The following is a 70,276-nucleotide window of genomic DNA, read 5'->3' on the forward strand; positions in this document are numbered from 1 at the left end:
TCCCCCCCCCCAACCTCTTATCCCGGCCTTCTCTCTCTCTCTCTCTCCTCCCTGCTAGAACCAGAGTCCTTGCCTTGAGCCATGCCAGATTACCTTTGTATTTTAGATCTGCTGACTGAAACCCTCTGAAACAAGTCTTTTGGCCTAGATCACAAACCCAGTCAAGATGCTTTCGAACCCCTGGGTGACTGAATAAAAACAAAATGCTGGAAAGGGAGGGAGCAGCCAAGCCTAGACCAAAAGCCCCCCCCCCGCCCCCAGGGATACTGATGGAAACTCAAAGGGCACTCTGGGTCCATGACTACCTTGGTCAAGGGCAGGGTCATGGGGGGGGGGTCTGGTCCCCTGCCCCGTGCCTTCTTTCTCCATCTCCTAGAACAGATCCTGTAAATCCTTGCCTGTCTCCATCCCCACCGCCCGCACAAAGCTCTGAAAGCTAATGGGGTGTGAGAGAATTTGGTTTAGGAAAAACATTCTTGGTTAAGATCCGGATATGGAGCCAGGATCCCCCGTGGGAAATCCTTCCACACGGGCCTCCAAGCCCGTCCACTACCAAAGTTCCTCTTATCTGAGGGCTTCGCTCTGCAGGTGATGCCTGCCGGCTCCAAATGCAGTCAGAGTAAAGCCTGCCTGCCCCGAGGAAAAAGATCCGGGGGTTTGTTCTACTTGGAGAGGTGAGAAGAGGTGATTGCTAAGTCAGCAAATCACCCCTGAGCCAGGGTGAGTGGAGTGTGTGCCTTGGATGTCCCAGCCACCATCGGGAGGTGTTGGAGAATTTCGTGTGTGTTTTCTATAATACAGAAATTAACTTCGAATTCTACTGGAAATAGTGACACACTGAAAATATATCTCCATCCTAGGTCCTTCCCTGGGTTCTCGGGCAGCCATTCTTAGGCAGTGCCAGCGTGCTCCCTTTCCGGTATGATTTCCAGATCTCCTGTCTTCATCCATCCCTCCGCTCCCCCATGCAGGCTTGGTGACTTGACTGGCAACGTCACTCACAAACACAGGAAGGAGATGGGTCCTCCCAGATCCTCCCTCCAGCCAGCAGTCAGCAGAGGTTGCTCTAGTCTTGTAGTTGTGGCCATGGGAAGAGATGTTAAAGTTCTCCAATCCTGACTTCTTCCAGAAAGAGAAATCCAGGGTGAGATCATGTGGGATGGCCTTGAAGCTGCTATTACTACTTTGTGTGTGTGCGTGAGAGAGAGAGAGATGGGGGGAGAGAGTCATTCCCAATAGACTTGAGAAGGTTTTGGTTAAAGTATCCAGTTGGGCACCGGTGGCCCACACCTATTAACTACTCAGGAAGATCTGAGGATGGTGGTTCAAAGCCAGCCTAGGGAGACAACTTCAAGAGACTCTTTATGTCCACCTAACCAGCAAAAGAACCAGAAGTAGAGCTATGGCCCAAGGGGTAGAACACCAGCCTTGAGTGAAAAATAAAATCTAAAGGAGAGTAGGAGAGCCTGATTTCAAGCTCCACGGCTAGAAACAAAGGAAAAAACCCATCATCTGCAAATTTAAGTCTATGTACAAAGTATGCATGGGCTTTTTGATAGATAGGTAAATATGTCAATATCTAAGTATGCACATTTAGAAAAAAACATGAATATGTGCACGTGCACACTTCTGACTGTGAGCGTGTGGTATGTATGGTGTGTGTGTGCTGGATTAGGGCTTCCACTCAGGGCCACTCCCTTATTTTTTACTCATGGCTGGTGCTCTACCACTTGAGCCATACCTCCACTTTTATTTTCTTGTTGCTGGTTAATTAGAGAAAAGAGTCTCAGAGCTCACGCCTATGAGATAGTGGCAGTTGTATTCTCTGGTGTTCAGATTAGAGAACAGAGGTCAATTGACTAGCTCCAAGCTTCCACTCAGGGCCTCTCAAGTCTTGCTTGGCTTTTTCCCTCAGGCCTGGTACTCTTCCGCTTGAGCCATGCCTCTGGTGTTGGCATTTTGCTGGTTAACTGGAAATGGAATCTCCATGACTTTTCTCCCCAGGCTGGCATCAAACCGTGATTCTCCTAATTCCGTCTCCTGAGTAGGTAGGAGGACAGGCGTGAACTTCCAGTGCCCCATTATCAAAGATTTTCAGTCTTTGTCGGTGCTGTCTGCGTGGTCTGGGGCGGGCCTTACCTGAGGGTTTTGTTGTCCTTTTTTCTTTTCTTTTTTTAGCCAGTCCTGGGGCTTAAACTCAGGGCCTGGGCACTGTCCTTGAGCTTCTTTGGCTCAAGCTAGCACTCTTGAGCTACAGAACGACTTCCATCTTTTTCTGTGTATGTGTACTGAGGAATGGAACCCAGGGCTTCATGCATGCTAGACAAGTACTCTACCACTGAGCCACCTTCCCAGCCCCATGCTTGGCTTTTGTCCCTGTAAAATGGGATCAGATGGAGGTGGAGATCGACCTGTAGTATTCTGGCAGAAAGGAGTCATCTCTTCCATACAGCAGTAAGACAATCGCGGTGGGGGTTATGATACAGGGTGGCGACGTCAACTAGGTGTTCACCAAGAATAAGAATTCCTGGGTTGGTAAAAGGGCCCTGTGGGACTGGAAGGGAACAGTTCTTTCTTTGCAGTGGTCTATCTAGATCAGAAGTGTGACGAGAGGCCACCAGGAGCTCCCTGAAATTTCAAGATGAAATTGCTCCACACAACTTAGAAGTGGGAAGCAGCGGAGAGTGGAAGCTTCAGAACCCCACTTTTATTTATGCCACCAAAGGTTGACTTAGGGCCCTCGGTGGGACCCCTGGGTTTTGTGGATGTCTCCTTCTCCAGGACTCAAGGAAAAAATAATACGTTTTTTTTTTTTTGGTCCATTGTGGGGCTTGAACTTGGGTCCTGGGTGCTCTCCCTGAGCTCTTTTTGCTCAAGACCAGTGCTCTACCACTTGGAGTCACAGCCCCACTTCCTGTTTTCATTGGAGATAACAGTCTCATGGACTTTCCTGCCCCGGCATCATCCTAAGATCTCAGCCTCCTGAGTAGTTAGATGTGCCACCACCAGGCATGAGCCACCAGCACCCAGCTGATACTTCTTTTTTTTTTTTTGCCTTGAAAATCAGTCTGTTATAAAGAAATATAGATGGAATGGTATATGTGTGAATTCCTTTCAAATTGTTGAAGGGAAGAGACCAGTGGCTGGAAGTACGGCTTAGTACTCTAGAGCAAATGTCTAGTACCAGACAGGCCTTGCGTTCTATCCCCAGTATGAGAAAGTAGAGAAAGAAAGAAAGAGAGATGTGAAAATTAGATTTAAAAGTATTCTTTTCTGCATGTGAAATTTCACTGCATATGCAAAAACGTTTCTTTTATGTCATGGACATACCCAAAATATTTGAGGCCATTAAAAAAAAAATCTTATTACCCTTTGAAATGAGTTTACTTAGGAGACCAGATCCTTTCCATGTTAATGGGATTCTATTCTGTGCTCTGCTGTGCCAACTTCAGACTCATGAAAATAGAAAGGCTTTGTTTTTCTGCATAAAGGAATTTAGGTAGTAGAAAGTGGAAGGGGGGGGAGCTGGGGGGAGAGGAAAACAAAACAGATTGCAACATGAAGAGCCGATGATGAAAACACTGGATTTGCAAACATTTGGTGGGGATTCAAGTATTTGTTTTCCAAATCATTTGTCTGACCAAATACAGTGCCTTTCCTTTTGTCTATTGGCCACCATTGCCAAGATATAACTACACCCCGACTCCCCCCACCCCCCACCGCAGCCAACTAGCTGTGTTTAAATTTTCTTTAATCGGTTATCAGTTAAATTCAGCTTCTTTTTATGTCAAAAATAGCTCTCGGGTACCTTGAGTCAAGCCAACTGGCTTGTCTTCAAACTGTTTTGTCTGAGACTGGGCCTCTACAGGAAATACTCGCTCTTGCTCCTCTCTAGGACCCCATTGAAGTCAGCTGGACTTGGGCCATTTTCATTGGCTAATAAAGCCCCAGAATCGGTGGTGAAGACCTGATGAAAGATGCTGGCTGCTGTTGGTGGCCAAAAGAAAACAAAAATCAATGCAACCCATCCTTGGAGGGAAAGAGAAGAAATCACACAGAGCCTTAACCAGGAATGGAAGCAGCAGCCAAGTCCTCACGGTGCCATGGCTGTTCTGAACCTGTGTGCTGATATGGGAATCGCAGAGCTGGAAAGAGGGAAAGAGAGGGGAGGGCAGATGGAGAGGGGGGGCTGGAGGCAAGGTGGATGGAGTGGGTTATCTACATTTGGTACAAATCAGCTTGAACCACACTGATTCTCCACAGGCAAGTGGAGTCCATAGCCCAGGGCCTGTGTGCTTTGGCCCTGTAAGGACCCTAGTTGTATCAAGGGAGGGGAAAAAATGCACCTCTGGCTGACATCTTTAATCTCAGCTGCTCAGGAGGCTGAGATCTGAGGATCTTAATTTGAATGACACCAGCCAGGGACAGGAGTGTGTGTGTGTGTGTATGTGTATGTGTGTGTGGTGGAGATCTGAGAGCCTTTTATCTTTAATTAACCAGCAAAAATAAAAATAAAAAAAAGCCAGAAATAGAAGTGGCAGAGCACCAGGCTTTGAGTGGAAAAAGCCAAACAAGAGTTCAAGGACTAGAGAGTTCAAAGCCCAGGACTACCAACTGCCCCCGCCCCCCCATCATCCCCCCACATAAAAAAGATCCTTCCTCTCCACATTACATCACATAAAAACAGAACAAGCATTTCCCCACATCTGTCCCCTCCAGCATCTTAACCCTCTCCGCCATTCCAGAGAGTGCTGCTAGAATAATGTCCATTGGACAGGAGAGCCACAGCCACGCGCGCGCACGTCAGGACTTAATCCCTGGACAGAGAATGCAGCCTGAAGCCACCCTTGAAATCTACATTGACACTGGGGTGCCCTTCAGCCCCTGTTCCACGCAGCTCCCTGACCCTTAAGCCTTGAACTTGGTCCATCTCAAGGAAACATCTTCTCTATCAGTGCTCTATGGCAACCAGGAGGTGTTGGGGGAAATTGGGGTGCCTCCTTTCAAACCTCTCCCAGTCAACAAGGCCAGGATATGGCAATGACAGCCGGCTCCTTGCTACTTTAGAGTACCAGCCTGACATTTTACTAGTGGGTCTGGAAGGATGCACAGCACAACATGTGCTCACCAGCTACTCGGAGGAACACAGGAGGAAAAAAAATTCTTACATCCACACATGCTCGCTTTTAGTTAAGAAGTATCGGGGCCTAGCATGTACAAGACCCTGGGTTTGATTCTTTGCCGAAAGACAAACCCAACCACGAAACAAAATCTAAAGCTCCAGAGAGAGAGAGAAAGAGAGCAAGCTAGGTCTTCTTTTTGGTATTTCTGGCCAAATTCCCATGGCAAACTCTGATTGGACAGAATGTGGACACACACCTGCCGTCGAACCAATCACTGCGGCAGGGAGCTGAAATATGCTAATCAGATGCCCATTGTCCAGTGCAGAGGAAGGAAGGGAAACACCATCCCTGAATCCAGGGGGAAATGGATGCTACTGGCACCCAGTTAAAGAAGCAGAGGCTTTTTCTGGTCATTCGGCCTCATGGGCTTGGTCCTCAGCTAGACTGCTTCGGTACAGGCCTGGCCCTGCTGGGCTTCTTGTCAGCTTCTATTTTCTTGGTTTGCAGCCAGGCATGCCAACCTATTTCCGATGTTTGAAATGATTAGCCTTTGATATTTCTGATGTTTCAGATATTAACCCTTGAGATTTTGCAATTGGAACCATAAAAGTCTTTTTTTTGGGGGGGCAAAACTTGGGGTGTGGAGCTAGTGGCAGCTAGATGAGTCTTCAGGCCTTGTAACAGTCATGGATTTCTGCGGTAATGCTGCATGACAGGCAGCCCTGGAGTCTTGTGACAATACACATTTGTTTTGCTGAAGTGTCTGTGGGTTAGAGTCTCCTTCCTTTCTTCCTCCATTCATTCTTTCCTTCCTCTCACCCTCCTTCCTTCCCTCCCTCTTTTTCTCCCTTTCCTTCCCTCCCTCCTGTAGGTGCTGAAGATTGAACCCAGCACCTTGTGCATGGCTAGATGCGTGCTCTACCACTGAGCTCTTCCCCCACCCCGAGTCACCGTGAACTTTCCTTGAAGGTCTGAAAGCTTCTGTCCCTGGGGACGAAGGCCCTGGAGTCAGTGGTCATCGTATGTTGTTAAGTGCAGAGCAGAGATAGGGAAGGAAGGCAGGTCCTGGCCCTGGATAATAAAGTGGATGATATGAGGTTGCAGAAGACCAGCCCACCCCTCCCACCTAGAACTGGGGCCGGGCTGTCTGGGGCCTCGGATGGACCTTGGGCCTTTTCTGAGCTTCTCCTCCAGTTCTTGCCTGCCTCGATTTCCCCAGGAGTCAGAGGCGCTGACTCCTGGCTCCTCCTTGCAGGTACTAGTGAGTTGGGTCTACGTTCCTCCAGGGGACTAGAGACACAGTGACTCCTTTATTCTCCACGTTTCTCAGTATGACTTCCGTCCAGCCCTTCCCGCACGTGGGCTCTGCACACAGGATGCCATCTGTGTTGGGCTCACCGGAGACCAACATTCTGGTGACACATTCCGAACACGATGAAGAAAAGACAGGGTCAGGATTTGAACCCATAGCTGAACAGCTTAAACCATGGTACCCAGCTTCCTCTCTGAGCCTTCCTCAACTGTATTACTGTTACCTGTGTTTCTCTCTCTCTCTCTCTCTCTCTCTCTCTCTCCTCTCTCTCTCTCTGCACAGGGGTGGTGCAGAGCTAGCTGCTCATACTATCAGGAAAGAAAATCCTCCCATAGGAGCCCAAAAGAAGGAAGCAAAGAGACTGTAGTTTGGGGGTGGGGGGATCAGTTTAAGACATACCCAGCAAATACTTTTTTCTTCTCTCTGTTTTAGAACCTCATTGGCCCAACCTCCCCCCCCCACACTTCATCCCCCCCCCCTCCTCCCTCCCTCCATCCAGGGAGAATCCAGGAGGTCGGGGCATGGCGCGAAGCCAGCCAAAGCAGCTAGAAATGGTGCTTTCTTTCCTGCCAGTGGGGGCAACACTCTCGGTGCATAAATCCTTTATTTTTATTATTATTATAGCTCAGGGTCCAGTATGGGCTGTAAACGGATTTAAGAGACTGCTCGAGTATAGGATTTAATACAGTTGGCATCTTTATATCGCGGTCCACCACACTGGCTTGGGAAAGTGGGGAGCCCCCCCCCCCGTCACTTCCCCGGGACTCCACCTACCCTCCCCGGCTCAGGGTCCCGGGGGTGGGAGGTGGGGAGACAGGAGGGCAGTGAAGCAGAGACAAGGAGGCCTGGGTGGATGGCTGGGGTCACCTTTCCCAGGGGAGGGGCCCCGGGAAAATGGCCAGTTGGGGCACAGGAAGATGGAACAGTTCTTTCTAGATAAGTCGGGGGGGGAGGGTGGTTATCAGCCTATAAAAATACCATCCTCACTTATCTATGGCTCCTTTCTCTGGGCTTCTGCCGAGAGACAGAAGGGTGGGCAAAAATAAGAGCTGAGGACAAGGACGGGCTCAGGGGACGGTGGGAGGGAGGGAGGAAGCTGCTGGGCCCGGTGGAGGCTCAGCCAGGAGCGGGTTTATACCCCCCATCTTATCGCCAGTCTTATTTTTATTGCTGGGCATGGGGGTGGGGGACGCAGATGCCCTGTGTCTTTTATCAACACCTTGAACACGGGCTGGAAATGTCCCCACATCCTTCCTTGGGTCTGGAGACATCTGCTAAAATACTGGTGTCTATGTATTAGAGGCCCACATCTCTCCCGCGGATTACATGACAAGTACAGTAAACATAAACAACCACGTAAGAAAGACCACCGCTAATGGAGGGCTCAGGAGGCACCAGGCGCCCAGGGTTGTAGCTCTAGCCACTCAATTCTCAGAAAAAAATGTGCGTGGGGAGATGTGCGTAGCTTTATTATTTTTTTTAAAGATGGGGAGACAAATAACATGAGCAAGATGACCTCTGCCACTGGCTGCTTTGGGGAAGACCAGAAAGTAGCCTGAGAGGGCAGGGGAAGGGGACAATAAGTGGTTTAGGTTGGCCTGGCTGCGGAGAGCAGAGAGCAGAGGAGAAGCAGGTGCAAAGGCCCTGAGGTAGGAACTAGGCTGGTGTGGAGTAGGAGGCGAGTGGATTGCAGGGGCAGGACAGGGGCAGGAGGTGGGTGCACACGTGTGTGAGTGCACGTGTATGTTCACGTGTGTGACAGGGCTATGTGCGATGTGTATGTGTGCTCACAGCATCATTACATCAGAGCTTCCGCAGTGTTGGTGCAGAGACCGCAGTATGGCTGGCCCTGGCGAGGTCTGCCACCAGTGCCTCCCACTCTTCAGAGCCCCCGGGAACAAACCCAGACCAGAGTTCCCCCAGGCCTAGGCACCTGTGGATGAGGCCCAGGGCTGAGCCCTGGGGGGGACAGCCAGGCTGGAGACTCAGATCTCTGAGGATGAACGGGCACAGGGATCAGAGTCCCCGCCCCTCCCTTGTCCCCCCCACCCACTCTCGTCCTGAGAGGGGGTAGGTCTCCTGTGCTATGTAGGCATAGTGTGTGTGTGTGTGTGTGTGTGTGTGTGTGTGTGTGTGTGTGTGCGTGTGTGTCGTCTGCTCACCAGCTCACCCAGGCATTTTAATCTACCATGTACTTGCAATCTGCCACCCCTGGGGGCCTCCCCCGCCCCCTCCCCTGGTGCCGTGGACAGGGACCCGCAGGCCTTTACAGGACTCCCTGTGGCACCGTTAGCCCAGATGCCAGGAAGTGGCTGCAGAATTCATTTCCAAATATAGATGCAGGTGGGCCTGGCCACCTACAGAGAGTCCCTCCGGCCTCCAGGGCCGCAGGGCAGCCCCAAAATACCTCTCTCAGAAAGCCCTGATTGGAGCTGTGGGTTAAAAATAAAAATAATCGTCCTAGAAGTGGCCAATAAAGCTGGGTGCGGTAGCGTACGCCTGTAATCCCAGCAACTTGGGAGGCAAAGTTAGGTAGATGGCGGACGGAGAGCAGCCTGGGCAAAAAGCAGAAGACCCTACTTGAAAATAATTAAAGCCGGGGGGAGGGAGGCGCAAAGACTGCCGTGGTGTGGCTCAAGTGTTAGACTTGCAAGCATGAGGCTTCCAGTTCAAACCCCAGTTCAAACTGGAAAAGGAAAATGTAAAAGTGGTCAGTAAAACTGGAAAGACGCTCAGGCCCAGGTTCTGAGGCAGGATACCTCTGGGCCTGGTGATAACTGGGTGTGAAGTGTCCTTCTAGATAATTCCATCTACACAGTACTGTCCACAACCCAGACCTGCACACTCCAGAGAGTGCGTGTAAAACACAGCCCTTAAAGAGACACCAAAAAAGAAAATGCCTCCATGTATCTATTTAGATATACTGGTGTACATCGTGCGTATTTAAATGTGTTTATTTGCCCTTCCAGCTCACCATGATACACACAATACTAACACAACACATGATACACACAATACTAACACAACAGTTTAAAGACACACTTCTTAAATATAAACACAGCCTTGCCTAAAGACTCAAGGACAAGCCAGGTGCGGCGGTTACTGCCTGTAATCCCAGCACTCTAGAGGCTGAGCTAAGGAGAGTTGCAAACCAGCCTGGGTGACATCCTGCCTCAAAACCAAACAGCTCCCTGGGGTGTGAGTGGCTCTTGCCCATCATCCTAGCTACTCAGGAGGCTGAGATCTGAGGATCAGGGTTCAAAGCCAGCCCAGGCAGGAAAGTCCGTGAGACTCTGATCTCCAATCAACCACCAGAAACCTGAAAGTGGGCGCTGTGGCTCACGTGGTAGAGCGTTAGCCTGGAACTGAAGAGCTGAGGGACAGCGCCCAGGCCCAGAGTTCAAGCCCCACAACTGGCCAAAGGAAAAACAAACAGTCTGAGGCCTGTGTTGTGGTGACAAGGTGGCACTGGGAAGGGGACAGAACTGGATCCGTGCTGTGCTGACTGTGTGTCTAGCAGGCCGTTTCCTGGCTGCTCATCAAAACTTGAAGGCAAAGCCTAGAGCCAGTGGCCCGTCCACCCCACCGCCGCCCAGCAGGCTGCCATCTGAGGATCCTGGTTTGAAGCCAGCCCCGATAGGAAAGTCTCTGGGACTCTCATACTCCGATTAACCAGCAAAAGGCCAGAAGTGGACTTGTGGCTCAAGTGGTAGAGCCCTAGCCTTGAGTGAAAAAGCTAAGGGATAGCACTCAGGACCCGAGTTCTAGCCCCAGTACTGGCCCAAACAACAACAACAAAACCCCCCAAACCCAAAAACTAAAACCTTGAAATCTGGCAGTATAACTAGGCAGTATAACGCTGGGAGTCACCCCCAAACACACAGAGCCTGGTGTCTTCTGGGAAGCCCCATGTCCTGGAGGATCTGGGGGTGGGCAGGATTTCCCAGGGGAGTCAATGCAGAGGGCCGGGCACCTCCGGGTGGGAGGCCAGGGAGGAGGCGAAAGGCTAAAGGAACGCCTCCCTTTCCAGGACACCCGCAGCTCCTGGGACCCCATTTCTGAAGAAGGCCTCCCCTACCCTGCTAGGGCTCGCTCAGGGGCACTCAGCCGGGGTCTGGGGTCCCTCAGCGACCCTCCCCCAGGCCTTGCGGGTGACAGGACTCTACCAGCCTCCAGCAGATAGCGCAGAGACAAGGGAAGGGCTTTAAGGGAACTAAGCCTGCTGGGGCTTAGAGGCAGACCCTGGGGAAAGGTGAGGAGCTGGGCCTGTGATGCCAGGGACCACAATGAACCCAGACAAGTCCTGTTCACCCCCTACCCCCAGTCCCCTGTCTCTGAGCTTAGCTGTTTGTCTGGAGAGAAGGAAATCGGGCAATCCTTTCTCCTTGTTGCCCACACGAATCTCCCCCTCTCTCGGGCTGTGGTGACCAGAGTTTGGGGACAGAATACAGAACTGGTGGCCTTTGCACTCACTCAGCATCCGCCTCCCATCCACCCCCCCTCCCCGCCCCACCTCCTTCCCCGGCTTTACTAGGAAGCTTCAATCTGGTAGAAGCTCTGAGGGCTCTTGAGTCAGGCAGCCCTGGGTTTGAATCCTGGCAGACCATGACTATAACCACAGCCTCAGAAACCCCCTTCTACACAGTCAGGGGGTGACCGTTGCCTTCGGAACTGGCCTGTGGCAATCCCGTGGAAACTGGGAAGCTAACCTTTCCCTCAGGCGCCTGCCCCATTGGCTTTTCTCCTGGGGTGCAGAGCGGGACCCCTCTGAAAACACTCACCAGGCCAGGGGGGTGAGAGCAGATGCGGCCAGGGTCAGGGAGGGATGGAAATTCGGGAAGAACTGGATGGTTGTTGTCTTTCTGGCCACGTTGGAGAGGGTTAGCATGGCGTGGAGCAGAACGAGGCTGGGAAAGCCAGATCTCCCCCATCACAAAAACATTGTGGGTGTGGGGGGGGGCTTGCCCCTTTCCCCCTTCCCCGCCCAAGCCCTCCTTGCTGTCCCTGCTGCTTCTCCCGTGACCACTAAGCCCCCTACTTTTCCAGTGCTTGCAGGGAAATCAGGGCCACGAGGTCCACTCTCCCCTGCCCACGGCCCAGGGGAGGTAAAAGACCGAGCAACAAAATAACCACAAGTAACAAAAGAATATGGTTTCAGCGCCGTTGCCGTGATACTCATGATCCAACTTGAGTTTTTTTTTAAATTTTGTTTTGGTTTTCTCTCAAAGGGTGAGGGGGGTCTGATTTAACTCCGTGTTGGCTTGAACACCTCCTCGTTTCTGATTTTTCTGCTTCCATTTTGGAGTGCAGGATCACGTGGGGTTCCTCCGCTAGGGAGGGTCTCTCTGTCGTCAGCCCAAGGGGGCTTTTGTTCCAGAATCCAACAGAGAAGGCTTGCGCGGAGAAGCACCCACCGTTGGCATTGGCGTTGGTGGAAAGCACCCACCGGCTCCAGGATGGGTGGCAAAGATACTGACTGTCCCCAGCACCCCATTGTGTGTATGGGGGTGGGGGAGATTTGTCCTGGTGCTGTTGATGCCGGTTGCTATGGTTACTCTCCAGGAACTTTTTCCTCCAGTCTGGTCTACTTGGTTCACCAGTCTTTCGGTTGTGATTTGCAGAGAGAGACAGACAGACAAAGGGAGAGAAAGAGAGACGTGGCTCAGATCTCCCACTATCTCTCAAGACTGTCCCCACGAAAAGGCCACTGGGAGATCCCAGGGGGCTCGGCTGGTACTCTGGAGATCTGAGCTGATGAGGAAGAAAAAACATATGAGGTTCCCCTCACAGGATGGTTGTCTTGGTGACCAGCCCTTCCACTTGGTGGAAGGGGGTTCGGTGGCCCCCCTCACCGCACCCCCCCAGCTACCTCCCTTCACCTCCTCGAGGTCATTACCGGACTTCTCACTCACGGGCAGCTGCATATGGGCAGGGGTGTCCCTGTACCCCTCCCCACACCCCAGCTCTCTTTGGCCAGCCGGGCAGTACCCTCCGGTTCTACCAACTTCTTGCTGGGAAAGAAAAAAAAAGAGGGGGAGGGAAGTGAGGGCTGCCAGTGTCCCCAGAGTCCCACAACATCGGCTTCCATAAAATAGTTGGGGTCCTCTAGACCCCAGGGGGAACCCAGCTCCCCAAAGCCTGGTGAGCATTTAGGATTATGGGCCTGGTCCATTTTAGCCAACAGTGCTGGATTCAATGGCTCGAGGGCAAAGACAGAGCCCAACAGCCTTCCAAGAGGGGGTGCCAAGCCCCCAGTTTCTTTTGTGGGCTTGGCCGGATCCCACGCTAAATGCAGTTGTTTTATAAAATTGCAATGGAATTCTCTCTTGGGTGGGGGGGGGGGGGGAGGGAGCCCTGCTCTGGGGCCGGGCTGGCTGGAAAGAGGTTTGTGAGTTGTGAGCCAGTGAGTTGTGTTAGAATCCGGCCCTTTGAGCAAGTTGAACACGTGTGGATTTAATTTCCTTTTCTTTCTTGCTTTCTTTTCTCTCTCTCTCTCTCTCTCCAATCACTCCTCCCTTCCCCCCCCCCCCGCCTCCCACCCTGCAAAGAAACAAGAAAAATAGTCTGGGTGTCGACAGTGGGACACTGTTGAGTTTGCCAAAGAAAATTTGTCTTTCCAGAGACCCAGAGACCGGTGGCTCCTAAGTTTCCATGATCCGAGAGCTGGGGGAGAGGGATCCACAAGACCCAGACCTGGAGCAGGGGGGTTGCTAGCCTGCGATCTCAGCGGCCAGGCCAGAGCCTCGACCCCAACCCTCGCTCTTTTCTCCCACATTTCAGGGGCTGTGGATGGTGTAGATGTTGAGCAGATTGTGGGGTGCAGATACGGCTCAGGCTCTGTGCTCTGATCCTTGTGCCCTGCCCGGGCGGGTGCACATGACCACTAGAGAGTCTGCCTTCCTTCCCTTTTCTGCAAATCCCCACCTCTGGTGGGCCCTCACCTAGCCCGATATCTAAAACATTCCATTTCTCATCTCTCAGCCTGAAAAAGAAGAGCAAAACAAACCAACACAAAACCACATTTATCTATTCCATGGAGGGAGGTCGTATGTGACTAGAGAGACAGTCTTTTCCTTCTTTGAGGAAATACTGGAGAAATTATTGCATATTGAATTAAAAAAATAATGATAACCGTCCTGGGTCTAAGGGGAAGGGGGAGACCCAGAGCATCCCCATCGGATTCTGAAAAATAAAATCATGGAGTCAGATTCAACTAGGCAAGAGGGAAGAGACCTCCAGAGAGAAGCGAACTTCCCGCCCTCCCAACCCCAGAAGTTGGTCAAAGTTGAGTTTTGTCTTTTTTTTCCCCTATTGTTTTTTAATGATTCTTATTAACTTATTCCCAGCCACATCTGCCCTCCTCTCTACTTTCTGACCCCAAAGAGAGAGAAAGAGACCGAGATAGAGACAGAGAGAGACGGAGAGGCGCCATCTCGGGAGGGAAAAGGAAGAGTGTGTCTGTCTGTCTGTCTTTGGAGTCTTCCCTTTTCAAAAGAAAAGAATAAGCCTGGTTTTTGAGGTGACTCTTTTAAAAAAAAAAAAACCCTTGAATGTGTAAGCGTCACAGCGATGAATCCCTTTGTTTTTTTAATATGAAAAACAAGGCAGGGAAATTTTGCAAAAGGAGAGCACTGTGCCCTTGTGGGATGAAACCCAGCGGCTGGCGACGCTGCCCTGGCCGATGGGTCCTTCGGTCGGTCGGTCGCTCGCTCTCGCTCGGCTGGGATCAGGTCGCGTCGCTGGTGGTTCGGCATTTTGGCAGCGACAATTCTTGGAAAGCAAGGGAGGGAGGCGCGTGTGGCCGCCCGTGCTTAGAGGATTGGGGCGGAAAAGGGGGAATTCTGAAATCCAGTTAGAATCTTCAGGTTTTCGCTCTTCCCCAAGCTCTGGGAAAGTGCATCATGTGGGAGCCTCGGCGCTTTGAACCCTTCCTTTTGAGCAGGTCCAGATAAATTTGAGTCCAGAAAAAAAATAATAAATCGAGAAAGGAGCCAAACAGAAAGGAACTCGCTCGGTCTGGAATTCTCTCGCTGGACCCAGGGCCTTGGCTTCCAGCTCCTGCAGGCGGGCCCCAGAGATTCCCGGGGAAAGAAAGTCAGCACACTTGGAGTTTAGGCTCAAGGGTTCAGGTTGTAGTCCCGGCACCTGGGAGGAACGCTGCGGCTGTCCAGCCTGGGATCTTGGGAATCGAAAGTAAAGCTTTGGAAAGACCCTGCAGCCAGGATGAGAGAAAGAGAGAGAGAGAGAGAGAGAGACAGAGAGAGAGAGAGACAGAAAGAGAGAGAGAGAGAGGCCAGTTGCTCGTGTCTGGGGGGGGAGCTTCACGTCCCACTGGCCAGTGGCCACTGACCGCTGTCCCCCAGGGCCTGACCTTCGTCCTGCTGAAGAGTAACCCACCCCATCCAGGACTAGATCGGGCTAGAAGCCAAGGGCCATGCATGTTTCGGAAAACCCTAGAGGTTGGAGACAACACAAAAACTTAGGATGGAACCCCAAAGCTGGGGAGAGAAGCCCAGGCATAACTCCCTGCCTCCCCGCCACACTTGGGGCTGAGAACTTACCCTTCCAGAAGGCCTGGCGCTGGCTTCTTGTCGCTCACTGGCTCTGGGCTGGGCTGGCCTAGCTCTCTGCCTGGCTGGTGGTGCGGGGCTTCTATGCTGTTTCCGAGGGTTCTCAAAATGTGTGCAAAAAAAAAAAAAACACAATCAAAACAAAACAAAAACCCTGCACGCATCCACACGATAACCAGTTGATCAAACCAGAAATAATTGTCATTTTTACACAACAAAATACAGGACAGGCTGGTCTCCTCGGTGGGACCCCGCATTAGCATGTTTGTTTTCCTGCAGAAAAATCAGGCTTTTCCAGCTGTATCCTACCTACCCCCCCCCCACCCCTCCCAACCAGGCTACACTGGGACAAATTGCATCCTAGATGCCTGGACTACAAGATCTTTAGCAAAGGGTCCTTTCCCTCCACAAGCAACGTTGTGAGATCTCTCTCTCTCTCTCTCTCTCTCTCTCTCTCTCTCTCTCTCTCTCTCTCTCTCTCTCAGAAATCTGGTGTCTCTTTTCTTCACCAAGATAATCCAGAATTACTTCTTTGCAGATCTGCAATTGGACACTGCATTATTGCACTCCGCTAAAGAGGCGCTTCCGTATTCATTTTGGCCAAGAACTCCTCCTCAGGAAAAAAAAAATTAATTCGTCAATAATTAGAATCTCTTGCCTCCTGCAGGAGAAACTTCATTCCTTCAGGCCCACTCACTCTCCTTGTCTATGAAGTTAGGTCTCCACCTCACCGCACCAAGACCCTCTGTCTAAGACAAATCCATCTTAGTGTATTTGGATAGTAGGTTCACCACTCCTATTTCCCTCCCACCCCCTCCAGCCAGAGTACTCGATTTTTGTTTATTTCTTTATTTATTTCTGGGGCTGAAGTGTCTTAGAACGGACTGGCTGCTGGTTATGCAGACCGTGGGATTGACACACAGAAAGAAGTTACCCTCCGGCCGCTGCCCCACAGAGAAAGGCTGACTGACGAAGCAGGGGCCAGTTGTGGGACTTGTGACGTCTCTAAGTCCTATAGGTGCAGGGGCTGGTGAGATAACCCGTATTGCCTGGTCACCTCTTTATTTTATTGGGGTATGCCTGGTAATAAACAGTAATATTTAATTTGTCAGAGACCACAAACCAAGGACGAGCTGGGAGGTGCTTATGTCTCTTGATAGATCCAGGAAGAAAAGCTTAGCCTTGAAAAGGGGCAGGTGATTGTGTGTGTGTGTGTGTGTGTGTGTGTGTGTGTGTGTGTGTGTGTGTGTGTGTGTGTGTGTGTGTGTGTGTGTGTGTGTAAGAAATCTCCTTGAAACTCTTCCTCTGCGCTCCCCAAGTCGGCTTCAGGGCATCTGTTGTTGCTCCAGGCTTCTGAGCTGGAAAGAAGAGGTTGAATTTTTGGAGGTAAGTATGTGTGGATTAAAAACTTAGCATCGGTGTGTGTGGGGTGGGGGAAGGGAGTGCTCTTAATTCCCACCCTAGCTAGGCCTGGCCAAATCCGCCCTCCCTTCTAGTTTGCTGTTGTTGTCGAATAATTTCAGAATTTAAGAATTTAATCTCACCTCTTGTACCACCTGCAAGAACAGATTCCCCACCTCTCCCTCCCCCCCCCCCTGCATCCCTGCCCCAAACCCCAAGGAAATTTGAAAATCTTGATTTTTTTGCTTGGTGGGCCTGTACCATCACAACGCAAACTCCGGGATGGATGGAGAAATCCTGTCTGGGCTGTTAGTTCGGGAAATCCAGATTTTCTCTCTCGGGAAGGGCCTGCAAGGTTATTTATGGGGATTAATTTTATCCGCAAATCTCTGAGACTGTAGAGGGATTGGAGAGGTCTTTCTGGATAGCCCGCTTCGAGCAGCGAAGAGAGGATACAGGCTCCTCTTGCTGCTATGTTCTGGAACCTTCAAGTTGTTTTTTTCCTCCCCTCCTCTCTTTCCTTTTCCACCTGAACTTTTCTCCTTAGCAAGCCCAGAGGCCTGGGAGCTGACATTTTAGAAGACTGAAGACATTTCTTTTTTTTAAAAAGTAAAATAACGAGCCTCAACCAAGGTCTACCTGGACGGTAGAGCATTGGGGTTGTCCACGCCAGTTCCCGCCGTGGGGTCCCATCTCCAACTCTGGACAATCCCCCCCCTTGGGAATTTTGTAAGGATGGCCTGGTCTGGCAATTTGGGGGTGCAGCAGCCAAGGGGGGGGCTACCCTGTTGGCTGGGTTGTGAGTGGTAGGGGTATTTCTCCTCCTCCATCCCTCATTCTCTGGATTTTGGCTTGCGGCGGGTTTATCTCAAATCAGGGCCCCAGAAAAGATGGAGACCAAAGGGCCCAAGAGTGGGGAACAGAATAGTTCTGTGCCAGAAGAGCCTTTATTCCAAGTGTCCTAGTCTGAACTCAGCCACTGTGGACGGACCTGCTAGCTTTGTATACACATTAGTGCAGACCGCTTTGACTCGCCCCACCAACTCGGGCAGGAAGAGGAACGCTAGGAGGTGAAACCCCAGCCGGACCCCAGTGACTGTTTGATTATTTTAACAAAATTGGACATAGCCTATGCAACATCTATGTCAGCCAGGATGCTCTGGTGGCCTTAGCAGTGTGTGTGTGTGTGTGTGTGTGTGTGTGTGTGTGTGTGTGCGCGTACACGCGTGTGCATAGGGGTGGCAGGGACTCTGTGATTTCTTGGCATCCTTGATCCTGGTTCCCATCCCAATGCACCTTCACTCAGACTTCACCCCATTCTTCCTTGAGAGTGGGGGGGTGAACAAAGTGTGTTGGGGGGGGCTAGCTGTCACAGAGGCCAATCCTACCTCAGAGCAGGCCGGGTGGGGTCACGCAAGTCTGCATCTGAGGTCAGCCCTGGAGAGGAGAGCGAGCAAGTGCAGGGGCTAGCCAGATTGCTCTCTGTGTGTGTGTGTGTGTGTGTGTGTGTGTGTGTGTGTGTGTGTGTGTGTGTGTGTCTGTCTGTCTGTCTGTCTGTCTGTCTGTGCATGCATCCAGGCTCCCTCTTCTCTGCACGGTTGAGACACCCCCAATCGCGTGTCTCCTGAGCAGCAGGCGGCCGGGGCTTGCAATGCTGAGGGCAGGATTTTGTTCGCAGCCCTGGCTGGCTGCGGATGGTGGGAAGGGGCCTGGGGCAGGACCGCCAGGTCCGGGAGGGTTTGAGGAGTCTGGTGCAGATGAGAGTGTTTTGAGAAATCGGGTGGAAAAAATGGAGACGAGAAGGTGAAGGAGGTGGGTGGGTGAGGGGGGGGGGAGCCCGGGAGGAAGAAGGGAGGGAGGAGGAGGGAGGGGGGAGGAGGGAGAGGGAGAGGAGAGAAGGAGAGAGAGGGAGAGAGAGGGAGAGAGAGGGAGAGAGAGGGAGAGAGAGGGAGAGAGGGAGAAGAGAGGGAGAGCTAGTTGGGTAGGCAATTTCAGTACTTTGCAGCCATCAAGACAACCAAACATCACTGCTCAACGAGTTGGCTTGCATTTCAGAGAGAGAGGGGGGGGAGAGAGGGAGAGAGAGAGAGAGAGAGAGAGAGGAGGAGAGAGAGAGAGAGAGAAGAGAGAGAGAGAGAGAGAAGAGAGAGAGAGAGAGAGAGAGAGAGGAGAGACTCTTACCTCAAATTCTGGAACTCTAACCCCGAAAACAGCACTCAGGGAGGACTCAGATAATTCCCTCTCTCCCTCTCCCTCCCTCCTTCTCTCTCCTCTCCCTCCCTCTCTCTCTCTCCCCCTCTCTCTCTGATCGCCTAACTTTCCTTCCCCGGGGGAGGCGCGGATCCGGGCGGCGCGGGGCGCGGAGGTTAGATGGTTTCTGGGCGCCGCGGGCGCCGCGGTTCCGCGCGGTTCCCCCCGCGGTTCCCCCCGCGGTCTCCCCGCGGCGCGCGGGCCGGGCGCAGGGCGAGCCGGGCGGGCGGCGGCGGCGGCCCGGAGGCGCGTTCGTGCACCAGCGGAGCCCCCGAGTGACCATGCCCGCACCCCCGCCCGGGCTCCGGCGGCTGGGCTAGGACGCGGCCGCGGCTCCGCCAGGCGAGGTAACGACCGGGGCGGGCGCGGGGCGCGGGGCGCGGGGCGCCGGGCCGGAGCGCGGAGCCCCCCGCGGCCCCGGGGCGGGCGCACGCCGGGCGGACGCGCGGCCTCGCTCGGCGGAGCCTCCGCCCCGCGCCCCGACCTTCCCCGGGCGAGAGGCGGCGGCGGCGGCGGCGGGACGCGCGCGGCCTGGTTCTGTCAAACCGCATTTCCTTCGTCTCCTCGCCCGCCCGGAGCTCCGGGGACCGGGCCGGGGGCGCAGGGTGGGCTCCGCCCGCGGCCCCCCGAGCGCGCCGCGAACCCCGGCTCCCTCCCTTTGTGATCGCTGCGCCCCCCAAAAACAAATCCCGGCCGGGTAGGGTGACCTACGGTGGTGGGGCGGGAGGGAGCCATTTCTTGCACCTCGTTTTTAAAGTCTGCCCGGTGCTGGGTTTGGTTTTATTTTGGAGGGGTGTGTGTGAATTCCTCCTTGGGAAAGTTGGGGTGTCTTAAAACGATGTTTAAAACACCCCGTCAGGCCTGTTACTGATCTGGAAAAGGAACGAGGTGCCGGGTCTCCGGTGGGGTGCCCGCTCCCATGTTCGGTTTTGCAAGAGGCGGGTTATCTAGGCCTCCGGCCTACTACAGAAAAAAAAAAAAACCCTCTCTTTTGGGGAGTCTAGTTCAAGACAATAACAAAGAGCTCCGGTGGGGGGGAAATTCCCAAAAGGACACCGGGTTTTTGTTTTGTTTTTGGGTACTGTGTCCAGTGCCTTCCAAAAATACCCACCACCTTATCTTCAGTGACTCTTCCAGGAGTTCAGACAAATTTGACGGGCAGCCTGGCTGGCTTATCGCCCAGAGCCTGCGCTTGCTGGCCGGGGAGAGGTGGGGAGAGGTGGGGAGAGGTGGGGAGCGGTGGGGAGAGGTGGGGAGCTGTGGGGAGCGGTGGGCCTGCTCTCCTCCCAGGCTTCTGCAGAAGACTGTGGCCGGAGAGCAAAGGTAATAAATAATAAGTAGTAATAGAATTGAATAATAATAATAATAATAAGTCATAATAGAAGCCTCCTTCAGCTTTGAAGGTGCTGGTGGTAACTGGAGGGGGGTTCAAACGTCTCCCCTTTTCTGGAATGCACTCTCCAACTCTCTCTCTCTCTCTCTCTCTCTCTCTCTCTCTCTCTCTCTCTCTCTCTCTCTCTCTCTCTCTCTCTCTCTCTCTCTTTCTCTCTCTCAGAGCAGAACCTCACACGGGCACTGGGCCCGGAGGATACCATGGCTGACTCAGAAGAGGGCTTTGGCCTGCCACACACACCCCTAGGGCCCGACGCGAAGGATCTGTCCTGTGATTCCAAACCCGAGAGCGCGCTGGGAGCCCCCAGCAAGTCCCCCTCCTCCCCGCAGGCCGCCTTCACCCAGCAGGTAAGGAAGCCCGTCCCCTCTCCCGAGGTCCTCTTCCCGTGGAGGGTGGGCCGCGGCGGCACCCACCCCACCCGTACCCCTCTTCCATCTTTCTCTCCCACCGTATTTCAATCCACTTTATGTGGCCGTGGCTGATTCTGTTTCTAGAAGGGGATCCTCTTTGAAATCCTAGTGGAATTTTGGGAGAAATCTCAGTTATCCGACTATTTCCGAGGCAGCTAACAATGGCCCAGATAATTTCCTTCCGGGCTGCACCGTTCCTACAACTGGCGCTGAGAAGCGTATTAAGGGTTAGGTCAGCGGCCGCTTCAGGCTGGCGTGAGCGATGAGTTGACCCCTCTTTAGATCTCCCTTACCCCTCACCCTCTGCCCGCCTCCTCTGCTGCCTCAGACCCGTGCACAACGATTTGTCTTGTAGTTCTGGCTGGCTGTTGCACTCTGGCCGAGGGCAGCACGCTGGCCTGGGCCTAAAGCAGCCCAGGAGCCCCGGGCTCTCCGGGCTGGAAGGTGGGCTGGAGGAGAAAGGGGAGGGAGAGGTGGGAGAGGACATTGCCCGCACCCAGAGGTGTGCACAGCAGATGCTTTAAGTGGCTCCCCCCAAAGCCCTGACAATTTTAACATGAAAGTCCCAGGATATTAAAGCAGGCAAGTTATCCAAAAGAGATATAGAAATCCGTACCCAACGCTAAATCCCTTCTTGGAGATTCTCCTGGAATTTTTTTTCCCTCCCAGGTTTCATGAACTTGGTACTGTATCTCTGTAGAAGCAGGAAGACGCTGGTAGTTTGTTGCACACAGATTTTTTTCCCCCTTCTAAAAAAATAACAAGCGAATCCACGTTCTAGGAGGTTACCAGTCTCAAAATGAGACTTTGTATCTGAAATGTTCAAATTCGGCATGGGTGGTTGAAAACAAAAATGCCCAGAGGCTTCAAACCGGGTCCTTTTAATTGTGAGACTATGCGGGACACGTCAGGGACATTTCACAGAGACCTTGAGAATTAATTTTGGTGTTGGACTGGGGGAACAAATCAAACATTTTTTAAAGTTAAAATTGCACGTATGTTTCACATTCGCACCCGTTGTGGTTGAATTATATGTATGTTTGATATTTGCACCTACGGTGGTTGAAAATAAACATACACAGTCTTCTCTTCGTAGAACTAGGTGTATACTTTGCGAGTGGATATCCCGATGGATGCCCACCTGAAAATACCCTGGGTGGGGGCTTTCTAGATCCAGGAGGTTTCATTTACTCAGAAGTCCGTTGAAATTGGCCTTCTGGGCACGGCAGGGTGGCTGGCCACGGGTACAAGCTCTCCATGAGTTTTTCCATGCATAGGCAGCGAGGGCCTGTAGGCTCAAAGGAAAATCATCACTGGATATTTGGAAAGCCGAGTTTGCACCAGGGTTCCGGGTGGGCACCAGCTTTCTCCAGAGCCCAGATGGCTTCAGCCGGGCTTCAACCCCTGAACTCACAGCCTCAGAGAAGGAAGAGAAATGGGGGGGGGCCACGAACACTTTTGTGGGGAGATTAGCTTGACGCAGAGTTTTCTCTTTCTCTCATTTCTGCAGGGCATGGAAGGCATAAAGGTGTTCCTCCACGAGAGGGAACTCTGGCTGAAGTTCCACGAAGTGGGTACGGAGATGATTATTACCAAAGCCGGAAGGTGAGGTGGTCTGGAGGGACTCTCAGGGAAGAGACAGGAAGAAAGGAGAGGGGACAGGGAGCAAGAACGGACAGAGAGAAAAATGGTTAGGCCCTTTCCAGAGAGTTGAAGGGGGAATTCTTTCATGGATTTGCTCAGCAGGATAGAGGAAATTGTTCAACTCCAAAAATATATCAGGCAGGCCCAACGCTCTGGATGGATTAACAGTATGAGAGAAAGAAGAAGAAAGAGGGGGAGACGTAGAGAAGGGCTTTAGTTTCATAGATAGGGGCTGATCTTCGCCCTCCTCCATCCTCACCCTCCTTCCACCTAGGAGTAATTCCAGGGTCTCACCCAATTGCCAAACCCAGTCAGAAGGCAAATCTATCTATTCGCTAGTTACCTCTCTCGTTGTTTATGGAAAGCGGGCAAAGCCTTTGAAACTGAACTAGAGCCCAGCTCGAAGCACAGACTCGGGTAAACACACAGCAGCATGGCCAAGCTGCTCGCCAGCCCGCCCCCGTGGTGTTCCCCTCCAGGTTCTCAGGAGCTTTAGTTAGCAGGGCTGGGTGGAGGCAGTGGGTGGCAGAGTCCTGAAGATCGGGATCTCAGTGAGTGTGCATGCGTGTGCAAAGCCTGTGCATGTGTGTGTCCAGGCTTGGGGACTTGGGCACATGCCTCCCTGTGCATGTCCTGGTCCCCCACATCCAGAGGGACTGCAGACCCCCCCCAAAAGCCAACAGGCAAAGCCTGTGAGGCCCACGTTGCTGGGTGGTTGGTCGGGCGGTTGGTCCGGCGGGCGCGTGTGAACCGAGAGGGCGGAGCCGTCTCCAAACTCCGTTCTCCAGCCCAGGCTTTCTGCAATAAACCGACAACAGTGACATTTATTATTATTTCAAATTAAACAATGTCAGCTCCCTCCCCCGACTCAGCCCCAAAGTCTGAGTGGAACTAGAAGGTGGTGTTCTGTTTATACCCGGGGATGTAAGTCCTCATCTCATTCCCACCGGCCCCTAGGAAGAAACAACTCGCGGGCCGTGGGCCCCCCCCCCAGCCTTAGCCGAGGAGATTTAACTATAAAAGGCCTGGGGAGTCTCTGAGCCTCTGCTAGGAGGAATGATGCCTCCAGTCACCCCTTCCTGTGGCTGCTGATCTTTTTGCCAGTCAGTCTGGCATTCTTACTTTTTTGGGGGGTGCATCCTTCACAAGGCAGAATATGCCCTGGAGATGAGATGGCCTGGAGGGTTGCTGCATCCTGAGCTTTCTATCGGCTGGCGGCCAGCTGGATCCCTGGGCAAGCCCAAGCTCTTTCCAAAACCTAATCTGGATGGATTTGTGATTTCTTCATGGAAGGCCAAAATGTTCAGGTTCTCCAAGGAAGCCGTGGATGGGGAGGGAGGGGGTCTCGGAGGAGAAAGTGTCGGGACATCTAGGAGTAAATCCCTTCCCCCAGACCCCCAAACCAAGTCGACAACCCAGTCTGTAAACCCTGCCATTTAGGAGATCCCCAAAGTCAGGCCGGCAGGCTACGCTCCCCTCCCCCACCCCCACCCGCCCGTGCACGAGGCCCGGCCACCTCGAGTCTACCCACCCCGCTGCAGTCCCTGGACACGGGCAGCAGCACTTGATTGGAGTGAGCAAGGTGCCAACTTTGCACCCAAGGAGCCTCTGCTATGCTCCCTGGAAACTGTAGGCCCTGGCTCTGAGAAGAACCGAGTAGGTGCTCAAAGTGGGGGGCGGGTGGGGATTTTCAGGACATCTTGAAAACCAAGCCAATGTGAGCTGCAATCCCCGGGCTTCTATTTTCCTCCGGGATACCACCGACAACGTTGGCCTCTTCTTCCTCCTTCCTCCCTTTGCTTTCCTCCTCCCGTAACTTCAGGGAAAACCCGGGGTGGATATCCAGAGAATGGACTGGGGACCATCTTTCTTTGTACATGTCTCAGAGAATTGGTTTGTGTGTGTGTGTGTGTGTGTTCCTTTTCCCGGTGCAAATGTATGAAGATGCTTTTCAGAGCCGGCATTCATTTCTGCCTCTCCTCATCTTCTCCCCTAGGAGAATGTTCCCCAGTTATAAAGTGAAGGTGACCGGCCTTAACCCCAAAACCAAATACATCCTTCTCATGGACATAGTGCCTGCGGATGACCACAGATACAAGTTTGCAGACAATAAATGGTAGGTGCGGAGTTGAGTCGTGCACGGGGATACGAGGCTCCCTCCTGCTTCATCCTCCGGTGATTGAACCCAAACCCAAAGTATTTGAAGGCCCATTATGTGCCAGAGATTTGTGCCTGCCAATCCTGCTGCGTCCCTCTGACCCCTCCGGGATGGGGACCAGATCGCAACCATCCCCATTTTATAGACCAGAAAACAGAGACTTGAGACAGTCCAACCTTATTGCTATATCCATGAGTTGTGTGCATTTATATTTTTAAAAAAGGGTATTGTTACCAAGTGCTGGACATATTTCTAGAGGCATAAACCCATTTACAGTTATTTTTACGAGTTACCTGCTTTGAGCATGCCCTTTTTTTTCTTTTTTAAATGAAATCTCAAAATTGGCCTCATGGCATTTGAGTTAAGAAGGCAGGACAGGGGAGGCTCATTTCTAGGGTCTATTGTTTCTACAACTGCCAAACCAATCCTGTGGATGGAAAGGAGGTCGGAAGAGAAGTCTCCCTTTGAAAACATTTAAGGAGTTTAGGATTTTTAGTTCTTTTGCACATTCAGACTCGGGTGGCGTGTGGACAGTAAGGGGCTGCTGGAGAGGAGGGGAGGCAGGGTACTAGGGGACAAACAGACTAGAAGCAGCTAGCTTGCCTGGGCACTGGCTCAGCCAGGATGGTAAACAAAGGAGGCGGCTCAGGCTGCCTCCAGATCCTCGCCAGTCTCCTCTTAGCCCTGCTCACACCTGTCCTTGGCATAGGTCTGTGACTGGCAAGGCTGAGCCCGCCATGCCCGGCCGTCTCTACGTCCATCCGGACTCTCCGGCCACCGGTGCCCACTGGATGCGGCAATTGGTCTCCTTCCAGAAACTCAAGCTCACTAACAACCACCTGGACCCATTTGGACATGTGAGTACCAGTGGCACCAGTGGTACGGCAGGCATCCGGACTGCCCTTCCCCACTGCAGGCCTTTTCTGATTTCTTTCCTCCATTTTTTTCTCCCCTGGGTTTCTTCCTTCCTTCCCCCACCCCTTCCCTTTTTTCTTCTTCTCCTTATACTAATCTCCTTTCGTCCCCTCTCATTTGCTTTACTCCTCCCCTAGCTTCCTTCTCTTCCCACTTCTCCCTCCATCACCCTCCTCCTTACAAACTACAGCCTTTGTAGTCTTCCTTGTGGTGGTCTAACTTGGAGTCTGTCTGTCCGGGCGGCTGGAGAACGGGGACCCTGGATTTTCATGGCGTAGGGATATATCGAGCCACGCATTCCCGCCGCCGTTCTGCCTTTCCTGGGGATTGTGGGAGCTGCACAGCCAGTCTTCAGCATGCCGAGTGGAGGGAGTTTCGTCTACTTTACCTTCCCGCTTCCCATCCAGGTCCGGCTGTGGCAGGCAGGGCTAAGAGGGCGGTGGGCACAGACCCCTGCCAGAACCCACAGAGGGGACCCTGGCACCCGCGGCCCTTTTTAGTTTGATCCTTCGTGTGCTGATCTGCAACCAATCACCCCCACCCCACCCCCAGCTTTCTCTCTCCCGCCATTCCCACAGCACACACCGACTGGGTGCAAAACCTGGGATCCAGAGTAGCTCTAAGAGAAGGGTCTGGTGATTCCCCCTAAATCGGTCTTCAGGATATGGGTGTGCGGCACCCCAACCCCAGGCACGGTGTGGCAATTAGTGGGTTCTCAGTTGGGTATCTCCCCTCTGCCTCAAAGGAAAACAAAGAACAGAGGTCCTCCTCCTCCTCCTCCTCTTCTTCTCCTCTGTGTTCTCCTTCTCCTCCTCCCTCTCCCTTCTCTCTGGGGGGGGGGGGGAGGACCCTCTCCAAATCTCTTGGTTGCAATTAGAATTTATTAGAATTGATCAGCCCCTGACTTTCGCATTCAGACTCTTCAGGTCCGTTTCTGGCGTTTCTAACGGGCAGGTCCAAGCCCGGAATGCAGGGCCTCCTTTGTTAAAGGAAGTGGTGCAGGGGAGTTGGGACTTGAGGCTGTCTCCCTGATTCTTTGTGTCCCACCCGCTGGACTCTCCAGAGAGACGCAGGCACCAGGTCTCCAGTTTGGGTGGGACTGGAGTCGGAGTGAGAAAAGCCCTGGGGGCGGGGGTGGGAGGGGCAGCAGGGGCTCAGTTCTGAACTCACTGCTGGGATCTGGAATGGAGGACTACAGCGGGACCCTCCATCCAGGGAGAGAGCTCCCCGCTGCTCTAGGTCTGGGGGGAACCTGATCGCTGCCCCCCCCTCCCCTAAGGACCTAAGGGAGGCGCTGAAAGATTTCTAGTGACCACAAACCTTGTCCTTCTTGCTCAGTTTCTAACTTTTGCAAAAATGATTTCGGGTGTCTTTTGTGTGTTTGTTTTTGTTCTTAGGCATTGGCTTACCAGGCTTGGGTGTATACCTGTCTCTGCCCCAAAAGTTAGATTTAAGTCCCTGAGAGGAAAGAGGGTAAAGTGGGTGAAATTCCTGTGGTAGCCCAGGAGTTGACCCCGAGTGGTAGCAGGGTGGACTCTCCATCTGGGGATCCACAGCAGCTCCTACCTTACCTCTTTGGAGGGGGGTGCAGAGCTCTGCCACCGATTTTGGGGTGCGCTGATGCATTTTAGGTCTTCCTGAGCAGCCCAGGAGACCCAGAGTGAGATGCCGTACCTCCAACGCGAATCCATGACCTCCCTAATGAAATTAGGAGTCACTAGATCGCCCTCCGCTCGCGTCCCCATGCTGTCCCCAGCCGTCAAAGCAATTTGGCTAAGCCGGGAGGATGGCCGGGGCGTCCGAGGCTGGGGAGGCCGGCGGGGGCCGGGCAGCGTCTCACTGTCGCCAGCCCTCCCGGCGTGGCTATCGGCCGGGAAGGCAGCCGGGGTCTGGGCCTGAGATTAGAGTCCGAGGCAGGCCGGGGTGTGTGTGGGGGGGGGCAGAGACACGGGTTTGCACCCCTCCCTCTCTGAGATTGCTTTGGGGGGGGGTGGCCATGCCCTGGTCATCAACGCAAATAATCAGAGACATCGAGATGATCTCTGCTGCTTGGGTTTTCGTTGCTGGGTTATAAGCCAGCCAGATTTGGGGCAGGGGGTGGGGAACCTTTAAATGCAGCGACGCGGGATGGGAAGGTACCTATCAGCAAGCGGCGGTAACAAGACTCAGGTGCCGTGGAAACCACAAACCTGGATTAAGGTCTTGAGACCGAGGTGCTCACCTGTAAAAAAAAGTTCTGGCTCCAGGAAACATAGGCAGCCCAGAATGGCTCCTCCTCATTGTTGTCATGGTAGCAGAGCTGAGACCCTGCTTGCCTCCCCCCCTACCCCCAGGAAACACCCCAAGAAGCAGATAGACCTTTCCATTTCTTCTATGGCAGATTCGGCCATGGCACACCAGTAGATAATTGTCGATGGTGGATTCTGCCATCAACATGGCCGAAGTGGGGCTTAGAAACTGCCCCGTGGACAGACAGCCCAGCCCCTGCTCTGACGGGGTGGGGAGAGGGGGGAGGCTTCCTATCCAGGGTTGGTAAGAGGCCAGAAGGCAACCCCTACCCCCACACCCCAATATCCACCCCTCTCCAGTGGCTCCAGTTAACAACGGGCCAAGACTTATGTCTGTCCACCCTCACCCCGCCAAGCCTTAGCACAAGGTGTTGTTCAGGGAGCCAGCGATTTTAATTCCGTTTGCAAATGTCCTTTCCTTGTAGTATTCTTTTCCTTGTAGGGTTTTTTTTTTTTTTGGTGGGGCGCGGTGGAATTGGTCTGTATGTATGTGAACTTGTTCCTTCTCTCTCTCTCTCTCTCTCTCTCTCATTCCAAAACTGCTGTCTGGAGCTCTCCAGATACTTCTTCCTGTTCTGCTCCCGTGCTGGGCGGGGAATGCCCTGTGCCGAGTTAATTTATTAAACAAACTTTATTAAGAATTTTGATTTACTGCCCTGTGTGTGGCTTGGGTAGATTTCTGGAATCGTACCTTGGTTTTTGTGTTTTTCTTTAAGTTGGAAATCGTCATTTTTGAAATGTTTCTTTTCGAGGAAATTGCTGGCCCCTTTTCACAACAGGAGGGGGGGGTGGAAAAGTGTTTTTTAGAGGCTTTTTAACGAGGCTCAGGGCAGGGGTGGGGGGAGGGGTGGGGGTTGGGGCAGGGATGTATCTGGAAACAACAAAGGGAGTTTTGAGTTTTTTTCCTCCTTCTGACCTCCTTTTCTCTATGATTATTATTTTTAGATTATTCTAAATTCCATGCACAAATACCAGCCCCGATTACATATCGTGAAAGCAGACGAAAACAATGGATTTGGTTCGAAAAACACGGCCTTCTGCACCCACGTCTTCCCGGAGACAGCGTTCATCGCCGTGACATCTTACCAGAACCACAAGGTAAACTGAGGCACCAGGGGGCCAGCACGTGGGGCCACCTGCTGGTTCCTATGAATTTTCTGGTTTTTCCAAAGTTGTTTCTGGCTTAAGGTGGGGGGGGGGGAGACAGCGGTGATTTGAACCCATCCCCCGCCCTACCGGCTACCCCAGCATGCTGGCCAGGGATACAGCTTTCATCTAAGGATCACACATTTGAACTATATTCACAGACAGCAGCTCGCGCACACACACACTCAGTGTCACTGAACTTGTCTCCCGCTGGCTCAGCTGGCTAGCCAAGCCCTCTCCTCCTGCGCTCACCTTTTCTGCTTGGGCTAATGTCCCCTCCTCCTCTCCATTCATGTCCAGGGACCATTAGGCAGGTGGCTAAAATGAGAGGGTAAAGCGTGTGTACGGCGTGTGTCCTTGTGCAATCAGCAGCGTGGGAAGGACCTGGGGACAGCTTGGGGGTGGGGGTGGGGAGAAGGGGGACTCTCTCCTCCTCTCTTCTTCACCTGGGTCCTGCTGGTCCCCAGCCAGGCAGGGAGAGCCCAGAGGAGGGGTAGCTCCCTAAAATCTCCAGTTACCCCACGAAGGTCTTTCCCAGATAGCACCCCCCACCTCCACCAAGGGCCCCTCGTGGGTAATCTCCAAATGCAGGTTGTCAGTGGCCAGGCCGATCCTTTGATGGATGGCTCTTTCCAAGATCTCCGGAGAAGCTTCCTTTCCTCCCCAGGAACACCCCACCCCGTTCCTCCCCCAGCGCCATTGCTCATTTAAAGGGGAAGGGAGCCTTTTCTGGATTTCCACTTTCTTCTCCTCTCCTCAACGCCCACCCTGGGCTCCCCCAGTGGGGTTCAGTGTCCTGAGAGTTGCAGAGGGATTTCATGTCCGTGGGAGTGTCAGTCCTGGAAGTCTGTCCCTCCCAGGACTGCTGCAAAAAACAAAAACCAAAACCCATGTTTATCTCTGTGGAGGTGGTATCACCCCAGAAAATACCCACCAGGCCGCAGCCGCATGTCGGTGCTTAAAGCGCCCAGACCTGCCACTGGGGCCCAGAATAAACCAGGCCTTTTTCTCTTCTAAAAATTCTTCCAAGGAAAAGTTCAGGTTCATGGAGAAAGGACAGGAAGGACGAATGAATGAAAATAACAGCCCCCGCCCCCCCAAAACTGAGTGTTTCGATCCTGGCAAGGAAGGGGCTGGTCTAAGTTTTATGTGTTCAAGACCTGCACTTCTTGGTAGTCTGTGGCATGCTCTGTCTTTATAGCTTTGTTGAAATTTAATTTTCATATGTAACATACAATTTCTGTTGTGCACAATACATCATTTACTTATGGTGGGGGAAGCTGGGGATTGTATTTGGGTTCTTAAACATGCTAAGCATACACCACTGAACTATACCTTGTATTTGCTCTCTCTTTCAAATGCTGGTGGTAGGGCTTGGACTCAGGACCAGACACTGTTCCTGAGCCTTTATTGCTCAAGGCTAGTGCCCTACCACTTGAGCCACAGCTCCACTTCTGGCTTTTTGCTGCTTGCTTTGATATAAGAGTCTCACAGACTTTCCTGTCTGGGCTGGCTTCAAACTGTGATCCTCAGACCTCAGCCTCCTGAATAGCTAGGATGACGAGAAGTGAGCAGCCAGCACTGGACTCATCCTGGATTCTTGAAGGGTACAAGTTCATGGACATATCAGTAAAACTATCTCTGAAACTCAGGCATATCCACCCTCCCACCCCCAAATCCTGTTTTTTGTTTGGTTTTGGTTGGTTCTGGGACTTGAACTCAGGGCTGGGGTGCTGTCCTCTGAGCTCTTAGTATCCAAGGCTAATGCTCCTACCACTTTGAGCCACAGTGTCACTTCCGATTTTTGAGTGGTTCATTGGAGATCAGAGTCTCATAGTGACTTTCCTGCCCAGGCTGGCTTCGAACTGCAATCCTCAGAGCTCAGCCTCCCGAGTAGCTAGGATGACAGGCATGAGTCATCAGTGCCCAGCCCAAATTCTAATTTTAAAAACTTATTTTGCAATGTATTTACTGAGAGAACTTCAGCCGTGAAGGCTGCCTGCTCCTTGGAGAAGCCAAACACATTCCATCAAAATGTGACCAGAAATACACGATCAAGAAATGTATGCGTCCATCTCTCTGAGCGTGGATGTTTATCGGGGGACCACAAAATGTTCACCGGAGGGAATTGTGGTAGTTTTTGCTTCATTAGTTGGCCAGGAAGCCCAGCTGAGCCGCAGATAAAAGAAATCAGTCCAGCCAGCTACACACAAAACAACCACCACCACAATTTAAAAAAAAAAAAAACCTTACTTTTTTACTCTTTTCAAAATTATCTTTCAAGTAGTTGTCCAAAAGGGTTTCCCATTTTAAATGATGGATGATGCGTACTGATGCATCTTGATTCATGGCTGGACCAATCCTGGATATGGAAAATAGCCACTTCCATGGGGCAACATTCTGCCCTAGATGGAGTAGAGTAAGCCATGTGAGTACCCAGGCAGTTACACTTTTCCAGTCAAGTTCAAGGGCCCTGGACAGACATCACCGGCCTGGATATATGATGTGTGATTTAAATAAGCGAGCTGAGGTCGCGTGTGATTTGTGGAGCCGGTCTCCTTGCTTTATTGGCCCACCTGGCCGGGGTGTTGAAACCCGTGACTTCATGAGTGAAAACTAGCCGAGTTCTTTCTTAGTCTCTATCACCTGGGTACCAGGGTTGTGAGTCTAACTGCTCAGATTCAGAGCCTCTCTTTCTCAGATCCAGACTAATGGTAAAAAAAAAAAAAAAAAAAGACTTAATTTAGCTTCCCTGTCTGTGAAAATGGGGTATTTATGACCCAGCCACTCATCTTTGAAAAATATATAGTAATATATAATACACGGCCTGGTCTAGAATGAACACTGCATTTCTGGCGGGGATGATGGCGGCCACTGGTCGCTTACTCAATGTCCGTTCACTCCCAGAATCCCCGTGTCCAAAAAATTGTAAGATTCTAGAAGACTCTTGCCCGCTCCGTGTCACTCCTGGGCTATTTTAGAATGGGGAGCAGTTGAGGTTTCAAATAAATTCTTATTACTGTGGTTGGAAAAAAAAAAAAAAGAAAAGAAAGAAAAACTACCCATGTTAGTCTTTGTGGTTTTGTTGGATCTTTCCCCCATTGAGATGTTCCTTCCAGGACTATTTGTCTAGCATTTTGCTTGGGATAAATGAGCAGTGTGAGGGAATTAAATATGCCTGGGATTCAACATCCAGGAGAATTTACTAGAATCTAGGCCACCAATGCTTTATTTTTGGAGGGGGGAGGCGGGAAGGGTCAAAGCCCTCAGTATCTACCATGGGAATGTCTTTGCTATGTGTGCCTGGGTAGAAAAAGGTAGAGAGAGGTAGGTACGTGGTTCCACACTTTTCTTTCCCTCTGATATAAAATCGTTCCCACTGGCTAGACGTCTTTTCTCAGTCCAGCTTGAAATTCCAAGCTGGATTGGAGCGTTATTTCCCCAGATGGCTGACAGCTTGGGGAAAAAAAAAAAAAAAAAAAGATATTTAAAAACTCGACTCTTCCCCTGGCGACAACATTCACTCCGTGAAACACGTTTTTGTAAAGTTTTCAATACAGTTGTCAACAGCTCCCAGAGCTATCCCGGAGAAATATTTAGGTGCTAAAAGCGATCACGTGAGAATTCGCTTTCCTGCTCTGACAACAATGTCTGTGTATGCCAGCGAGTGAGCAAGCCAGCGACGCACGCACGCACGCGCCCTTCTATTAGCCAAGTTTCCATCCAAAGGCATTTACCTCCTGCCTAAATTATTGTGAATGGATCTCATATTTATGAGGTATGAGCTTTCTGGTGAGGGCCAGGAAATGAACCTCTAATAGAGAGACATAATTAAGATTTTTTTTGGGGGGGGTGAGGGGCTCTCATGAGGCTTTTCTTTTTTTCAAAAGCAAGAATTCACAACAATTATTCTCATTAATTTTTACAACCTCTGTCTCCCCAGTTGGAGCTGGTATTTATATTTGTTAGCCCTTACTGCCCCCCCCCCCCCCCCCGGCCTCCTGCCTCCCTGGCTCTCCCGGATATCCGGTTTTACGCTGGTTTGGGAGAGAGCGCATTTGAACAGGTGGACCGGTTTGGACTTCGATGAGCCGAGGTGCAGTCTGGGTAGAAGGCAATTCACAGACAGGGTTGTAGTATTCACAGATGGACGGAGAGCACCTGGGGCATGTTTTCATCTACGCATAAGCTTATGGGTAAACATTGCTCAAGGCTAGTTCCTTTTCTGTTTGATTTTGGTTTTGTGCTCATTCCAGGACTTGAACTCAAGGACTTCTACCTCTCCAAGCTGGTGCTCTACTACTTGAGCCACAGCTCCACTTCTGAACTTTTTGGCTGATTAATCAGAAGAGTCTCCTGGACTTTCCTGCCCAGGCTGACTTTGAACTTGGATCCCCAGACCTCAGCCTCTTGATTAGATTGGATTATAGGCATGAGCCCCACGCACCCGGCTGTTTCTTCCTTCCGTACTTTTTATTTTGTCAGTCATGGGGTTTGAACTTGGGGTCTGGGTGCTGTCCCTGTGCTTTTTCACTCAAGGCTAGCTCTCTACCTCTTTGAGCCACAGCGCCACTTCTGGTTTTCCGGCGGTTCATTGGCAATAAGAGTCTCAACAGACTTTGCTGCCTGGGCTGGCTCCAAGCCATGATCCTCAGATCTCAGCTTACAGGAGGATGATAGGCGTGAGCCACCCGTGCTGAGCTCAGACTTCTTTTTTGGCAGTCCTGGGACTTGACACCAGAGCCTCGCACGTTCCTTGAAGCCCAGAGGTGCGCACACAGTGGGATCACAGGGGGAAGGCTGTGTGTTCTGCACGGATGGGCCCCAGCTTCCAACAGAGAGGCCGTCATGGAATGGGTTTTTGTGAAATTCTTCAATAGCCACGCATCTCTTTCTGAAACCAGGAGAGGCAGCTTTCGAATTCAGAGCTTTCTGTCACAGAGTACACTTGACACCACTGTTTTCTTTTTGTGGAAGAAAACACAGAAAGGCAAATCATAGGTCAATAAAAAGGAACTCGAGCCAGGCGCCAGTGGCTCATGTCTATCATTCTACCTACTCAGGAGGCTGACATCTAAAGAATCATGGTTCAAAGTCAGCCTGGGCAGGACACCGGAAACTACCAGAAAACTGGAAGTGAAGCTGTGGCTCAAAGTGGTAGAGTACTAGCCTTGAACAAGAGTTCAGGGACAGCGCCTGGGCCTTGACTTCTAGCTCCCTGACTGCTGGTGGCTAATGCCTGTAATCCTACTTAGGAGGCTGAGATCTAAGGATCCTAGTTCAAAGCCAGCCTGTGCAGGAAAGTCCATGAGCCTCTTGTCTCCAACTAAGCACCGAAAGTCCAAAGTGAATGTATAGCTTAAGTGGTAGAGCACCAGCCTTAAGCAAAAAGGCTAAGGGACAGTGCCCAGGTCCTAAGTTCAAGCCCCAGGACTGGCACACGCATACATATACACAAGAGATTTTGATTTCAATTTATACACACACACACACTAGTACAGGAATCAGAGGAACTCTGAATGACTGAAAGGGGACCCAGATCACCCCACACTGGTGCTGCAATCCCACGTCTGAAAACCGAATGTGCACCTGCTACTGTACATTCACGCGGCTCTAATACGTGTGGATGGCTTAAAGTTCTGGGCCTGGAACCAACATGTTAAGGAAAAAAAGGCTCCATGCTATTGTGAAGCGCTGTACCTTGCATGTGGGTCTGTCTGGCAGAACCCTCCCATCCTGGCGTGCACTCCAGTACCTCTTTTCCTTTTATTCCACACTTTTCCACCTGGGCCCACAAGCTACCTCTACCCAAGTCTGACGTGCACATGAACTGGTGCACGAAAATCAAGATGTGCATACTGTTCCACCCATATGATAATCACGCCAACACACACAGCTTTCCGGGGGGCAGGGACACGTGTGGAAGCGTGGATTGTGTGTGAGACATGAAGCACTCATACACCCCTGACCGTGGCTGGAGACAGGACTCCAACTCATGGGCAAAACCAGATCTAGCTCCTCTACCCCTTTTTTTTTTGTTGGTCCTGGGCCTTAAACCCAGAGCCTGGGAATTGTCTCTGAGCACTTTTTTTTTAAACTCAAGGATGGCGTGCTATCATTTGAGCCACAACTCCCCTTCTGGGTTTGTTTTTTTGGGAGGGGGCATTTAATTGGAGATGAGAGTCTCATGGCCTCTTCTACTCAGGCTGGCTTTGAACCACAATCCTCAGATCTCAGCCTCCTGAGTAGCTAGGATCACAGGTGCCAGCCACCCACACTGGGCCAGTTGCCTTCTCTTGATTGCTGGGGCCTGGTCTTCAGGACATTCGTCATCAGCCCCCCCGCCCCCCACCCCCAGGCCTCCTGCCAAAAGCAAATGGGAACCACAGCGCTGTCTTCTCCCTTCTTGCAGATCACACAGCTGAAGATCGAGAACAATCCTTTCGCCAAGGGGTTCCGGGGCAGTGATGACATGGAGCTCCACCGAATGTCCAGAATGCAAAGGTAGGGAAAGGGGGTGGGGCAGGCTTTCCCTACACCTCAGCAAGGCCCCCAAACTGCCTTCCCCCAGCTTCGCCCTCCCACAGCAGGGGACAGAGTGCCATCTGCCCTCCCCACCTCCTCACAGGTGACTAATGCCACCAGGCCACCCAGGGGACATTTGTCCCAAGGTTACAGGTGCCTTGAAGGGTCCTGTACCTGCTCTCCTTCCCCTCCCCCCCAGGATCAGAAACTACCGCCTCTCCTTTTCCTTGGTGCTCTCTCCATCTCAGGAAGTTCTTTCTCTTTTCCTTCCCTAAGTCACAGTTGAATATTTTTTCTTCTTGGCACATGGTAAGAGAAGGTCTGTGTAGAAAATTTAGGGGAAAATGGTACCCATGTGGCGTCCAGGGCAGGGGATTAGAAGCAGGTGGTAAAGTCTGCATGGTCTTTTCACATATGCTGTGGTCAGACAGACACAGTGAATGTAGGTTGTGGGAATCTGGTGTGATTTGGTTCATTCTGTGAAACATTCTTCTCACCTCTCCGTAGACCTCCGGAATAACGTTAGCGTATTCAGAGAATTAGAAATAACATCGCCATCTCTACCCCTTCCCCAGACCCCTGCCCTACTCTCCTCGTAGGTTTAGTGTTACAACACAAAAATGAAATAGTTTCCCTTCCTTATTGGAAGACACAGGAAAGTCTGGCAGTGTAGCAAAAGGGGAGGAGAGAGAGGGAGAGAGAGAGATTCCACGCGGCCCGGGGTTTCCATGTGGAAGTAGTTGTCCGCAGGGTTTTCCATTGGACATGTCAGTTTATGAACACAGAGCATCTTGGTGAAACTGATGTTCGAGTCAGTCTGAGATTGAGAAGATAACCCGCAAAAAGCTAGCTTGAGGGTGTGGTTCAAGTGGTAAAGCACCTGCTGAGCCATCATAAGCCTTGAGTTCAAATCCCTGTTCTTGCCAAACGAATACCACATTTTAGCAGAGAGGGATCTGGGTTGTGTTTTTTTTTTGGGGGGGGGACCTTCACATTTACTCCTCTGGTGTTCAGATTCCACCCCGTTCTGAAGGGTGTCTGTAAGGTAGGACCAGGCCATGGCATGTTCCCACCGTGCGGGTGGGGGCTGCCTAGCGAGAACTACCCCGCACACGCTGGCACCGAAGGACCCTGGCCTCGCTCACGGCCTCCTTCCCCCAAGCCCACGAGCAAGAAGCACAGGCTTAAGGGTTCAGCAGCCCTGCCTCCACCCCCCTTGCCTACTTAGTCACTGTGTCCTGGTCCATCCGACCAGGTATAGCCTAAGCACAAGCTCAACCACCGAGTGACACCCCCAGCCCTCATTGAACCTTCTCTTTCTTACCTGCCACCCTGCTAATTCCAACCAGCCCAGCCCTCATCAGCCACCACAGCCTCCTGACTGACTCAGACCCCACCCTGCAGCTGTCTTCCCTTCTGGAACCTTCTTCCCCAGGCAGCTGCTGCAGAGATCTTGTAAAACATAAGATAAAGCCACTCGGGTCTCTTGGTTTTACCTTTAGTGCAGGGTCCGGATACCTCTGCTCTGGGAGGCCACGCCCCATCCAGGCCATGCCCCTCCAAGTGACGGAGGAGGGGTGGGTGGGGCCTAGTTCTGGACCACTCTTGTCCTGCCTGCCCTGAGGTTAGCCAGGTCTCCTTCCGGTAGGAGCATGGCAGGTCCTTGGTGGTTGATGCTGGATTCCATCTTTGTGGCCCTGTGGGGTTGTACTGGGGACCTGAGGAGTGAACTACCCACTGACCGGGCTGGGCGGGGTAGACAGGGCCACAGGCTCCCTGATGCTCTTGGGGGACCATGAGGACGGAATAGGGAGCGGCGGTGAGAGGAGGCCAGCCCTTGGCTCTGCTTTTTCCTGTCCGAGGGCCTCCGTGCCCCGCTCTGTGAAATGGGTACAGAGAAGCCTAGCTTCCGCTTCCTAGGGGACCGTGTGAACATGACGCGAGAAAGTGCTCGGGACGGGTTGAATCAGATGCCCCCTGGCTTGGGAGAGCACTTCCTGCCCCTCTCGGCTCTGTCCTGGCGGGCGATGGATTTATTTTGGGCCGTGGTCCCAACCCCCAGGTAGTGACAAGGGCTGGCTGGGGCTCTCCGGGTGAGTCTCGATAACAGCCAGGCAGGCACAGGAGTAGGGCCCCGCTGTTAATCTTGTCATCCTGTTTCCTGTCCTCCACACGCCGGTGACAGCTGGCTGGCGGGAGGGACCAGGCTCCCCCTGCTTCCAACAGTGAGGGGAGGGGGTGGGGCCCTGCACCCCAGGGCTCACTTTGGGCTTACCTTGGACAAGGCCTGGACGCGCACCCTGCTGGCTCTCCTCTCCTGACCCTGTTTGGGAAAATGCAGACGATGCCTAAGTTATTTTCCATCCTCCACGGAAGGTCTCAAGGAACGGGGTAGTGGCTGCTGCCCGTTATAAAGACATTATAAAGACGGGAGCGTAATGGAAAGGAATGAAGAAAGCGTTTGAGCCGCCAGTCTCCAGCGATGGAGGGAAACGCGCTCTGTCACATATCTCCAGGGGAACCAGCGCCGCCCGAGCCAGGGGCCGGCTGGAGATGGCAGAGGCTTGTGGTGTGGCGCTGTGACTTCATAGGGGTTGGGGGGGGCTGGGGGGGATGAGATTAAGTTGGAAGTAGAGGGGGAGGGGGAGGGGAAGGGAGGGAGGAAGGAAGGAGGAAAGGAAGGAAGGAAAAGAGAAACTAGAAAAGAGGAGAGGGAGGGAGGCAAGGAAGGAAAGGAAGGAAAGGAAGGAAGGAAGGAAAGAAGGGAAAGAAAGGAGGGAGGGAAGGAAAGGAAGGGAAGGAGGAAGAGAAGGAACAAAGGAAGGAAAGAGGGAACAAAGCAAAGGCAGGCAGGCAGGAAGATGGAGAGGGAAGAAAGAAGGAGAGAGAGATGGAAGAAAGAAAAGGGAAAGAGAGAAAAAGAGAAAAGAGAAGGAAGGGAGGAAGCGAGGGAGGGAGGGAGGAAGCGAGGGAGGGAGGAAGGGAGGAAGTGGTGTTCAGCAAGGGGACGGTACTAGCCGGGCAGCAGTAGTGGATGCTGAGCTGGGTGACTTCGGGCAGGACATGGGCATGGGCAGGTGACCAGAACAGGAGCTGGGAACAGCGCCAGGCTCAGCTGGGGGAGGGCCTGAGCTGCACGTTCACTGTTCACTCAGTGGGCCTTGGGGTGGGCTTTGGGCCACGTGCGGGCCTCCTGGGAGACACAGGCCCGCCCCACTGGGCCTGGGCTGGGCTGAAGGACTCTGGGGACGGGTGGCTGCGATTTACACGTGCTGGGAGGAAGAATTTTCTGGACTGTGACCGAGGAGCAGAGCAGGGAGTTCAGATTCCGGAGGTCCCTGGAAACTAGCGTTAGAGGACCCGTGGGGGTGAGGACAACCGGCTCCAGAGATCCGGGGTGCGAGAGGCTGAAGGGAGAGAAGACAGCGTTCAAGCCACCCTCTCCCTGTTGTACAGGGGAAGCGGAGACCCAGAGACGCATCTGTTTGTTTCTGGTTTGCTTCGAGGGCCACTGCCAGGGTGAAATGAAGAGTTAGAGGCTTGTGGTCTGAGCTGGGAAGGGGCCAGGTCCGCACTATCTCCTTGGAGGGCTCTTCCTTCACCCTCTAACTTCCGCTAGCCCCCGAGTCCTCACTCGAACCCGACCCCCAGTCCTTTTCATTCGTCTTTCAGAAACGTATCTCCTCAGATCAGCCTCAGACCACAGTTCTCCTCCTATCACCTAAAAGTAGCTGAGGCTACAGGTGTGCACCGCCGCATTTGACTTGGTTATTGAGATACAGTCTCACTACACTTCTACCTGGGCCAGGTATGAGCTTCCGATCTCCACCTCCCGAGTAGCCGGGGTTACAGGTGTGAGGCTCTGTAGGGTAATAGTGTCATGAGCTTAGGACCAAGCTCTCAATCCACGGGCCTCTTCTCCAAACCACAGCCTGCAACACTCACTGCTGCGTAACAAACGACACCCACACCCTCGCGTGGCCCGCGGAGCGGTCTCAGCCCCCCCCGTCTGCTCCGTTCACTCTGTGTGTGATGACACCCCCTAGGCCAGCCACTGTGGGATCTTGGGGTGCCGTGGCTTTCCCGGGGACCCCGAGGTACACATGACCGCGGCCGTTCTGTGGAAGGCTCTGAGGCCCTCCCAGTCTCCCCAGGTCCCAGAGTCACAATCTGCCAGATGGTGCTAACACCGTGCTAGAAGAGACCAGCATTGCTGGGATGCATAGGGACAGCAAAAAGAGTGCCAGGAGGCATCTTGGTTCTGCTGGCCCTTGGTAGGTCAGAGATTTAGGGAGGGAGCGGGGAGCTTGGATTCCCACAGATGTCCCGACTCACACGCGACCTTCACACAGTGTCAGGTTTAGCAATGCCCTGCCGTGGGGGGTGGGGGGTGGGCATTGGCCCGGTACATCCTGGCAAGGCCAGACTCTAGGCGGACCTACCAGGACCGCCCAGCTCGTTGAGATGTGGGGGAGGGGCTGCTTTGATGCTCAGCAGTGACATGCCAACCCCAGAATTCACACACGCAGGAGCCCCGCACCCTTAGCTCCAGGTCTCTCTTCTCTTGCCCACAACGGCCACCTATTCTCAGAGATGGGGCCAGGAACATTTCAGATACTGGACTTCAGAGTACTGGTACACAGCCAGGAGCCGGTGGCTCACGCCTGTCATCCCAGCTACTCAGGAGGCTGAGATCTGAGGATCGAGGTTCAAAGCCAGCCCGGGGAAGGGAAGTCTGTGAGCCTCTTATCTTCACTAAACTACTCAGGAAAAGCCAGAAGTGGCGCTGTGGCTCAAGTGGTAGAGCATTAGCCCTGAGCACAACAGCTCAGGGACAGTACCCAGGCCCAGAACTCAAGCCCTAGGACCAGCAAAGGAAAAACAATATTTGAACTTATATAATGAGTTGTCATGGAGAAGACTGAGCCTAAACATGGAATTCATTTAGATTTCCTCACACCTTACAACACAAAAGCAGAAGGCAATGCTGTGCTGTGCTTTTCCTGTACCTGGGTGGCTTTCTGCTTTGTTTGCTTCTGTTTTCTTTGTGATGCTGGGGATGTACCCCGGCCCCCCACCACTAGGCCTGTGCTCTATCACTGAGCCACACCCCCAAATCCTGCACCTACAGCTGAATACCTGTGACATGAAACAGGTGTGAACTTTCCAATTTGGAGTACCATGTTTTGGATCTGGGAGCATTTGGGGATTTAGGGATGCTCAGCTGGTGTTTATGGAGCATTCATGATCAGGTGCTGTCAGATTGTGGCTGGGTGGTGCTCTACCACTTAAACCATGCCCCCAGTCCTGCTTTTTGCTGATTTTGGGACATAGAGTCTCAGACTTTTTGACCAGGCTGGCCTTGAACCCTCAATCCTTCAGATCTTAGCTCTAGGGTAGATAGGATGATAGCCATGAGCCATCAGTGCCAGGCTCTCGGGCTACTAATGCATAGGCTGGGACAAAAGTGTCTCCCCAAAGCTGAGGTTCCTGGATTTTGAGTCATCCAACTACAGCTCAGATGCCAGGACCACAGCTAGACCACAGCCCGACCTCTACTCTGTCACAGCCGTGGGACATCAAAGGGACTCTGTCCAGTCACCCTGGACACTGATCTTTCTCCCCACTCCCCCAATGCCCTGTGTCACCCCCAACCTTCCCTCCAGGGGGCCCCTGACTCTGGATCTGAGAGCCCCTTTTTTTCCATTTAAGCCCAACTATTTTTTTTTTTTCTGTCGGTCGTGGGGCTTGAACTCTGGGCCTGGGCGCTGTCCCTCAGCTCTTCAGCTCAAGGCAAGTGCTCTACCACTTGAGCTACAGCGCCACTTCCGGTTTTCTGGTGGTTTATTGGAGATAGGAGTCTCACAGTCTCTCCTGCCCGGGCTGGCTTTGAACCGTGATCCTCAGATCTCAACCTCCTGAGTAGCTAGGATTACAGGCGTGAGCCACCAGCGCCCGGCTAGAAGCCCAACTATTTCAAGGGACTCCATGGTGGTGGGAATCCTTCCCCAAGGTTCAACTCCCTCTTCTCCCTTTCCCTGACCACAAAGTGATGGCTCTTCACAGGGCAGGCCCGGCCCTCTTGTGTCCTGGGGCCTTGTGGTGTGCGGTGGGTGATCTAAACGCCCCCCAGTTCATGGGGAGTGATTTTCCCCGCTACTGAGGGCTCTGCTTTCGGCCCTCAGGCCCCTCCCCTGTACCGCGGCCTGCCCCACGGACTCCTGGGAAGGCTTTGTGAGGGCTGGGCCTGGGTGCCTGGAGATGGAAGTTTGAGAGGTGTGTGTGTGTGTGTGTGTCTGTCTGTCTGTCTTACCTTGGACTGTGGTTGGCCTGGCTGCTCAGACAGCCTCCGGCCGGGCTTGATTTCCAGAACCCACTAGTGCCTCCGGACTTTGTCATCCTTGACCCAAAGTGTCCCACCGCCTCAGCCAGTCCCATTCACGCCTCTTTTCCATGCTGTTTTCTCTCCCCTCCATTCCCTCTCTCCTTCCCCTTCTCTCCCCTCTCCTTTGTCCTCTTCTCCTCTCTCTTCCCGTTCCTTCATCTTCCCATCCTCTCCCTTCACCCAGGGCCTGGAGTATGCACACATACAGTCCACCCCTTTAGTGACTGCCAAGTGGACAACACAATAGTGTAAGCTATAACCGCGTGCAGTGCCGCACACCCCACAACGTAAACTTCCTCCCCGCCCCCTTTCACCATCTCCATCCTTCTCTGATGAGAGGTGGGTGGTCCCCAAACCACTCTCCCCTCCCACCCCCCCAAAAGTATTACCAAAAACAAAAAAGAGGAAGTGAAGTCTCCTGTTTTTATGAGACTCATCTTGAGCTACTCGGTTCAGTGGCCTGGTAAGATGGGGGGATTCACCGCAGGTTTGGTGCCCCCGCCCCCCCCCCCCAGCCCTTCCCAGGGTTAGCTTCTTACCCAGTGTTCTCTGGGAGATGTAAGGAGCCTGGTTCTCTCCATTCTGACGATGGTAAAACCGAGACAGAGGTTGCAGGCAGGACTGGGCCATACAGCGGGTCCAGGAATTTCCCACAATTCCAGAGGGCTCCTCCACAGCGTGTGCTAAAACCATTTTTGGAAGTCGAGATCCTTCTTTTCCTTTCCCTTCCATTCCTTCTTTTCTTTCCCTTTTTGAAAGCATTCTCGGGGATTGATCGAACTCTGGGCCTTGGGCCTTGCTAAGTGGGTGCTCTACCACTTGAGCCACACCCCCTAATCCTTTTTGCTTATTTCTCAGATCCGCTCTTGTGATTTTATTCCCTAGCTGGCCTTCTCTTTATACCTTCTAAGTAATTGGTATTACAGGCGTGCGCTCCACGCCTGGGCCTTCCCAGACTAACTTGCCAGCACAAGTGTAGACTTCTTCCTGGGGCCTGGGGTTTCTGGGTAAACACAGTTTCTTTGCACCTCCCCGTTCCCGGAGGAGCCTTGGCCCCTGCCCTTCTCCTGCTTGCTGCCTGGATTCAATCACTTTGAGAAGACAGAAGAAAAACATGAATATTATTTCCTCTGGGGTCAACCCTGCCCACATGTGCAAGATCACAGTCACCCCCTAGCATGCTAGAAAGTAAGGACCCCAGGGAGGCTCCCCAAGGCTTGTCTGCCTCTTTTCTTCATTTCAGTCACCAAAGTCATGAAGAAGAACATGCTCCCCAAAGAACGTGTCAGCGTTTAGCCGGCACCCGTGGCTCCGGCCTGTAATCCTGGCCAGTCAGGAAGCAGAGATCTGAGGGTCCAGGTTTGAAGCCAGCTGGGGCAGGAAAAACCCATGAGACACTTGTTGCCAAGAAACCACCAAAAAAATAAAAAATAAAGCTGGAGACAGAGTTAGGATTCAAGTGGTAGAACACTAGCCTTGCAAGAAAAAGCTCAGGGACAGTGCACAGGCCCTCAGAGATTTCCTCATCTCTACCCTCTCTACCCCCACCCGGCGCCCCTACCACCTGCTCCCCTGAAAGGACCGATTGAAGCGCACCAGTGGAAAAATGTCCTCTCCGGGCGTTTTTGTTCATTTGTTCGTTAGCAGCCGCAGCCCGGGCCAAGGGCTTCAATATTCTCTTGTAATATTTTTACAGCCCAGACCTGGGACAATGGTGCCGTTCACTGCCCTCCCTGGTGAGGGAGGGGCTGGAGCCTGGCAGAGCCCCCCTCCCCCAGGGAGCCTGGAGACCCTGATTATTCTACCGGGGCAGGCTTGGCTGCAGGGCGGGCCCACAGTGGGTCATACAGACAGTGGGACTGGCGTTGGGCCTGGACGTGGCCTCGGGCTCTGGGACGGTTCGCAGGCGTCCTCGAACAAGGTTTATAGGACAGCAAGCACCAGGGGGCCGACGTCGGTTCACGTCCCGGTTTTCTCGTTAGCTGTGCAATCTGTGGCCAGGTGCTTAGCGTCTCTGAGCGTCTCTCTGTAGCACGTCTAAGCCCAGGTGTGGGAAGGTCTTCCCAGGATGGAGTTGTGAGGGGGAGAGGGGGTGCTCCTGAACTCAGGGCCTGGGCCTTTGCTCAAAGCTAGTACTCCACCACTTTGAGCCACAGCTCCACTTCCAGCCTTTTGGGGGGTTCATTGGAGGGAAGACTCACGGACTTCCTTGCTCGGGCTGGCTTTGAACCTCGATCCTCAGGTCTCAGCCTCTTGAAGTAGCCGGGATGACAGGCGGCAGCCACAGCGTCCGGCTCCGCTCTTGCGTTAATTCTCTCCTGCTCCGGTTTCTCTGTTAAAGCCGTGCAGGCCGGCAGGTGCTTTCTCTTGAAATCATCGCCTGGATTCTGCTGTGGAGATTCTGACCCGTGGGTGTCCTGTCCGACAAACCCAATGACCCGTCCCCCAGTGTGCCCCCTCGCCGTGTCTGGGGCCTCGCGGAGACAAAGAACTTGGTTATCTCTAGATGCTGACACCTGTTACCTGGGCTTGGCGCCTCATAGCAAGGCACAGAAAGGAGATGTGTTTCTGGGCGGAGGGCTGGCGTTTCGTTCGCTCTCTGCTTCTGGGACAGTGCATAATCAAGGGCAGGCTGGCCCTTTCTCACCGAGAGATTCTGAGGGGTTCTTGGCGCATGGAGGATCTCGCAGAGTCCGTGGATATGTCTCCTTGTAAAACCCCTCAGCCAACTTTTCAGGAGTTCTTTAATTAAAAAACCTCTCCCCGTTAAATATATAAAACCCAAGGAGATTCCTCCCTGCCTGCCACTTGGCACGCTGACAGTCCAGTAATTGAGCGCAGCTCAGGACCCAAATAGAATTACCGGCGAGATCCGACAGCTTTGCTAGTGTTTTCTTATTCTTCTAGATTTTTCTTCTTTTTATTTTTCTTTTCCATGACGTAGCTGGAAGCTATAAAGCGAATTCCATTCCTTTCAACTCATTGGCCCACGGGCGCGGCTCGGCTGGTGCTTGGCTCGGGGGCTCCAGCCTGGCCCTACACATGGCTCACGCGCCCAGAGAAGCGGGGCCAGGACACCCTTGGGTGTTGTGCATGTGTCTGGAGTCTCGTGGAAACTTGCCCTTCCTGGCAGCTCTGATGGGGTTTACCCATGCCAGACAAGGAGGGGGAAGGGTGGGGGAGAGGGGACCGGGGTGGTTATACCCCTGAGGAGCCACAGAAGGGAGTCTTGAGCCTCAAACCCTTGTCTTTTTTCTCCAAAGCCTGTTGTGCTTTTAAAAGGGAAATCACTGGGTGTGGTAGTGCATGCCTGTAATCCCAGCTAACTTGACTCCCACCAGAAGCAAGAGGATGGAGAGTTTGAGACCAACCTTGGGGATAATTACCAAGACTCAATAGGCCTGGGGTGTGTGGCTCAAGTGGTAGAGCACCTGCCTGGCGAGTGCAAAGCCCTTGATTCAGACTTCATTACTAAAGACACAGAAAGAATCAGGAGGCTGTATGGATAGAAGGCTACAATGGCGCTTGTGCTGTGTGTGTGCGCGTGCTCCAGGGCCCAGATTTTGACTCAGACCCTTGCATTCTTGCTTGTCATGGCTGGCATTCTACCAGTTGAACCACACCTCCAGTCCAACATTTCGCTGGTTCACTGGAGATGGCGTCTCTCAGAAGTTTCTGCCCAGGCTGGCTTTGAATCTTGATCCTCCAGATCTCAGCCTCCTGCTGGTATTACAGGCATGAGCTACCGAGCCTGGTGTCTTTGGAGCTTTGGACATGCTGTCTCTTTGGGCCTCGGTGTCTCCATCTGTGAAATGGAGGTACAGGGAAGTGGCAAGAGTGCGTGGAGCAGCCCTGGGCATGCCCGCGTGCCGCTACGGGCACGTAGCAGGTGTTGGCTTTAACTTTAATAGCTAAGTGTTTACTTTAACGCACGCAGCAGGGAGAATGAGCTATGGGACATAGAAAGACCCAGAAACCCACCAGTTCTGATGCTCAACGCCTGTCATCCCAGCACCTCAGGAAGCTGAGATCTGAGGACCGCGGTTCAAAGCCAGCCCAGGGCAGCAAAGTTTGTGAGACTCTGATCTCCTATGAACCACCAGAAAACCAGAAGTGGCGCTGTGGCTCAAAGTGGTAGAGCACTGGCCTTGAGAAAAAGAGCTCAAGCATAGCACCCGGGCCCTGAGTTCAAGTCCTAGGATCGACCACAGCAACCACAACAACACAAAAGTCCGTGAAATTCAGGACCGGCACACAATGCCTCCTCTTAACTGCCAGTGGATGTCTGTCCATACTGAGCATTTCCCAAGGGCCCTGATGATAGAATAAATATCCAAGCGGTCCTTGGCAGGAGCAAAGCTCTCCACCCCTACCAGGAATCAAAGTAGTGCCACAAGCCCAGAATTCATAGATACTAATGGCACGGATGGGGACAAAACTTATTTGGAATTTAAACAGCAAAAATAATTTGAAAAAATACAGGTAAGGAGGGATTTCCTGGTACACGCTCCTTCTGCGTTTCAGAGCAGGAGTTCAGTGCGTGGAAGCCCGTGGGACCCTTGCTTAGAATAACAAGATTCGTTGCATAAAATACAATGCGTGTGTTGTGAGGGAAAGCAAGCGTACGTTGAAATATGGTCATCCAGAAACATGTGGGGGTTTGGGCGGTCCAGGGATGTCCACAGAGCTAGCTGCACCGCCAGCCCCTCCGGGGCGGGTTTGCATACACAGGCATGGTGCCTGGAATCACACCCCGAGACAGGTTGAGGCAGGAGGATCGTGCGTTTGAGTCCAGTCTGGATACACAGTGTACGCTTTTCTCAAAAAGAATAGGGGTCAGAGGTGCAGCTCAGATGGTAGAGCGCCAGCCAGTGAGCCAAAGTGTCAGGTACTGAGTTCAAATCCCAGTCTCGCACCTAAGAAGAAATGACCAACCCTAAAAAACCAATTGGTGTTATAGTAAAATACGTAGTTAAATTCCCTGCTTGTTTCCCCTGTTTGTGCAAAGTTCTCAGGCTTCGTCTCTACGTGGGCTTACCTTCTTGTTTTTTATTATTCTTATTTTTGAGGCTCGAACCCAACTTGTACCTGTTCTTTCTCCACTCACATATGGTGCTCTATCACTTGAGCTATGTCTCCAGCCTGGCTTTTTGCTGGTTCACTGAAGATGGAAAAGTCTCGGACTTTTCTGCTTTGGACTGGCTTTGAACTGCAATCCTCCAACTCTGTTTCCTGAGGGGTGAAGATGGCAGGTAGGAGCCACCACCATACAGCGCTTTTGCCTCGTAAGACTGTGATTATGAGCCGAGCGCTGGTGGCTCACGCCTGTCATCCTAGCTACTCTGGAGGCTGAGATCTGAGGATCATGGTTCAGAGCCAGGCCAGGCAGGAAAGTCCCTGAGACTCTTATCTCCAATGAACACCAGAAAACCAGAAGTGGAGCTGTGGCTCAAGTGGTAGAGTGCTTGCCTTGAGCTAAAGAGCTCAGGGATAGCGCCCAGGCCCAGAGTTCAAGCCCTATGACTGACCAAAAAGAAAAAAAAAAAAAAGACCGATTATGATCACTCCTAACCATCACATACTGAAGCTGCCCCTCTCCTGCAGGGCCCCCCCCATCCCGCACCCTTCCCACAAGAGCTTGCTTTGAGAGGTAAACAGCGTCATGCCTGGAAGCTGCAGGCAAAGAACTAAGAAGGGGCTCACAGTGAGAGGGCGGTCCGGAGGATGCGGCCGGCCCCCAGGGCGCTCAGCCTGGCCTCGTGGGCAGGGACAGCAAGGGTGTGACTTGGAAGGATGCGCGTCTGTGATAGAGACAGGATCTCGCTTGGACTCTTACGCTCCGTGCTGTTTTCTCCCTGCTTCAGCCTACTCCTTTTCCCTCTTCTCTCTCTCTCCCAAACATAGCGATAGCAGTGATGGCCACCCTTGATGGAGCACCTACTACGTGTGGTGTCCTTTTCTAAGTCTCATCTGTTTCTTCCCTAACGAGTCTTCAATCCCCTGGTGGGGATTGAACGCAGTGCACGGTGCAGGCTAGGCCAGTCCCCTATCACCTGCACTAACAGCTCAAGCAAGCCCTGGTTTATGTTTGGGGAGAGGGTCTTGCTAGGTTGTGCAGGCTTACCTCAATCTTCTCATCCTCCTGCATCAGGCTTCAAGTGCTGGGATTATACCTGTGTATCACCATACCTGGCTATGGAGAGACATTCTTCACTAGAGATGCTACTTGGTCATGCTGCAGATAACTATCTATTATCTATCTAGTCAGTCTCTTCCTAGTCCTACTTGCTTAATGTACAGACATGAAATCACAGTGTCACATGAGAGGTTATATAGATACACACAGCCCACTGAGTATAACTGGGTTTCTTCCTCGGTGGCTTGTTTGGCTTCTCCAGGTGTGACTCAGCCGGTCGGGCCACCTGCAGCAGGACACAGATAACTGTGATTTCCCATCTTCTCTCTTGCAGTAAAGAATACCCCGTGGTTCCCCGGAGCACAGTGAGGCAGAAGGTGGCCTCCAACCACAGCCCGTTCGGCAGTGAGCCCCGAGCTCTGTCCACCCCGTCCAACTTAGGATCCCAGTACCAGTGTGAAAACGGCGTCTCCGGCTCTTCCCAGGACCTTCTGCCCCCGCCCAACCCTTACCCACTGGTGCCCGAGCAGAGCCACCTCTACCACTGCACCAAGAGGAAAGGTAGGCGGGACTTCCTCCCATCACTTCCTTCTGCTGTGTGGGTGGGTGCGTTGTATTCATTGAGAGCGTGGAAACAACACTCCACCCCATACTGATGATCAGAAATTCAAACCCTAGGGGCTAACAGCCAAAGCTGCTTCTACAAGATCTGAAGCCAGCCCCTTCCTTGAAGAAAACAAAAACAACTGAATGTCCAGATCTGTTTTCTTCATTTTCACAAGGCAGGAGTGCATGCGCGCACACCTTCATCCTAAACGACATTGTGCTTCATGCATAGTCCAACCTGACTTAAATACTTAAAGTGTGTATGTTGGGAACTGAGCCCTGGGCTCCCTGCACACAGTCTTGTGCTTTAGATTGCTCCATCACACCTCGTCCTGTGGCCTGTGGAAGGGAGTGTGGCCCCGCAGGAGAGCAGGAAGCATGGCAGAGAGGACTCAGCAGCGCCCCCTGGCGGGAGGGGCTGTTCCCACATGGGTTCCCTGGGATCTATTAACTAGCTGAGCTGGTAGGAGCCTTGTATCTGTCCACGCTGCTGCGTTTCTCCCGGGTGGCTTCTGAGCACCCTTTCCCTTTCCAGATCAAATTCAATACACACAACATGCACCCGCACGCAAGCGATCGCAGCGGATCCCCCTTCCCTTCCGGGTCCCCTGAGCTCCTGTCTGAGGGGCGCCATGCTTTTGTCAAACAAGAAGCAGATCGCTTGTGCCGAAGGCATCCAAGTCGGAAGGGATGATGTCAGCCCCCTCCTCCCCCACCCCGAAACTTCTAGCAGGCTACAGAGGTTCAAGCAGGAAGATGGAGCAGGACATGAGCTCTCAGAAACCAAAAATGAAGCCGGGCATTGGTGGTTTGCACCTGTCAGCCTAGCTTCTTAGAGAATCCCAGTTCAAGGGCAGCCCCAGCCTGAGCTGGGCAACTTCCTTCTCCAACTAGCTAGACACAGGGACAGCCGGCTTCTCACTGTGGGAGGCCGAGCTCTGGAGGATCATAGTCCCAGGCCAGCCTAGCCCAAGTGGAAAAAATCCCCAAGAAAGCTCCATCTCAGCAGGAGAAGTTGGGTACGGTGGCATGGGCCTGTTGTCCTAGCTGGGACAGGGGGCCTAAAATAGATGTTGAGTCCTGGAGGCGCGGCTCAGCAGTGGAGCACCTGCCTCACAAGCATGAGGCCCCGAGTTCAAACCCCAGTACCACCAAGGGGAGGGAGGGAAAATAGGGTGGTCAGGCTTGGCTCCTTGGAACTCTGATTCTGCGTGGAACACGGGTAGAGGGGCCAGCCCCAGCAGTGAGGCTGGATACACCCCAGTTGGCCTCTCGGGTCTGCTGCTGACTTGTTGCATGAGTTTCCCACCTTGCAACTGTGGATGTACAGCACCTGACATCTGACCAGCACCCAGCCATGGTTAAAGAGGAGAAAACTGAGCGCTCCAGCCATTGACTCCAGGAGGGTGTCTGTGCATCAGGGCAGGGCTCGAGGGGAGACGCAGGGAGGCCAAGGTGACCTTGAGCATGTAACCTATGGCCTTAAGATCAGACAATCAGCAATCCTTTAGCATTTGGGTATTTGTTACCTAAACTCTCCAAGTTTCTCTCATAAGCTTCTTGTGGTCAGACTTGTCACCAAGTCTTAGTATAAAGGTGTCAGCGCAGACGGACTCAGTTGTAGTCAATTTTGCTGTAAAAGCCCCAGATCTTTGCATGGTTGGTTACACTGCACAGTCTTGGTGGTTGGCCTGGTGTCTTTGGATGGCCAAACCTGGGCCTTGAAGGAGACCCCACACCTTGCAGCCCCCATAAAACCAGGGCCCTTCAGCAGAGCCGAGAATGTGGCTTCCCCGTCCTGGGCGTCTGAAGGGAGGAAGCCAGTGTAGGTCCTGCCGTGGGCTCCAGGGCCTTTTTGGTAGAAGCCTTGCCTCCAGATGGCTCAAACCCCTTGGATCTTGAAGGTCTGAACAATATCATCCCAACACACTCCTCTCCCCAGCCCGGCAGCCAGCACATCCGCCGTACGGTGGCTGCTGGGGGCCAGATGGCCCGAGAGCAAACCTGACTTGCAGCTAGACTAAGAGGCAAATCCTGCCCTGGGAAATCGGGGCCTGTCCACACACCCTGCCCTGGGCCCTCCCTCCTGAAGGGCGCACTCCAATAGGGGCCTGTGACAAGTCTGTCCAGTAAAAGTGCTAACACCCTTGGCAGAGGAGACACTGAGGCTGGGAAAAGCCGAGAAGATGTCCCGGTCTCTCTGCAGTTGAATGTGAACTCAGGCCTGGTGTGTAAGTTGGAGATCCAGCTGGTGTGTGTTCCGTACCATCAGCCTCTCCTGTTTCTGCGACCATTAGCGGCTTTCTAGAAATTTCCTCTTACCCTGAAAATCAGTTTGGGGGGACTGGGTCAAACATGAAGATCTCACCAGGTTTGAATTAGGGAGCTTGGTCGATTAAATGAATACCAGACCAAAAAAAAAAAAGGTGGGGAGGGCGGGAAAGGGAAGGAGAAGTTAAAAAGAATCAAAGCGCCGTTTAGATTCAATATTTACAGCAGTCCCCTTATACAGAGATGCTGGGGAAGGAAGGGGGGGGAGGAAAGCACTTTTAACGCACAGCCAGTAAACCTCTCTGATGACATGGCTTTCCCAGGGATCAAGTCAGGGTGGCATCCAGGGCTGGCTTGTTTGCACAAACAATGGCAGTGGTTGGTCTGGCAGCTGTGTGGCCTTGGGCGCACCGCTTCCCCTCTCTGGGCCTCTGATGACCTCTTTTGAGCAAGGGAGGATTCACAGTGCTGCCTACCCGTTAGGGTGTGATGAGACGGAGAGAGAGAACCCACAGAAAACACTGCCCCGCCTTGCTGTGGAACTCAGGGCGACCGCAGGTAACTCTAATTGTTGATAGCTGGCCACGGGATGCAGTAATGCCTCGGCGTTTGGTACAGATGGGGAGGAGGAGAAAATTGGAAGCTGAGCCCCAAAGAGCGGCTGGCAAAGAAGAGGTGAGAGTGCGCAGAAGTAGAGAAATACACGCAGGAAGCCCCTTGGGCGGGTGAGGGGCATCCTTTCTGCCTGGAGAGAGGGCTGCAAGCTGGGGGGGAGGGGGGGAGGAGATGGAACTTCCGGTGATGAGGGAGGATCGGGCCTGTGGGGGTCAGGGGGTAGCTCTTTGGTGAGAAGAGGCCACACAGCCTGCAGGGGAGCCAAAGGGTACGGGCACCCATGGCGAGGCAGCAAGATGGCCCAGCTCAGGCGGTGGGGATGCTGGAAATGCCACGGGATAGGGGGGTGTCTTGCGGGGATCAGGACACCAAAGGAAGAGAGGTCGAGCTTCGGCTTTTGCAGAAAGGCGAACAGAAAGCTAGATGAGCAAGCAAGCTGGCGGGAGGGAAGTGACACCCTGGTTTATATCCCTTACACCCAGTACTGTCCTTTGTTTGGATTGGCTAGAACTTAGGTTCATACTCTTTTGCAACTGGCTAGTTTGAAAGGGATTGAAAACGTATCCTAGCAACCAGCCCGAACTAGGACACCTGCCCAAAACTCACCAAGAAAAAAAACAATTCTTATTCAGCTGTTGCGCTACTGCTTGAGCATGCCACCTAGCCAAAACATGTCAGGAAAAACAATTCTTACCCAGCTGGTGCTCTACCACTTGAGCCACACCACCTGGCCAAAACATGTCAAGAAAAACAATTCTTACCCAGCTGGTGCTCTACTGCTTGAGCCATACCACCTGGCCAAAACTTGCCAGGAAAACCAATTCTCACTCAGCTGGTGCTCTACCACTTGAGCCATACTACCTGGCCAAAACCTGCCAGGAAAAACAATTCTTACTCAGCTGGTGTTCTACTGCTGGACCCATGTCCCTAAAGTTCCCAGAAAAAAAATAATTTTTTTTGGGGGGGGTAGGTTGTGGGGCTTGAACTCAGGATTTGGGTGCTGTTCTTGAACTCTTTTGCTCAAGGCTAGCGCTATAGCAATTTGAGCCACGGCACCACTTCCAGTTTTCTGGGGGAGAGAAGAGTCTCCTGGACTCGGTTGCCCAAGTTGGCTTGGAACCGCGATCCTCAGATCTCAGCCTCCTGAGTAGCTTGGGGTGACAGGCGTGAGCCGCCAGCGCCAGGCTGAAAAACAATTCTTATAATAACAGGAGGTGGCTGAGGGAAAATAGTTCCCCGTCACATGGTGATTGTGTATGTGGAACAACCACTCTAAACAGGAAAGATTGCTCTGTGTGGGGAGGTGCTGGAGAAAGCAGTGGAGATGGACTTTGTGTAGCAAGGTGGGGACTCATCCATTCCCACATCAGATGGGGTATCAAGCCCTGCTTCCTCGCCGGTCACCTGGTTGGCTAGCATCCTGGCCAGAGAGGCCCACTGGGCGGGCAGGGTGGGCTGCGCCGTTTGCCTTTGGGAGGCCTCTGCCCTCCTCACCTCCTTCCACCCCAGAGCCCCGTGACAGGGAACATTCCAGCCGGCGGCGCTCTGTGTGTCCCACCCGCCCTGAGAGACAACAAATAGTCATTCATCTTCAGTGTCTCCATGCGACCCGATAAGGCATTGCAGGGGCTTCCTTGTACTCCTGGGGCGCTCCAGGGTGGTTTCTCTGCCTCGGGGGCCCCTGCCTGCCCGCTATCTGGTTTCCCCTCATTGTCTGCCAGCCCCAGTGAAATGTCAAAGGGCCAGCAGCCCTGCGGCCGCCCCTGCGTGTGGACCCCCGCTGTCTCCAGACTATCTCCCCCCCCCCCCCCACCCGTGGATGGAGTCAAAAAAGCTGGGAAGGTCTTTTATCAACGTCATTCAATCAAAGCCGGGACGCGAGGCCCCGGACGGCACTCTGTCTGTCTTTCCTTGTCCCTCCCGTTAACAGCTGAGATTATAGGAGAGCCTTTGCAGAACTGGACATTCAAGAGGGAAGTCAGCTATTGATTGAGAGGTGGAGGGGGCGGGGCGTGGGCAGCTCCCAGGCTGCATTTTCTCAGGGCTCTGTGTGTATGAGAGGTAGGGTTCAGCAAATCGATGTTCGGTCCCTCCCTCCATCTTTCCTGGCAGACTGAGATGGGGAGGAAGTGCCCCACGGCCATTTCTCAGGAGACGGAGGGCCGGGCTGGGTTCTAGGGTTATATGATTGATGGACCAGTGGCAAATCTGGGCGGGGGTCATCAACTACACGCTGACCACGTCCAATGAACTGGGTGCTGTCAGCCCTGTTATCAGGAAACACTGTGTTTCCTGTTATCAGGAATCACTATGGGCTCAGCTATCCCACAAATGGGATGCTTCAGCGGGTGAAGGGATGAGGTTTCAAGTGAGTCTTTTGATTCTCGGGTGAGGGTCTTCCTACAATACCGTTTCAGTCTCTATCATATTAGTCTAAGTGGAAAGAGCATAGGAAATATACCATTTACTCATCCATCCTTCCACTTACCCATCTGCCCTCACATTTATCTACCCACTTATCCACCTGTCCATCCATCTGCCCATTCATCCATCTTTCTACCCATATTACTCACCCACCCATCTATTCACCCACCTACCCATCTACCTACCAGCCCATCCATCCACCCATCCCACCTACCTACTCTTCAATCCATTTACTGATTAATTCACCTATCCATCCATCCATCCATCAGTTCATCCATCCATCCACTCATATACTTCCCCACCTATCCATTCATCCATCGTTTCACCCACCTACACCTGTCCATCCAATTATCCACCCATCCATCTCCCTGGCCACCCACAATCAATCCATTATCCATCCATCCACCCACCCACTTATCCAACCATCCATCTATACACCCACCTATTTATCCACTTGTATGCCCTCCCACCTATCTACCCATCATCAATCTACTCCATCTTTTTCACTGGCCTATCCCCCTGTCTATCCATCCATCCATCCATCCATCCATCCACACACCCACTCATGCATGCATGCATTGTAAGGGTGAAGGCTGTTATCTTTCCATGTTGGCTGAAGGGGAGGAGTTGCATGGACACAGAAGTCCAGGAGCCATCAGTCGGGAAGAGCACTGTCCCGTGGGGCAGAAGGCCTGAATTGCAGGCCCTCCCCCATCCCACTTGGCGAGGGAGGGGCTGTGTGCCCCTCCAGCCTCCAGGGTCTCTATCCAGGAAGACTAGTCTATGAACCGACACTCCTGGCAAGGCAGATGACCCCCTTGAGAATGCTGACCATATTCCCTCACTGGAATTAGCGATTTACAAGTGGATCTGGGAGCTTTCCAGCTCTGGAATCCACCCAGATACCTCCTGGGACTGGATGACCTTCAGAGAGAGAGAGAGAGAGCCATCTGCCTAGTCTCCCGAGAGAGAAAAGAGAAAGAGAGTCGATCCAGGTTACATGGACAGATAAAGCTGAGAGTAGAGAGAGTTCAGAAAGCCTAGGGCTGACTCACTAGGCGAGGGTGTCAGACAGAAAGCAAGCTGCACTTACTATGATCTCAAGGAATCCTGACAGGAAGTTTTGGGTATGACCCCGTCCATAGTTGAGGACTGAGACTGGAATGGTCCAAGGTTGGCCCAAGGTCATGGGGCTCGACCGAACATTACACATAGGACAGTGCCTTAGTATATGTGTTCTGGATTTGTTGCTTGAGCCACTTTGTCCAGTGTAAAAGAAAAAAAAGGGTAGAAAAATTACAGGCCAGAATGAGGAGGAACTTCGCTGCTATCCAAGAGACGCAGTTGGGTTCTGTGGGGCTGGCATACAATCGGTCACGCTGACTATATGCTTATTTATTTAGTGCTGGTACTAGGACTTAAACTCAGGGCTTTCCATTCTCACTTGGCTTTTTTTGCTCAAGGCTGGCACTCCACCACGTGAGTCACAACTCCACTTCCTGCTTTTGGTTGGCTGATTGGAAAGGGGAGTCTCATAGACTTTCCTTCTCTGGGCTGGCTTCAAACACATGATCCTCAGCTCTCAGCCTCTGAGTAGCTAGGATGATGGGCCTGGGCCACCACTGCCCAGCCCAATAAGCACTTTTTAAACCCAAGTCTATGACTCATCTCCTCAGGAGATTCAACCGTTGACTACCACCCTTTTTCCCAGTTGTGGAAAGTAACCACAACTCAACCAATAAAAAGAAAGAAACAAAATCCTCACCAAAACACACCCCAAGATTACATCCAGATCACTGATCATAGCTGATCTGACATTTGGATCCTTGCTTTGGAAATTCTTTACAGTGTGATGAGGGCTGAGAGGCATTTGACAATGCCCAGGTCTTACTTTCATCAATAAGCCAGCATCTAGTTTTTGTTAGGGCTCTGTATCAGAGCTCCGGGATATTAAAGACTGGAATGTATCATTTTACGATTTTTCCAAAATATGTTCTGGTCTTTTTCTTATTATTCTTTTTTTTTTTTTTTTTTTTTTACTTGTAACAAATCTGGAAAGGGATCAGAAGGTCGAGAATGGTTCGCTTGCCTTGGTTTTTTTTTTCTTCCTTATGCCAATGGTACCCTGCAGCTGTACTTTCTATTATTGAAAAAAGGGAACGCCCTAGTTAAATAAAAATCCTAAAGGTTATGAGTCTAACAACAAAACATTCAGATTTATGGATCTGATGGTTGGAAGGAGGAAGAACAGATGGGAAAGAACCAAGAGAGGAGCCAGCAGGACAAAAACAACTGGAGTGTGGCAATGTCTTCATGAGTCAGGGAAAAAAACCCACAACAAAACCCCAAACCCTAAAACAAAACCCAGCCCCATCCAGTTGTGAGGTGAACAATATGGCGACTCGCTTATCTGGTTGTCTTTAAACCTCTGGGTGATAGGCAAAGCACCTGAGACTGTAGTTATCGTTTAGTTTTGTTTTGTTTGGGGAGGGTGCTGCAAGTTTCTGGGTACATGGTGGGCTCTAGATGTGTTCCAGAAGGAGTTGAGCTAAAAAAGAATCTGGCTTGCGGTTAAGAGTCTCACCGGACGGGGAGACTTCTGGTCTACCTGTGAGAGTGGCGTAGAGAATGGCGGAACCAATCCAAGCTCAGGGGAGAAAGCCAAGGGACTCATTGTTAATGTGCATGACCGCTTCACGGCTGATGTGTGAGGTCCATGGTCAAGGGAGGCCGCTGGCCTCCTCACAGCTTCAGAGAGGATGGAGGGATCCGGGGAGATGCTCCAGGAACTGGGTCACCTCTGTCTCTCTTTACCACCCGATTTCCTAGACATTTATTTATTAGCGATCAGAAGATGAGGAGAGAGAAATCTCTGGCTAAGGAATGAACACAGGGGTTGTGGTGCATGGCTTGGTGGGTAGTTTCAAGGAAATGGCTGGATAAGCTCTACCTGGAGAATGGCGGGCTGTGTGCCCTCGCTACCAGAGCATGTTCTGAGGCGTGGGACCCGAGGATCACCTGCTGGGGGAGGGAATTCCACCCCCACCTCCATCAGGAGTCACGAAAGAGAGAGAGGGCAAAAGTGCCAGCTGCAGAACCAAGCTGGGATAGGCTTAGAGGCTGGTCTCTGTGTCTTAGCTACCCTGAGCCCCCTGAAGTTGGTGGAGGTCTCCTTTCAGAGACTGTCTCTGCCACCCAGCACCAGGGACTAACAAGTACCCAGCGGAAGAAAGGAACTTGTTCTCCAAGAAGCAGTACTGCATTCATTCATAGTGACCCAGAAAATATTAACTGGGTGCTCAATTATACAAGGCATCAGGAAAGGGGACCTCATTTAGACAACCATCCATTTCTCCATCCATCTGCTCACCCACCCATGCAGCCATCCTGTCCACCTACCATCCATCTGTCCATCCATCTACCACATGTACATCTATCCATCTACCATATGGCCATCCATCTTCCATCCACCTATCCACTATCCATTCATCCATCCACCATCTGTCCATCCATCCATCTTTCTACTAATCCACCCATGTATTTTTTATCTATGTTTTCATCCACCTATCCAACCATCCTTTCATCCATCCATCTACCATCTGACTATCCATCCATCATACATCCATCTATCATCTGTCCATTCATCCTCCATCCTCCATCTGTCTGTCCATCTTTCTATTCATCCATCCATGTATATATCTATGTACTCATCCACCCACTCAACCATCTTTCATCCATCCATCCATTGTCTATCTATTCATCATCCATTATCCATCATCCATCCATCCATCCATCCGTCCATCATCTGTCTGTTCATCCATCTTTCTATTCATCCATCCATGTATATATCTATGTACTCATCCACCCACTCAACCATCTTTTATCCATCCATCCATTGTCTATCTATCCATCATCCATTATCCATCCATCCATCCATCCATCCATCATCATCTGTCTGTTCATCCATCTTTCTATTCATCCATCCATGTATTTATCTATGTATTCATCCACCCATCCAACCATCCTTTCATCCATCATCCATCCATCCACCGTCTGTCCATCCACCCATCCTTTCATCCATCGTCCATCCATCCATCCACATGTTGTACGAATGTTTATTGCATATTTATTGGGTGGCTGGTTCAGCCTCAGGGGTGTCTCTCTCCTGTCTTAACAGAGGAAGAATGTTCCAGCACAGACCATCCTTATAAGAAACCCTACATGGAGACATCTCCCAGCGAGGAGGACCCCTTTTTCCGCTCGGGGTACCCTCAGCAGCAAGGCCTGAGTGCCTCCTACAGGACAGAGTCGGCCCAGCGGCAGGCGTGCATGTACGCCAGCTCGGCGCCCCCCAGCGAGCCCGTGCCCAGCCTGGAGGACATCAGCTGCAACACGTGGCCCAGCATGTCATCCTACAGCAGCTGCACGGTCACCACGGTGCAGCCCATGGACCGGCTACCCTACCAGCCCTTCTCTGCTCACTTCACCTCAGGGCCTCTGGTCCCCCGGCTGGCTGGCATGGCCAACCACGGCTCCCCACAGCTGGGAGAAGGAATGTTCCAGCACCAGACCTCCATGGCCCACCAGCCTGTGGTCAGGCAGTGTGGACCCCAGACTGGTCTCCAGTCCCCCGGCAGCCTTCAACCTCCGGAGTTCCTGTACCCACACGGGGGATCCAGGGCCCTCTCGCCCCACCAGTACCATTCGGCACATGGAGTTGGCATGGTGCCGGAATGGAATGAAAATAGCTAAGAGTCGGCCTGTCTCCTACAGACACTTGAGCAAGAAAGACACACACACACACACACACACACACACACACACACACAACACACACACACACAGAAGCCAAGAGAACCAGGAAGAAGACTGTCCATCTTGCCCCAGTGCCACAGGAACACCCAAGGTGGTTTCAAACTGATCGAATCAGTTGCTCCTTAGCAGAATTCAAAACCAGTTGTGACTGTCACCTCGACTCAAAACTTAAGAAGAGATGAGCGCCACCCCACACCAGCCCTCACCAGTCTCGGCCAGCCACAAGTCTTCCCCGCCCCTCCCCATCCAGGTCTTCCCCAGTTCTTTATTTTTATTTTTTATTCTTGGGGGTTTTAGCACATCCGGCCTCATTGAGCGTTTCAGTCTTGGTTTGCAGTGGGGAATCCTTCCTTGTCTTGGTATTAATGTTGACTTTGTTATATAATAAATAATAATATATATATTTTTTCTTCTAGTTTTTTTTAATGGGACCCAGTCCCTTATCAGAGGGAGAACCGAGGCAAGTATGTTTCAAAACATGTACTTGTGGGGTTCTCTTCTTATAAACCAGCCCTCCCCACACCCCCACATCCATCCACCATCAGCCTCTGATTAAGAACAGCACCTACCTCTGCATGTGATGTTTTGACAAAGGTTTGCTGGGTATTTTCCTTTTTTTTTTTTTTTTTTCTTTTCTTCTGATGACCCAGCCTCTAGGCGCTTGGTTTTGCCTAGTGGTTAGGGATGGAGGCAGGATGCCCTTAGGATAAAGTCAGGCTCTATCTGAAATCCTGTCTTCCGCAGCTCCACTGTGCTGTCCAGCCATCTGTCCTTACAATGTTGGCCTACAGCTTCCTGTCCGGAAATCTTGCTTTGAAAGACTTAAAAAAAAAAAAAAGCTTGGTTTGCACACGGGCGAGACTGTGGTTCTACAGCATGCCAGCCCTGTGCTGATAAATGGGTTTTCCCAAAAGAAGCCAAAATAAATATTCCTTGAGAGAAAAGAAAAAAGCCAGCCCGGAGCTTCTCAACGTCATCACCGACAACCCCAAGAATGGGATGCTGAGAAAAATCGACAATTTCAGAAGAAGAGGCAGAGTGCTTTCCTCCATCAGGTCCCTGCCAAGATGACAGCAGCACAGATGCCACACGAAGTTGCATGGACGGACAGCGGAAAGTAAAAATGTCTTGGCTCTTCTTGTTTTGTTTTTCCAAATGTGTACCTAACTTGTAGGGTTCCTCAGATGTAATATTTTCCTGGTACTATTTATTTATAAATAGGAATTCTAATTAATAAACAGGAACACTCAGCGTGGAAGCTGACCAAGAGCTTTTAATTTTATTGATACTCAAAATCAACTTTGTGTTGTTTCCTTTTTTTCCCCCCTTTTCTTTTGAATGTGCTTTGCTTTCTTGATTTAAGAAGTTGTTATTGTTGTTGCTGTTGGTTTTGTTGTTCTTTTGTTTATTTTTTAAAACTGACCCTAATAAAGAGAACAGGGTAATTTGTGAGGAGTGTGTTCAAGTATGTGAGCGTGTATGTTTGAATGTGTGTCTTTATTCGATTTTTGTCTTTTTATGTTGCTAAGGGGGGGAGGAGGGTGAGAATCAAGTACTCGTTCCTTATATTTGTGTGCCAATTAATGCCTAATAAATACCATGTGCTTAAAAAAGTGCAGTGGACTTGAGCATCCTCTCTCTCTCTCTCTCTCTCTCTCTCTCTCTCTCTCTCTCTCTCTCTCTCTCTCTCTCTCTCTCTCTCTTTCTCTCGTGTTTTTATGAAGGAAATAGAGGGGACATTGGGTGGGGGAAACAGGTATGTCCCCCTGTGATTCTTACTCTCATGTAGTTGATTTTTTCTGCTGGTTTCAGGGGCCTTCAGATCCATTGCAGTTGAGCAAGAAGGAGAAGAATGAGATTATGCCCTGGCTTTTTAAAAAACATTTTTGACCTGTATTAGCATTGGAAAACAAGCGACTTTAGGCATTCCAATGCATTGCACAGTGGTGTTGACCACAAGTAGGTAACAACTGATGCTTGTTTTTCTGTGTTCCAATCAGGTGTTTCTTTTTTTGGGGGGGGAGGGTTGGGGAGTCCCAGTGCAAACAACCACTTTGGACTACCCATGGATCAATGTGGTGTGGTTTTTGTGACAGTACTCGGGTTGCATTCAGGGCCTGGGTACCTTCCCTGATCTTTTTCACTCAAGGCTGGTATTCAACCACCTGAGTCCTAGTTCCATTTCTGGCTTTTTGATGTTTAATTGGAGATAAGAGTCTTACGGACTTTTCTGTCCAGGCTGGCTTTGAACCAGGATCCTCAGATCTCAGCCTGTTGAATAGCTAGGATGATAGGTATGAGCCCCTGGTGCCTGGCCAATGTGTTTTTAAACCCCAGGAATTTCAGATTTGTGAATTTATTCTATGTAACACAAGAGGCCAGAGCAGCAAAATGAATGCCATGAATTCTTTGCTGTTTCTATCCCTCTCTCCCTTCCTTCCTTCTGCAATGCTGGGGATTGAACCGAGGACCTCATGCCAGCTAGACAAGTGCGGTACCACTGAGCTACACCCCCAGTCCACCCCGGAAACGGTTGCTTCTTGAAGCAGGAGCAGCTTGCTTGCCAATGACAAATTATTCATTAAATCATAAAACTTGGCATGTGTCACACTTGCCTGTTATTGATGCCAGCTATCAAGTGGTAGTGATGGCTATGGTAGCTGTAACTCTCCGCCCGTTCAACCGCACACTTGTATAACCTCAGTCCTGGCTGGGAGGCTGGAGCTGATGCCCCGGCACATAAGCACCAGGCAGAGACCTGGAGTGGCATGTCCACCCAATAATGGCTTTGCTTCTTTCTCTTCTTCCTTCTCCCCAAGGGTCCCTTCCAAATCCACCAGACTCTTAAGCCCAAAGCAAGGCAGGATCAAGCCATCCGTGAACAGGACTGCCCTGGCTGCCAGATTCTCTCTCTTCCTCCTACAGATTTTAGTTTGAGCCCGGTTCTAGTGCTCACGCCTGAAATCCCAGCTACTCCGGAGGCTGAGAGCTGAGGGCTGGTGGTTCAAAGCCAGCCATCTCTCAGTTCCAAATGAGCCACCGCAAGATGGATGTAGAGCTGTGTCTCAAAAGGTAGAGCGCGAGCCTTGAGCAAAAGGAAGCTCAGGGACAGGGCCTCCATATTGGCACCCAAAGTATTGTTGAAGTTTGAGATAAGCGTGTATTCACACGCAACTGCAAAGAACCACCACAGAGATCCCAGAAATCCTTCTTCACACACACCCCCCCCCCCCCCGGCTGGAGCATCGTGTAACATCTTGGTACCAGCGTCACAGCCAGGACTGGATGCTGGCCTCATTTCCGTGGTCCATTAAGTCACGCTGATGGTTAACGCCTCAGCTTCTGAATTCTGTGATGGCAGGTGTCACTCTGTCCCTAACTGGCAGGCTAGCACCTTCAAGGCATGAGCAAAGACCCCTCACCATGGCAGGATTTCCTCTCTTGGGGGGAAACCTCAGCTCTGCTTTTGAGGCCTTCGACTGTTTGACTCAAGTCCACCAGGTTTTCTGGAATATTCCCCCTTGAAGTGACTTAAAGCCAACCGATTCAGGATTTGAATGACGTCCAGTAAAGAGGTAGGGTAAGGGAGGAGAATGGAGAGGAGGAGAAAGGAGAAGAGGGGAGTGGGAAAGGAGAGATCTAAACATAACTTCTGAGACATAACGGCTATGCTGTACATATGAATCCATTGCTCCTCACAGCACCCCACCCCTCCCCATCGTATTACGGATAGAGATACTCCTAGGAAAATAATTTGTCAAATCCCAACTGATCAAAGATACGTATGAATAAAATCTCAAGGAGAAAAGCAGCCCCTGTCTAAGCTCCCAGTGAACTGGTCCTTCATGGGCCGGCTGGCCATCACATGAAATGGTCCAATCACCAGGGCACATCTCTAGCCGGGATGGGACCAGAAGGAAGTAATTCAGTGCCCACCGAGTGTACAAGCTGGGGATATGTTAATGATTAGGGATCTTGGCTTGGGAAGGGAGAGAGAGAGAGAGAGAGAGCGAGAGCGAGAGCTAGCTATGACTCAGATTCGCAAATGTCCCATAAATCTCCCCTCTTTTTTTTTTTTATTCAAAATGTGTGTTTTATAGTCGTTTCCTGGCCAATTGCGGCCTTGAATAAATATATAACATATCTGGATTTAGCTTTTTTTCGGCCCAGAGCTGGCGTTTGACTTGAGAGCCAAATATTCGGGATATTTCCCAGAGCAAAGAATAAGCCTCTCTTTTCTTCCTGATTCACCCAGCCACATCCTACATCAGAAATACAAATAGAAAAAAAATTGGTGCTAATTGGGCCAAGAGAGAGCAAGACACACCTGGCCTTGGGAGCTAATTCTGCGGGCTTCCAAACTCCCTTGGACCACCGCCCCTCCCTCAGCACCCCTCAACGGGGTCCACACACTCTGAGCACTGGTTTACTGCCCATCTCCGACATTTGGCCCAAAGATCTTGACTTCAGGAAATCAAAGGCTTGGGGAAATCGTGTTTCTAAGGGAGATTTGTGTTGGCCTTTGAACCACCAAATGCACTGAGGAGGCCTTGTTACAGAGGCAAAGAAAGAGGAAGATAGAGAGGCCCACTAGGCAGTCCGGGCGAGCTGGGAATTACAGGAGTGAGCAACTACATGCAGCCCAGGGCTGAATAGTTCGCATGATTATCAGAGCCGGAACCCAGAGTTTCTGGATTCCAGTTTCTTTACTGGTGATAAGAGGTGGATAAGGGGTGGTGGGTTCAATCAGTGAGCTCCCCGGAAAGAAATCATTCGTGTAGTAGTTGCTCAGAACGTCAAGGTTCAGACTGTAAATAAAAACTCGAGGCAACCACAAAGACAATTGGAGAACCAGAAAGCGCAGAGACGCCGGTGCACGCCACCAAACGGCATCTGGTCTCTGTAGCTCTGTGGTTTGCCTGCGGGTCTTTCACTCTTCCTGAGCACGGATGGTTTTCTGGGGATGCTGGCCAGAATTACAGGCATGAGCCACTCAGCTGATAGAAACACCCAGCTTAAATCAGAGTGCTTGCAAGAAGGCCCTAGCTACAGTGGTCAGAAATCTGCTTTGGACCTTGGAGAAGGGGGTTCTAGTCTCCCCTCTGGTGAGCTGTGTGCCACCAGAGGCAAGATTTTTAGCAGGGCCGTGGCTTGCCTTGCTGGTTTCCTTATCTCTGAGACACAGTGAAGATGAGGGGCAGGGGCTCCAGTCCCAGGGCCTTTCCCTCTCCCTCACTCTCCCCCCCCCCCCGCTCCTCTGCCCACACACACTTGAGACAGACAAGCTGCTGTTTCAAGTGGCCCCAGTTGCTGGAGAGGGGCCTCAGGTGGGGGACTTGGGTGGACACCTTCCAGACCCCTGGCCAGGCGGGGTCAAGGGGCGCTGATCCCTTGAGCCTGTGAACGTTCAGCTGTGTGGGAAAGTGGCCAGCCAGGGCGCTGTCCCCAGTGTCACCCCCTTTCCTCTCCCAAGAGGACTGCGAGCCACGCAGACAGACTGATAGTGTCAGGCCGGATGGATGGGCTTCTTATCTCGCTGAAAGAAACTGGCTGCTCTCTCCTCTTCCTTCCCAGCCTGCCAGCCTCGCTTTCAGTCAGGCCGCCTGTGTGTGTGTGCCCACCCACCCACCCGGAGAAGGATCTCTCTTTCTAGTAGAATTTTCCTTGTCTTCCTCCCTCTCATCTGCTCATTACCTAGGAAGATCAGGACAGCAGGGGCACTGAATGGGAGATCAGAAACAGAGAAGGGAGGGGAAGAAGGAAAAGAGAAAGAAGAGAAAGGGAGGGAAGAGGGAAGGGAGAAGGGAGGATGGATTGCAATTCACCCACCCATCTACCAACATCCATCCATTCATCTATCTACCAGCTAATCCATCTGTCCATCCATCCATCCATCCATCCGCTCACACCCACCTACCAGCTCATCAATCCATCCATCCATCCATCCATCCATCCATCCGTTCATGCATCTATCCACCCACCATCCACTCACCCACCCACCCATCCATCCATCCATCCATTTTAATCCTCCCAAACCCTACCAGGTCCTTCCATTTTCTGGGACACACCTCTCTGGAAGTACAGAGTCCTTTTGAGCAGGATCAAACAAAGTAGGAATTTTTCCCTCAAAATGCAACAGGGAGCCAGCAAGGTATTGGGTACGACCCAGCTCAGGTTCAATGAGCAAGACCCCCAAGAAGGAATTCAATGTCAAGGGCTTATCATGGAGTGCTTTTAAGATCAACCATTGGAGAAGGGAAGGAAAGGAGGCAAATGGGAGGGAGGGCGGGGGGAGGGAGACCACCTCGCAGAAAAGCTTGCATTCGTTGTCTATCTGTGCAACAAGTAGCAATGGTGGCACTTAAAATAGCACCTTCTTCAAATCCCAGATCCTGTGCCTGTCAGGAGAACCCAGTTTCTCCCAGCTCTTTCCTTCCCCCACCCTGCCTCCCTCCCCCACCTCAAATCCAAGAAGGGAGAGTCTCTGGGCAAGCAGCACATTACAGTCTGTGACATTGGCTGACAAAGCCCAAATGATGTCACCCAACTGAGGTCACCCTCTTGGATGCATCCCATTGGCTAGCAGCAAGCCGTAGGCCCCGCCCACGCTCCCCAGATGTGCTGTGAACCTCGCTGTATTAGTGACAAGACCAGTGCCTGACCCCTCTTACTTCCAGCGTCTGTTGGATTGGGGTCAAAATGGCTGCCCTCCTCCACGTAGTGATCCAGGCTCCCTCCACCCCTGCCAAATCTGGACTGTTGTGGGCATGCCTCTCTGCCTCCCATTGGCCGAGGCCTGGCTTCAACCAAACAAGGAATCTTGGGAAAGAAATGACGGACAGAGCATCGTCCCTGCCACACGTGCCCAGGCGTCCACGTAGAATGGCATCTCCCTCGAGCAAACGTCTATGACCGGTTAGAGGCACAGCCTGGTGCTCCTAGAAATACTGAGCAAGCTCTGCGCGCACAGGGGTGCGGGGAAGGTTGTGGATAGACTGTGTGTCTCCGGCCTCCTCTGTCTGTTCAAACCTCTGCAGGGTTTTTCAGAGCTCTCCTCCCCCCACCCCCCAGCCCCTCCACAAGTCTGTGAAGCCTGGAGGAAGGTGTCAAGTCAGAACCAAGAGATCCGAAGACAGAGACACGATCCGGCTTTAAACGGTTCCCAGACGACGGGGTTCTTAGGGCCTAAGCCTCCAGGGGAGACACTCACCCTGAGAGACTGTCTGAGCCAACACCTGGAAGAGATTGATGGAGAGACACTTACCACGGCACTGTGATTTATGGGATGGAGATTTTGTGGCCAGGGTGCACTGGGCTCTGTGTGTGTGTGTGTGTGTGTGTGTGTGTGTGTGTGTGTGTGTGTGTGTGTTGGGGGGTGGGGAGGTGCTGTTAGGGCTCACTTCTGAGTCGGGAGCTGGATGCTAAGATAGGGGATTGGGAGCTGTCTCTGAAAGGGGGGTGCCTGCCTGGGGATCCCGTTTCTAGGGGACCCTGGGGCCCGGGCCCCCTCCCTCCCGTTGATCACGCTGATGACTGGCTCTGTGTTGCATCCTGTTGGTCAGGAGACCTCAGCGCCCATTCCCGTCCACCACCCCAGCCTCAGCACCGTCTGCCCAGGGCCTGGTTGGTGCCAAGAGCTTAAATCCCACACGCGTCTGAAACCAGACGTGTTGGGGAGAGCGACGGTTCCCTGAGCCTTGCTCTTTTTTCTGGATTAATAACAACATCCGCTCACCAGAGCTGGAGCCGAGCCTTCTGCCTTTTGGGAGCTCTTTGGGCCTGCTTATGAATTTCGACCGCCATCATCTGCCAAACGAGGAGAAGCCGTTTGTACTTTGTTGCGTCCCAGGGCGATGCAAAGATGGAGTGCATGCTAAACCTTGAATGCTTAAGCCGAGGCTGTTGAAGACAGACAGACGTGCATTTGAATCCTGGTTCCATTCCCTACAAGCTGTGTGGCTTTGGGCGAATCACTTGACCTCTCTGAGTGAGTCTTCACTTACTCACCCATGAAATCAGATCTACCCTTTTCAGATCTGAACGAATGGATCCAATGATACAGGTAAAGTGCTTGGGTTCATCCCCCGAACTCCAAATCAGAGATTTGAAACAATACGGAGTGAGAACAGGAAGGACGGAGAAAAGCCTGTGGTTGGAAGTGGAAATCTGGCTGTGGGCCCTGCGGGGTACACCTGTGGGCAGCTTCGGGGGAGAAGTTTGAGGACCTCTGTGCCCCTATGCAAGATCTCCTGCCGCTGATTCACACAGTGCAGCGGGCTCCTCTTCTCCAGAACGGAGCCTGGACATCATGTTTAAGTTCTGTGGCTTGAAGAGCATTTTCCTGGAGGGGTTCACAGGCATGGGTGTCCGGTAGGAGGGGATACCCATGAATATCAAGTGGATGAATCGATCCTAGCAGAAGAGCACTTCTGGGCATCCGTAGAACCCGGGGTGGTGGGGATAGGGAAGGTATCTCTGAACGCCTTGACTGGCATGCTTTCTCCGGCACCATCTAGGAAATTAAGAAGTCTGTAGCATTTGGTTTCTGATTCGTGCTCGAGGCTCACCTGTGGATGGACAGACCCTCAAGTCCATTCTCTCAGCTGACCAGCTCCTCGGCACCTCTCGGGGAGATCGGGACACCTCTGGAAACGCTTACTTAGGTGGCGGGAATCAGACGGGAGATCCGGAGTTGGGAGCTGGATTTCTTCGTATCAACGTGGGGTGTTGGGGGTCGAGGGGAGGGGGCATGCTTGTCTTCCTGTGGGGGGTGCTCGCCTCCTTTTCTGGAAGAATCTCTCACGCTTTTCTCTTGGAGAATCATGCATCTTTGTCTCCTCTTTTGCTCACCTAACTCCCAGAAGATCCGGCCAATCGGGACAGTCCCTGTCCACGAGAGACAGCCATTGGCTCGGGGATGATCACGTGACTCTAGAGCAGGCCGATGACATCCACACTTGAGGTTGCACTCTTGTTTTGTCCTTTGCTTTGCTAGAAACCGTTGGAAAAGGACATCTGCGGCACACCTGAAATAGAACGTTCATTGGTGAAGAAGCACAAGGCCTAAACAAATGAAAGGGAAAAGCAGGGTGGAGGCAAACCGGGAGCTTTGGGTGCTTCCATGGGATGGTCGGATGAGAGTGAAGTGAACAGCGCGGAGGACCGGGCTGGGCCAGGGCAGGGCTCAGTCTTTAGGACTCCTCTGCCGAGATTCAGGCCATGGTGCACTGTGTTCCTCTTGCTCCACACCAAAAGACTCTTAAACCATCCACCATTCCCCAGCACATATCAATCAACTCCTGGTAGGGTGGGCAGATTTGTCGATGAAAAGTGAAGGCGATGGAGCCAGGTGCTGGCGGCTCACGCCTGTCACCCTAGCAGGGACTCAGGACGTGGAGAGCTGAGGATCCCTGTTCAAAGCCAGCCCAACAGGAAAGTCCGTGAGACTCTTTTCTCTGATTAACCACCAGAACACAGGAAATGGCGCTGTGGGGGTTCAAGTGGTAGAGAGTTAACCTTGAGCAAAACAAACTCAGGGACGGCGCCCAGGCCCCAAGTTCAAGCCCTTTGACTGGGGAAAAAAAGAAAAGGAAAGAAAAAAAAGAAAGAAAGAAGGATACAGAGTCAAGAGCAATGTTCCTCTTTGGAGCTGCTCAGACATTACAGCGTTCCACTTCACACTTAACTGCACTGAACCCTGAATGATCTGAGCAGGAAGGAGGGAGGAAGAAATAAGAGGGAGAAATAAAAGCCTTCACTGAATTACTTCGATGTTTATCGGTAGCACATATTGCACAAACGGATGGATTTTGTTGTGTCACCTTTTCTCACGGACACCTACCAGACTTAGCTCAGCCCTGTGCCCCGCTGCTGTCTCTTACTTTCCCTTCACCGACTCCTTTCCTCTGTTCTAACAGTCCTCCTTCTACAGGGCCTATCATCTTTTGGTCTGTAGTATCCACACACCAGAGAGAAGATGAGGAACTCCTCTTTCTGGGTCTGCTTTATTTCCCTTTGCACGACGGTTTCCAGTCTCTCCATGCCTCAGCCTTCAACATGATTTCGTTCCTTTTTTTATGGCTGAATAATACTCTGTCGTATATATATATATATATATATGACATTTTCGTATCCGTTCCTCCACAGTTGGGCACCGAGGTGGATCCCAAGACTTGGCTGCTAGGTATTGTGCTGTCGTAAACGCACACCTGAAGGTGCCGCTCTTGTAGGCCAACTCTGACTCTTTGGGCATGTGCCCAGAGGTGGAGTAGCTCAGTTTCAGGGGTTTAGGTGCTTAGGAACCTGTATACTGAGCTCCAGGGTGGCTGGTCTGGTGTGTGTATGTGTGTGTGTGTGTGTGTGTGTGTGTGTGTGTGTGTGTGTGTGTGTGTGTGTGTGTGTGTGTGTGTGTGTGTGTGTGCATGCGTGCACATGCATGTGTGTTGATACTGAGCATCTTCAACTCAAGACCCTGTGTTCTCACTTACTTTTTTTTTTTCCAGGCATGGGGCCTGAACTCTGGGCCTAAGCACTGTCCCTGAGCTCTTCAGCTCAAGGCCAGCGCTCTACCTACTTGAGCTATAGCACCATTCACTTATCTTTTGTGACTGGTGCTCTACTACTTGAACCACGCCCCTAGTTCTAACTTTTCACTGGTTAATTGGGGATAAAGAGTCTCATGGACTTTCCTTCCTGTTGGGCTGGTTTTGAACCCTGATTCTTAGATTTCAGCCTCCTGAATAGCTAGGATTACACTTTGATTTGCGTTTTCCTGATGCATAACCTTTATTTTTTAAAGTTATTTATTCAGTAACCATGAAAAGAACACGACATTAAAGCATTGAGCTATTTAATCACGACACATTTTTACATAGCTAAGATTCCATAATACACTTAGGGCATGAAGCTAATGGTCCTTAGTACTACTGCATTTAAACACAAAGACATTTGGTCACACATTTAACACATTAATAACACATTGACACATAGTAAAACACTTAGTAATATGCATTTAAGACATTAAATCCTTAGTGAGGACCAGCAAGATGATTCTAATTACGGAGCTGGTGTAGACACAGCACAGATGTCTCACCCGTTCTGGACCTGGATTTGGGGAGGGAACTTCCTCACCGGCGCTCTGCCGTGCAGAAGGAGCCGAGCTCTGGGATGCCCGGACGGCCCAGCAAAACCCACACAGCAGCAAGTGGGGTTCCGACCACAAATACCTGGTGCGTAAGGCAGGCCTGTGCCCATCCCCCGGGGGGGGCGGGAAGTAAGCACCTATGACAAGCCACAGACAGACCCCGCAGGCCACGGAGCAGGAGGGGCCACGCTGGGTTCGAACCCAGGCCTGGTAGGTGCTCATGGGGACATTACTAGGCCTTGGGTGCTGGGCCTAGCAATAGAACCGCGTTGGTGGGTCCAAGGTCAGCTCTATCAGCATGAGGATAGAGGGGGAAGGGGACAGAGGTACACATACATACACACACACACACACACACACACAGACACACACACAGACACACAGACACAGACACACACACACAGACACACACACAGACACACAGACACAGACACACAAACACAGACACACAGACACAGACACAGACACACACACACAAACACACACACACACAGACACATACACACAGACACACAGACACACAGACACAGACACACAAACACACACACACAGACACAGACACAGACACAGACACACACACACACACACACACACACACACACACACACACACACACACACACACACACACACCGGTCATCCTGGGATTCTGTAGCCAGCAAGACCATTTTGATTCCAGACTCTTTTTTTGGCTTACAACTTAAAAATTCTGATACCCATGTCAGGCTCTGGCCCTCCCCGACTGCT

General features: G+C 52.0%; 1 protein-coding gene across 3 annotated transcripts; it reads left to right on the forward strand.

Annotated features, from left to right (window-relative positions):
* Nucleotides 1–16,291: 16,291 nt before the first annotated feature.
* Nucleotides 16,292–58,788, forward strand: Tbx5 (T-box transcription factor 5). Of its 3 annotated transcripts, none has more exons than XM_070021424.1 (9): nt 16,292–16,391; nt 20,212–20,396; nt 21,970–22,064; nt 24,100–24,219; nt 24,971–25,118; nt 28,410–28,562; nt 35,023–35,114; nt 47,991–48,217; nt 57,750–58,788. In XM_070021424.1, the coding sequence occupies exons 2-9, from the start codon at nt 20,250–20,252 to the stop codon at nt 58,322–58,324; spliced, it is 1,557 nt and encodes a 518-aa protein (XP_069877525.1). In that variant the 5' UTR covers nt 16,292–16,391; nt 20,212–20,249; the 3' UTR covers nt 58,325–58,788. The 3 variants fall into 3 exon arrangements, with proteins under 3 accessions (XP_069877525.1, XP_069877523.1, XP_069877526.1); XM_070021422.1 differs by lacking the exon at nt 16,292–16,391 and adding an exon at nt 18,561–19,003; XM_070021425.1 differs by lacking the exon at nt 16,292–16,391 and adding an exon at nt 18,561–19,003 and having other exon boundaries at nt 20,217–20,396.
* The last annotated feature ends 11,488 nt before the right edge of the window (nt 58,789–70,276 follow it).

The sequence above is a fragment of the Dipodomys merriami genome, unplaced genomic scaffold (genome assembly GCF_024711535.1).
Source record: "Dipodomys merriami isolate MVZ:Mamm:240054 unplaced genomic scaffold, mDipMer1.0.p SCAF_142, whole genome shotgun sequence".
Taxonomy (NCBI): domain Eukaryota; kingdom Metazoa; phylum Chordata; class Mammalia; order Rodentia; family Heteromyidae; genus Dipodomys; species Dipodomys merriami.

Excerpts from the sequence above, each read along its gene's own strand:
- Tbx5 (XM_070021424.1), top strand. The coding sequence starts at position 20,250 with ATGGCTGACTCAGAAGAGGGCTTTGGCCTGCCACACACACCCCTAGGG. Across the intron at positions 28,563-35,022 it reads CATCTTACCAGAACCACAAG|ATCACACAGCTGAAGATCGA; the intron begins GTAAACTGAGGC and ends CCCTTCTTGCAG. Across the intron at positions 48,218-57,749 it reads CCACTGCACCAAGAGGAAAG|AGGAAGAATGTTCCAGCACA; the intron begins GTAGGCGGGACT and ends CTGTCTTAACAG.